This window comes from Prinia subflava, chromosome 1 (genome assembly GCF_021018805.1).
Source record: "Prinia subflava isolate CZ2003 ecotype Zambia chromosome 1, Cam_Psub_1.2, whole genome shotgun sequence".
NCBI classification, from domain to species: domain Eukaryota; kingdom Metazoa; phylum Chordata; class Aves; order Passeriformes; family Cisticolidae; genus Prinia; species Prinia subflava.
The window spans coordinates 46210178-46282266 of record NC_086247.1 but is presented as its reverse complement, the minus strand read 5'-3'; the positions used below and the strand labels follow the sequence as shown (position 1 = coordinate 46282266).

The window sequence follows — 72089 nt, the reverse complement described above, 5'->3', positions numbered from 1 at the left end:
ATCCTCAGCTTTGCCAGTGGTCAATTGCTTCTCCCGTCCCTTGCTGCCCACCTCTGCCTTGCTGTCAGTATTTCTGGCTGACTCTATTCACAGCCCTCCCTTGCTAAGCTCCATGTCTGCTCTGAGATTCCTCCCTACAGCCATGAAGCCAAAAGCCTTAATATAACCTGGAAACCAAGAAAAGTCAGTGGCAAGAGACTGAATAGGAGAGGGGAAAAAAACACTAACTGTGCACTGAGCACTCAATATGTATTTATTGTGGGAACTAGAAATAGAGTAGAAACAGATCTGAAGACATGAAACAAGTGTGAGGGGGGGTTAAATCCATATATTTATTTTTATGATGTGAAATCTATTACCGCTGTAAACCATTAGTAAGGTGGGTTAGGCTAAAGGTTCTTAAATTTTTGTTCTAAAGGGTAAACTGTGTCTGTCTTGATTTTTCAGTATTGTGTGCAGCTGACTGCAAAGCTGGTATGTCTGTCAGAAACTTGACAGAAACTAAACCTGAAAAAATGAGGGTAACATACTTCTACTTAGAGTACTCAGATGATTTAAAGCTATCACGTTTTTTTTTTCTTTTTTCTTTTTCTTAAGAATCTCTTTACCATATCCAAAATTGTCTAGGGGAAAAGATCTCAGTTTTTCAGCATCTAAATTAAACGATGATAAATCTGATTGTTCTGAAGTGTTCTCCTTTAGCTCACCAAGGTGATCTCCAGAAAAAATGAGTAAGACATTTGTTCTTATCCTTATGTATCAAGTGTAATGAAAGAAAAGTGTGAAAACCTAGAAATTTATTATGTTTATTATTTCATTATGCCTATGCTTTATACAGACCTTTTTCCCCTTATTCCAAGGCACATTCCAGGATGCCACTAGCATGACTTTTAAGAAAGACCATATAAAAATGTGACTACTTTTACAAAAAGCCTATAAGCAAGTAGAACACTCTTCCTCTCACTTTAATGGGAGTTCAAGTGACAATCATTATGATTATTATGAATTCATTATGATGATTTTGAATAATCTCCAGAAGAAGCACACACTCTAAGAAAGAGAGGGTGCCATGCTCACTTTCAAGATTCTTGAAAGTACTCTGCTGGAAGTTGGTAGACATTTGACTTACAGGTCTTAAAAATTTCAGACTTTTTTGGCTCAATTCATACATTCAATCTCAGCTTTGTTATGGAGTGGCTTTGGTCAAACAGAAATAACTTTATTTAGTGAATAAAGGAGATCCAGCCTAAGATCTTTCTTAGCTCCTCTGGTGGTTCTAAATATTCAACTGGAAGTCTATAAACCAAAGCTTTCCCGTTGTCTTTCAAAGCCACCAGGAAAAACAGCCAAGATGCCTGAAGGACACATGCAACAAGAAACTAGTAAAATTCTACTAAAGACTTCAGTAATGATATAAAAGAATATTTTCTTGTGAAGTCGGATTAAATTCCTTCCCAGAGGAGTTCTGAAGAATGCTGAGAATGTTTAGGTGTCTTCATTAAAAAATGCAAAGGGCTGCATGTAAGTTCCTCACCATAGTGAGTTTTCTTAAGGAGTGAAAGAGAATTGAAACTGTTTTTCAGAAGACAGTTATTCGATATGTCTTATGCTAACAGTTTGCTGTTCCAGAGAAAGTCTTTGGAGAAAAGAGTGGAGGCAAAAAGACCAACACAGAGGCACCAGCAGCAACAGGCTCCTTATGTCTAGCTGACAGTTTTGGCAAAGCAGAAGACCAACTGGGGTTAGATGTCATCAGCTATTTTAGGGGATTTGTGTGTTTATTTATGACATTTTTGCATTTTGAAAGGGGAGAATCGTGCTGCTGTTCTATTGACAGCAATGTGCACTTTTTAGAAAGTCTTGGCAAATTTTAATACCCACAACACAACCTAAAAATTAATAGGAGCTGCATGCATAAATTCTAGTTCCCCATTCAGATTCCTCTTCCCTCCCACAAGAAATGTGATTGCTGAGAGGTAGGTATTTTCTTTCCAGGGAACAGAAAAGAAATCGCCTGGCCTCCCGGCTGACTGGCACTGCCTGACCTCTCATTGACCTTGCTGCAATTGCATACCCACAGCTTAGACAAAAAAAGCCACCTTTCAAAACAGACCACTCAAACACTGTGCTTGGGGAAGATGATGGGAAAAGGAAGCACTACCTGTTCAGTTTTAACATTTTAATAATTTGACAAAACGCACAGTGAGGAGAGACAAAGTCCTGGAAATGCCTTGGGCTAATTTTTTTCTCTATTACCAACATCCTTTCTCTTGTTCTTCCATGAGTATGCCATCCAACTATTCCAAAAGTCAGAACAAACCCCAGAAAACTGAAGAGTTATTTAGCTGCTGTCTATTTGATCACTTTCAGAAAGTACAGACAAAACTCTTAAGATCAGTAATTAATATTTTTCATAGTGAAGTTTGAAAAAAACTGGTGCCTTTAGGAAACATCTGGACAGGTGAGTCACACAGACCAAGCTCTTCAGACAGCAAAACACAAATCAGTTTGGATCTCCTTTGTCTGCTTGAGCTCCATCAGGAATAATTTAGTTCTCTGGATCCTGATGTTTCTTTTCCTCTCTCCCGTTGGTAATTGACTGGCACTACCCAATTTTCTGTTTTTAAACACTTTTTCCAGAGAAGGCAATACAGAGCAATAGGGTCTCAGTGTGCCTCTGATGAGTTCCCCCACACTCCCTGTTCCCCACAGGCCCTCTTCCCCTGGGTGGCCAGGGACCAAGTGAGACAAATGCACAGGGTGTATGGGTGACCAGGAAATGGTTTCTATAGCAACCACATTATAGCATTTTGAAATTTCTTCCTACTCATCAGGCTTTAAGATTTCAAACACTGTGGAGACTCCAATCAGGCAAATGCTATTTCCTCATAGTGATCTCTGATTTGTTCTCATCAAAATCAGTTCTGTGTTGAGGGGAATTCTGCTTGGAACATTTAAAAGAAGATGTGGCAAAAGAGAAATAAATAAGCATCTGAGAACAATGCTTACTTTCCAGGGGAGGAGTGAGGTAGGATGATCTGTTAGATATAGGCCACCTTTCGGATCTCTGGTCCAGCTCTATTTCACTGTTTAAAACTTCATGTTATATACAAGTGCCCTCTTCTGTAGCCTGAGTCTTCAGAGAAGAGAGAGTTTGTGCAACTGAATATTCTATATTTCCTTACCATTAATTCTTATTTAAATGAATGTTCTGTCTGCTTTAGTAGCTATGCTGTGTGACGGACTAATAAACACAAAATAATACAAAAATGAGTATTTTATGTGGTATCTTCCTCCTTCAAAATCTTGCAGATGTTTGGGTCCCAGTGATACTTCTTAGAGGATGGAGTCTGCAACTGCTATAATTAAGCAATATAGTACCGTTAAGTCACTCGAGAGGAAATTAGGAACTAAACTGGTGCTGTGTGCCGGGGAAACCAAAATTGTGAGCTGAGATCTTAATTCAGAGCATGAAAGTCTGCCTTTTTTTCTAGTTTACTTTAAAAGAGGCATTATTCCTATTATACACCATCAGAAGATGTAAAAAGTGAGTTAAATCTGTATTCAATGTTTATTTTACATGTAAATTGGGATCTCAGAGTGTGGGAAAAATATGGTTTTTGTCACCAGTGCTTTCTGTTTCGCTAGTACTGTATTAGTTTTTAATGGGAAGGAGAAATGTGCTGATTTGGAGGCTTTCCAGGGGTTTGGCAGTATTCCACTGCATCAGCGCTGAGTAAAGAAGATGTTATTCTTTCTTGTTACAATAAGAACTGGGTAAAGGCAGTGTCACTTCTCTGAGCTCCACCTACAGAGAGGCAGCGAGACCAAAACAACCACAGTGTGAGCCAGAGAAATGCTTCGTGGTAGGAAATGAACTCCCAGTGACCTGTCTGGGACAGCGCTTGTACACATTGGCCTAGTGGGGTCAGGAGGGTTGCATCTCATGGAGGAAGCAACTGAAGACCCAGAGTGGGGATAATCCACTCACAAGAGCCTCACAGCAGAGGACCTGGTAGCTCATATGGAAGTTCACAAAGCAGAGGAGAGCTCTGCTCTCCTCAGAGATGGGGAATTCAGGACACGCAAGGTGACCTGTCTGAAGACAGCTCAGTTTGGGCACTCGCTTCTGCTTCTGACCAGCAGATCCACATCTCTGCCAGATTGCCATCTTCTTGGTGATCTGCTGTGTGCATCCCCACAAGGACTGTTGTTTTGTCCTTGACAGCCTACAGGCAACTTTCAACTGGATTCTTGACTTTGAAGCTCTGACGGTCCCCCAAAGTACCACAGCATTTGTCTGTCTTGAAGAAATCTTTGTAGACCCTGAACCTGTCAAAAGTATTATCCTTCCTCTCCCCTTTTCAGGTGATGTGCTTTTACTCAGCTGCATATAGAAGGATCAGCAAGATATTGATGTACATTTTCAATTTAGTTCTCAGACTGATCTTTCTGCCCCTAAATTGCCACTTCAACAAATTGCTCTTCTCACTGGTCCTGACATACGTCTCCCCTGATCTTGCACTAGGCTAGAGTTTGGCAGCTTTCATGGATGCCATTATTTATTCTTCCTCTGGTCTCCAGGCCCATAGACACTCTTCATTCCTCTCTACTTACCTACCTTGTCTGAACAAGAATGTAAGTAAAGGGAATCTCTCTCTTTGCATATAAGCAAATAAATAATTCTACCATAGTCTAAGTGATCCCAAAGCCTTGCTGCTCTCTCACAAGGCCACTCATGAACATGTCAAAAGATGCCATTGAGGTGCCACTTCCTTGTCACACCAAGGTAAAAATCTTCTGAGGTCAGATTTCAAGCTTGGTCTCTCTGGAGCAAGCTGTTAACTGCATTGCACCAGGAATGTCCAGCCACGACAAACATCACCCTATTGTGTACACCTTTGTGCAAAAATAGAAAAAATAAAATAAGAGGGAGTCCTCTTCTGCAGGGCCTGGCAAAAAAAAAAAAAAAAAAAAAAAAAAAAAAGTATTTTACAGTGGTTGAAGCCACAAAGAGAGTAACAAGGTAAAGTTTATTCTGCCCTGTTTTTCCTCAGTGATAGGCAGCACTCTCATTTTGATGTGCTACAGTGGCATAACACATCAGTGATAGTAATTGTGCCACTTTTGTAGTTAGAAAGGAGAGGCTTCAGAAGGGGAGGGGGAGGACCTGAACCTATCTGCAAAAGGTATTCCTGTGGGGTCCCTCTGCAGTCCTCCAGATGCCTTCATCTTATCCCAAAAGATGCTGCCCCTGCTCAGAAGTGCACAAGTCCTCTCTGTGATCTTCAGAGGTACCAGGAAATTAGCTCAGCTCAGACCCATGGCTTTTCACAAGTTTTACTGAAAGACAAATCTCACCATGTGTGACTTGAGAGCAAGTCTGGCAGTGCTGGGAAAGAGTCTTTTCCCAGCCCTTGCCTCCTGGAAGGACATGGTAATTTCTCCAGAAGGAAGTAAGTCTTTGAGGGTTATATCTGTGGTACGGCAAGATTAAAAAATCCCTTAATTTGGTAAAGTCAAATTTATCATGACAGTTATTAGAATGGCAGACACTGCTCAAAGAGTTTTGAAAGGCAAAAATCAGCTTTGTCTCATACCAAGTCTCTGCATAACAGGGAAAAAAAGCCTTGTTTGTCAGCTGCTTCCTTGATTATGTTCAATAAGGATACACAGGGTTGTTTTTATTTTCACTTGGCAATTTCTGTGTTGCTATGACTTCACTAATCTCCAGTCCATAAATCATTTGAGTAAACAACACACCAACAAGCTCAAATCCAGAGGAAATTTCTCCAAGGCAAGTCTTTATTCATCTTTCTATTTTAAAGGCAGAGCTCAAGAGATTCCGCCTACATGGGATGTCACCATGAGAAGAAGACTCCTGACATTCCTGAGGTTTAGCTTTAAAGCATATCATTAAGTGTAGGTATTAAAGTGAATAGAGAATACTACAGTATGGTCAGCTGAATGTTTTCCTCTCGCTGAGTTCTGCTCCCTCTTGACCCTCACATGAGGATCCTTCTGTTGACTAGAGGGTCTCTGCTTCTCCTCCCACTTCAAAACCCTTCCTCCTAGCAACAGAAAAACTATCGATGTGTGGAGGCTTTCAAGACAGCCCATAGCTGTGCTCCCTTGAATGTCAAAAGGGGTTGGTCTCACAGCTACAAATCAAACATCATTTTATTTAATAATATATTTCGTGGTGGTCTGTGTCTCATCTGAATTGTTTAGTTGCACTTTTACCTTTTGAGTTTTCTCTATAGCTGCAATCTGGTGCGAGTAACATGGGTAGTGGGGAAATGTACATTGGCTTTATAACACAACCTAAAATATAATCCCTCAGGGAAAAAACACTTTATAGGAATCAGAGGCAGAAAAAGCAGCATGTGGAGGTGCACTTACATGAACAGGTAGTCAGCCGGTCTGAGTCTCTGCTGCCTTGTGTCTTGCCATTAACATGGCGTAGAATGAGTTCAAAACACAAGGAAAACAGTGAAAGACCCAGAAAGAAATATTCCCACCATTGCCCATTTTGTGCAGATGTTAGTCCACACAGTGTGAAAAGCACAGACAGATGGTGTACCCACAGTTTCCTTCATGAGGGGGGATACAAAACAAGGTAACTCTGGGATACAACCAGAGTTTTTAGAATGTCTTTTGTAGGCTGTGAATAAAGAATTCACATGCCAGCCCCTGGGAACCCCTTGCCTGGACAGATTAATGTTGTCATGGACTGGCTAGAAAAGGATGCCATGAATGCCTTGCCATCATCTTCTGCTGAATTAATTCTACAGTCCTTCTTTGTAATCAAAGTATTTTCATATGAGCTGGCACACAAATTGACAGGTGAATGAGCTGATGTGATCCATGCCTAGGTATGAGTTAGATCTACTGTGTGATGACAGTAAAAACTTAATTCCGTGTGCAAATAGTTTACCTCTCTGTAAAATGGGGCTACTATTTTTCTCATAGTAATGAACAAGCTTAAGGATTTCTTGACACTGTATTTCCTTTCTACTCACAGAGATTAAGTAACTTATTTCTAGAGTAGATACTTTGGTCCTTTACTTTCACCCTCAGTCCTTTCAGTAGAAATATGACTGTGAACAGTCATGTCAGGATCTGTGGGTTTTTTTCTGATCACCAACTTGCTTAATCCTCTTCCTTAAAAGTATCTGTACTGAATTTTCCAGTATGTCCAGATTTTTTTCTAGCTGTTTTTTGCCTCTTTGCTGCCACAGGAGACAGATATTGAGACAGTATTTGAGAGGCTTTGTTTTCTCCTCATCTGCCTGTATGTGTGGCTCAATTTCCTTCATTCTCTGGCTCTTGGCTCTCTTCAGCATTGCTCCAAGTTCAGCACTCACAGGGGCCATAGAGGCTTTCTGGCCTGTCAGTTTTTGAGAGAGTTTGCTCTGGCATATCCTTGTGAGAGTCTTCAATAACAGTAAGAAATCCCCAGTACGGAGCAATTTAAAGGATGGTAAGAAGGGAGAGACCTGCATCACAGAAGTCCTGGTACAGAAAAGAAAGTCCCAAGACAAAAATCTCTTTTCTGTTCCTCTTAGGCGTATTTCCTCTTTGCTTCCACTTCCCTTCTTTCACATGAGATGATCTGCCAGAAAATATTTCTTCAACTATCTTCAAATGTTCATCTTCTTTTGTTCATCCCAAGGGCAAACTCAGTCCCTGTTTTATTACCACCTTTTTTTATTTTCTTTTTTTTTTTCTTTTTTTTTTTGCCACAGAGCCAGCATAGAGCAATCTCCCAATAAAAGCACTACTTTTACTTTTTCATCCAAAGTTGTCAAAGTGTTTTACAAAGGTGAGCAGGCAATGAGGGTCCCACCTGCCCAGCACACAACGGGATGCATCTGAGATCACACTCAACTTGCAATTCCTCATCCCTGTCCCATCAGGAAATGCTACTAAATCCAAATATTAAGCAAGCACAAACAGGAGATCTAGGTAGAAAGGTGGAACCTGCCTAGGCAGATTGCTGCAGGAAGTCCTCTAGGAAATAACGCCAATGGTTATTCAGGAAGAGAAGTTCTCTCTAACAAACGTGAAACTATCCAGAATTAGTTGTTCATGCTTACTTTTAGAAAGAAATTACATTGATTTTTTTTTCCCTTGTTCATGTCATTGTCTCATTTCTCTGAAGATTGTCAGTAGCATCACCTGTTTTCTCTATGGGGAATCTTTATTTGTGGATGCTTTATGCAGCTGTGCTGGGCTACGTGCACCACTAAAGCAGGAGAAATTAGGTTATCAATGAAAATCAGCTGAGTATTATAATTTCTTTCTGATGTTCTCTCCCCTTTTCTTTGAAAAGTTTTCCCTGCACCCTCCTAGTTCTCTTATTCTTCTGCCTCCCTCAACCCTCCAAAAATCCACAACAAAACCCAGGTTATTACCTATGGTCAGACATATAAAATCACTTTTTTTTTTTAATCTGAGATGCTCTTCTTCTTCCCAATAGCTTTCTACTGGGTGGAATTTTACTTCACTAAAAAATTTTGAGCATCACAAGAACTGTTAGTAATGCCTATATTGATCTGCTGAGGTTTTTAAGTTGAAATACATCTGAGCGGGTCAATCTTCAAAGAAAAATAACAAAACAAACATAAGCCAAACAAATCTATTCCTTTTTAATATTTACAAAAAACCCCAAAAACAATGGTAAATTAAAATTTATTTAAAGACAATTTTAGAACAGAAGTTTGCAAAAATTTGAAAGACATTTGTAGTGAAAATTTTCAAACAAAAACCCAACATTTTGGTCAATTAGTCAGTTAGAATGATGCGCCAGTGTGTACAAGTGAAGAAAGCTAATATAAGTGTATGTCTGAGTCTTAAACATTTTGTTGCTCATCATTTATATTTCCACTTGTTGATCCCAGGCAGCCAGAGCAAGGAGACAGTGGGCAAAGGAAAGCCTGGACCCCATCCCAGCCCCAGGGCTGTGAGAGGAGGAGCAATGGAGACTAAAAAAGAAAATGTTGCAAACTGGGCAATTAATTACCAGTTTTTAAAGTAAACCAAATGTCGTATAATCACCAGCTAATTTAGATATTTGTGCAGTTGATTGAAAATATGCAAAGAAAGCAGCATTATTGAAAATTATTTTAAAATGTTTGGAATTTATTAGAGTCGACTGTGCAAAAGAGATAATTAAGGATGCTAAATATAATTAATGTGTTGAGTTATAAAAAGCACTGCTTAGGTTAGGGGTTTTCCAGCAGTTAGAGAGATGGCTGACACTGTAATGACAACTTTACATTTAAATATGTTTGCAGTTCACATAAATATGTATTGAAAAATAATTTCTCAGTTGGTGTATAAAGAATATACCTCTATCTTCATATACAAGAACCTTTACACATGAGCAAGTACAGGGGAGAGACGAGGCTGTGGTAGAGAGGAAAGTCCAAACTGCTGCATGATATGGATTTCCCTTGTCTTCAGCACCTGCAGATTCCCCACTTGAGCAGGCAAGATGAAGTGTTGATTTCTGGAGGTGTTAAATGTTGGAGTTTAAATAAATTGATGCACAAACAATGCAAAACAGGGTGAGATCAGCTGAAGAAAACAAAGGCACATTTTGCTGGTTTGTTTTTTAATAATCTAAGACTGCAGCCTTTTCACATTGGTGTTCCTGGTGGAATCCAACTCATGATTTTTGATCCCTCAAGGTTTACAGCCCTAGGCGTAGGGAGGCATCCTCTAGCAAGAGGAGATCCAGTGTAAGGGCAACTTGAAGCAAAATGGCAAAAGCCTCCCTGCAAAGAGGTGAATTCTGTTTTCATGCCTGCCATTGTAAGGAATGTTTGGGTTTCATATCTTCTGTCAACTTTACCTATGCATTCAAACCCCAGTATAACCAAAGCAGAAAGCTGGAACACAGGGATACGGAGGAGGTGGGGTTCTGGGAAGGGTCAGCTCATGCTGCAGGGAGCTGACATCAGTCCTAAGGGATCCACAGCAGTTTAACTGCAAAATCCCATCGAGGAGCCAATAGCAGGATGTGCTGCAGGGAGCCATGAAGTGTGGCTGCCATGGGTCACTCATATCCAGGGCATCAGCCTGAGGAGTGGTCAGACACAGAGCAGGAAGACATCCAAACTGACTGACAGACTGTATCAAACCACCCTACGCCAGCACCAGACACTGTGGATCTTCTAGGAGGCTGTGAAGCTCAGCTGAGTGACTGCAAAGAGCTGCATCTTACACAGCCAGGTTTCCACATTGGCTGTTGGCATAGCAAACACTTTAAAAACAATTTTTAAAATGCGTAAAGAATTATAAGTTTGAGAACTGTATGGAAAGGCCAGGCTTCTTTGACTAGGAGCCTGAGATTTAGCATGAAGAAACTTTGGCACTCAGTGATTTCCAATAAGTTATAGATGCTTGAATCTCTGTGCCCCCTTTTAAACTGGCGCTTCACATCTCAGTCTATCAGAACATGGAGTTTGCCATCAGGTACAGTGAGATGTTGTACTTCACCCAGCAGGAGGATGAGGCTTGCCAGATTCTCCTGCACTGAGCTATTTGGTCTTTGTGCTCATGGATCCTCAGGAAAAGAAAATTCAGTCCGTGCAAGGAAAAGCAAAACACAGATGGTGAGTAGGAGTCTGTAGAAGGAAATTCATAGAATCATAGGATTCCTGAGTTGGAAGGACCTTAGAGTTCATTGTGTTTCAACCCCCCCTGCCATGGGGCAGCACACCTTCCACTAGGACCAGGTTGCTCCAAGCATTGTTGAACCTAGCCTTGAAAACTTCCTGGGATGGGGCATCCACAGCTTCTCTGGGCAACCTGTTTCTGTGCCTCACCACCATCACAGTAAAGAATGTCTTCTTAATATCCACTCCAAACCTACACTCTCCCAGTGTGAAACCATTCCCCCTTGTCCTGTGACTCCAGGCCCTTGTAAACAGTCTCTCTCCATCTTTCCTGTAGCCTCCCTTCAGGTACTCCATTCTTCTCAGAAGGAAAAATTGTAGTTTTGCAAATATTATTTCCACATATCAAGTCAGATAAAAGAAAAAGTCTAATTTCTAGGCAGACTAGGACTGCATTTCTTCTTTTTTTTTTTTTTTTCATGTTTTAAGATCCTTACTGTATCTTTGCTATTGCCTGAGTGGCTGCTGCACATGAAGAGCCTCCCTGATGTTCAAGATAAGCACTTAGCCTCCTGGAGAACAAAAGCAGTCAGGGGGACACTCGTGTAACCTTGACAAACTGAAACCAATCCTTCCTGTAATGACTTTCCCAACTTTTTGCTTTTGTTTTTCTCCAAGCCAAGGAATATGTCTGAAACCAGTAACACACTGTTCCCTTCCATGGGCATTTCATTACTACCTTTAAAACTAGAACTTACGATCACTATTTGAAAGTCATGTTTCCTCTTCCCTGGTGCTTTAAATGTGAATTTGAGGCCATAACTTAGCATGGGCTTTAAATGAACTTGAGAGTACTCGATGCTCTGTGTTCAGTTTCAATGAACACAATCTAAATTACTGAGGACAGAAAGTTCTTTGAGTTGATGTTTTCCACAGACATCTGAGGTTTAAATACTCCTAAAAGCCACTCATTGCATAAACCTTCATTGATTACAGCAGCATTCAGTGCCTGCTGTCTCCTCCCAAGTACTGCTGCTCATCTCCCTAATTTAGGATATTTTTACTTTGAATGGGCATAGTGGCAGAAATCCATCTGACACCCCACAATGAGTTGAATTTTGCTGCCATTTCTTACCAAAACATGAAACCGCTCCCTCCCTCTCCCTGCTGTCTAAGATCCTTGGAAAAAATTATTTGCTGAGGTGTGAGCAAATGTGGAGCTGAGACTAGAGAGCTCAGTGTCACCTGTCTTCTTTAGATGCCATTTCCCCTCATTGCAAATAGGGAGGCAGACAATGCTCACCTGTCTTCCTGTGTAGTAGGATAGTCATGAAAGGAAAACATATCCCTAAAAGATTATTATTACTAATGGAAGATAACAATATGGAAAGGAAGGAAGAAGATAAAACTCCCAGATACATGTTCCCTGGTTTTAGGGCTTTAATGGGAAAAGAGAGACCTCCTGAGTTCATTTTACTCAGATTATTCTCCAGTTGCAGTTGCATTCTTTAGGTTTCTGGTATTTGGCAGAGAATAATCCTTTTTGACAGTGTTGACAGTGTTTCCCCCACTAGAATCTAATGAGAGTCTTCTTTTGGGAATAACACACAGAGAACTGAGGGGTGGCCTCTCAGGAGGCCAGCTCTTGGGTTGCTCCTGAGATGCCCAGGGGAGCAGCAAGCAGTGCTGAAGCCCAGGGTGTGATGACAGCACAGCGAGCAGCTGCCAGCCCTGACCACGGCCTCCTTTCAGCTGCCAGCTCTCCAGGACCCAGGAGCACCTTGGGGCTCCACTTTCCCATGTGCCATTCCAAGCACAGCAAAGACCACTGCCCCACACTGCTCCTCTGCAGCGGGCTGTGTGGTGGGATTTCTCCAGGTGCAGAACCAAGCTGTGCTTGGGGGCTGTCATCCCCCTAAGAGCAATGCCAGCTGCCCTCCTTGGGGGAGGACGTGGGACCTGGAAGTGCCATCCTCAAACTTCCTGCTCTTCTTTTTCCCACAGGAGTGAGGAGGAGCATCTGCATCGAGGGGAGAGCAAATGGGCACTGGCAGGAGCCCACAAACCATCCACATGTACATACACACACGCACACACTTGACCGCCGTGATTTCTCAGGTCATAAACTTGTGTCTTTTGCAGGCAAGTGAGGGACTGAGCTCAGCTGTGCTTTCTGTACTCCCCTGGCTTTGCTTTTCATCCTGATCTCTGCTATGGTGTTACCTGTTTCCTCTCCCACATCTGATCAGACTAAAAATAAGCTGTAAAAAATCCCGATGACTCCAGTTGGGAACAAAGTAAGTTATTGTACCTTTCTGGAGCAGCTGTTCTGCTCTGCCTGCAAACCCCAGCTGGCAACTGAGTCCCACACACACAGCCCCTTGCTCACCTCTCCCTGTGGGATGGGGGAAGACATTTGGGAGAGTAAAAGTAAGAAAACTCATCAGTTGTGATAAAGGCAGTTTGATAGGTAAAGCAAAAGCCACACACAAGTAAAGCAAAACAAGAATTAGTTCACCACTTCCCAGGGGCAGGCAGGTGTTCAGCCATCCCCAAGATAGCTGGGATCTATCACACCTAACAGTAACTTGGGAAGACAAACTCCATCACTCTGGACATCCCCCCTTCCTGCTTCATCCCCCAGCTCCTACTGCTCAGAATGATCCCACATGGGCTGGGATACCCTTCTGGTCAGCTGGGGCCAGCTGTCCTGGCTGTGCCCCCTCCCAGCTCCTTCTGCACCCTCAGCCTCCTCACTGGAGGGGTGATGTGAGGAGCAGAGAAACCTTAATTTCATGTAAGCACAGCTCTGCAATGGCTAAAACACCCCTGAACTATCAACACTGTTTACAGCACAAGCCCAAGCCATAGCCCCTTACCAGCTAGTGTGAAGAGAGTTAACTCTACCCCATCCAAAACAATCACAAGAATCCATCAGACTGAAATGAAAACCTTGAAAGGTGGGGAGGGGAGCTGCTATGAAACTCAATACCAAAGGGATGTGACAGAAGGTCACACAGATGTGCCTGCACCCTGGCTAGGGCTGGGGGTAGCTGGGTCTTGAATTGATAGATGTCCTGGGGTTTTCAAACCTGCCCAGCTCCATCCTAGAAAGGTTTCTGATATACACCTCTGGCTTCCTAATTAAGGGAGCAGTCACAAGCAAGGCAGAGTCAATCTTTCAGTAGAAGTTTCCCTCTTCTGCGTATTGTTTCTGTCAAAGGGAATGATTAGGTTGACTATAAATGATATTAATGTTCTCCTTAAAAAGAGATAAGGAAATCTGCTGTAACTCAGCCTGCTGTTTCCCTGGAATACAGAAATGTGCCTGTTTGTTTCCCAAACAGTTGTTTGCTGCAGACAAACAGGGTAAGTGATTGAAAGAGTGGGACAGTTGGAAAGAACTACTGGTGCAGCATAGCCAGGGCTTTCCTGCAGCCCCATGTTCAATATCAGAGTACACCAGGTGGTTCTTGAATTTGTTGTTGTTATGGGGCTGGTGAGGTTTAGAAAAGTCACAACAAAATTTTCATTTCAGAAGTTATTTTGTTCCCATATTGTATTAGCTGTATTTCCCTTTTGTCATTGTCATTTACAAGAATATTGACATATAAACCAATGTTTGTTTTGTTAAGCTCATTTTCTCTTCCTCTACTTCCCCTCTGAAATCATAAGGTGAACTATTTGCAGAAACAATATATTTGATAAATAAACTCCTTTTCCTTTTCACAAATTATCTGGGAATAGACATTGATTTTTTTATTACTTTGTTCATTATCTAAAGCATTTGTCAAATTCTTTCCAATAAAATTCCAAACCATGCATTGCTGTCACAGCCATCATTAACAATTTGACTTAGTGATTTACTTTCTGGAGCCAGATCTTGAATAATTCTTCATGTCATTTCCAAATCCCAAAGACACTGTTAATTTGCTTTGCAGGAGCATCTTCTAGTTCCTGCCATGCATCAGGATGGCTCTGTGCTAGGTGCTGCATAAAAGATCAAAGAAATTCTTATTCCAGTACCCAGTCTAAGTCTAGAAACAGCTGGATATTACCAGGAAAGCCAGAGCACAGCAACAGGTACAGGTATGATGGACACTGGTGCAGCATGCAAGCAAATAATTGTCACATATTTTGTAGGCATTATAGCAAAGAAGAGTCTGTCTAAGAAGAGACTGAAAAAACAATGAGGCATTTTATATAAATACTGACATTATTTTGGTTTATTTATTGTTCAGATGGTTTTGGCCCCTATATTATTTAATGCTGCTTGAGTTCTTCCCAGACCTTGCAGGCTAGCTGCAGGGATAACTTCAGTATCAAAATGTCTAGAGAAACAGATTTGTAGAGATATTTGTAATTTCCATTAATATTTATTGCAATTACATTTTCAGAGAGTAAAAGAGATCACAAACAAAATCAGAGCAAATATAAGAAAATGTACTTTCTCAACCTTTAGTTTTAAAGTTGATTTCCTAAGTTCAATCAGGAAACATTCTCATTTTAATTGTAGTCTTCCTGCCTGAATAGGGAAGGGTTTGCAAAAAGAGATGGAGAAAAGACTCCACACACGAAGAATTTTCCCCATAATTTTTCAAGAGAAGCTCACAGCTCTTTAAAACTAATAATCATCATTTCAATATATAAAATCAAGTTTAAGCAGAATCAGGCAAGAGCATATCATATGTGACTGCTGGGATTATATAATGGGAAAGTTGTCATTGATTTTTATAAAGCGTTGGATCCCAGAGATTTTAAAATTAGGCACGAGGCTGACCCAGTTTGGGTGGAAAAAGCTCACAGAATCCCAGGGAAGAGCACAGCCCAGGGAGAAGTCTCAGGAGGTACAGTTATTTTTAACCTTTTGGACCTGCAAGACAAAGAATGAATCCTGAAAACTCTGTGTAGAAAAAAAGTATTCAGTTTAGAAATTTTAGAATCCTATACCCCCTCCCCCAGTTCCTGACCCTGGTAGAAAACTTGTACAGCAATTTTTTTTATTATTATTAAAAAAAAATTGATGTAGACTGGAGCTGGCATTTCACTCATCCCTCTACAAACATGGAAGACAAAAGTAAAACATTTTCTAGGATGTGAGTCAAGGAAAGAACAGAATACGCGAGGTTAGACCACCAAAAGAGAAAGTGGTCTTGTTTTGGCTGAAATCAAGAAAGCTGAATTTATAACCAAACATGGCAAAGATAACTATTGAATAAAAAGATGAACTTACTCTCAGAATTAACATTGAATGTTGATCTAAAAAATGCTGCAGTTTCCCAGCAATTAAGTGTGCCCCATTAGATGATTCAAACAAAACCTGACCTGGAAAAGTATTCTTTTGAAATTGTAATTGAATTTTCTTTCAACATATATAAGAAGGTTTCAGCCCTTCCTATAAATATGAAGGGATCATTATCTGAATAGACTCTATTATACATGCTGAACAGCATTTCAGATACAAATTTATTTGCAGTGGAGTGATGTTAAACAGGCGTTTGCGTTTCGAGTCAGGTGAGGATGAGATGCTTGTGTTGGTACCTGATCTTATCATCCCAATGCACATATTTTGAGTCACTCTGGAATGAGAAGAGGACCGAGTAGACATTTTTTTTACCAATGTAGTTATATAGTACTAGCTAAAGACTTCTGGATTGAAATCCCCACCACTGTTCAGCCTCATTTTACCACGTGAAAAGGTAGACTAGGGCTTCAGCACACTCCCCTTCTCTCATCCCTAAGAACAGGATCTACAAAGAGGAGCAGAGCAAGGATGGATACCTTGGTCTAATTTCCGAAGACCCTTCTAAAACCTGGGGCAGAAATTAGGATGGGGAGCCCCCAGTGAAACAGAGGTGCCCAGACCTGCTGGTGTATGACTTCTATAGCATCTCTCACAGTCATTTAAGGGATGCTTTTATTAGCCAGTGAGGAAATTTTACAGTTTGGGACTTTGGAGGAGCTTTGGCCACAGAGAGCCAGGAGAACCTCTCTGGACACAGAGCACAGCCCTCCCTGATCCTTTCCACTCCTGCCCAGGCTGGGATCTCCCCCAGTCAATCCCAGCATGCCAGGCCCTGTGCAGGGCAGGACAGGCAGCTCCAACCTGGCAAACCACAGGGCTCCAGCCCCAGCTGTTTGCTGCTGGCACTCAGGGAGCAGCAGCAGCTCATCAATGGGCAGCTTTGGGCAGTCCTGTCTGGGTTATCCCCTGCGTCTTCTGTCTCTTATTCGTGCTATTCTGTGCCTGTCAGGTGTCCCAGGACAGTACTGCTGGCAATAGCTTGAGGGATTTATCTTGTTGTTCTGGTTTGGGTTTTTTTAAGGTTTTATTTTTCTGCTCAAGACAGATGAAATTCCCGATCGTGTCCAAGTCCTGGCACACATGTGAAGGCAAGGCACTGCAGTACTGGCAGGAGGTGGCAGTGCCTTAAGCTGGGACTGCCAATGAGGACACGGGCAATTTCTCAGATGGAAATCACTGGCCTCACAGCCATATTTTGTTAACAGAGCTGAACATTTCTCATTCATTGCAAGCTGGCTTTGTTTGAGTCCTACTTCTGATTTTCAGAGGAAGAAAAACAATTCTAAGTCACTGCCTCAGAAATTAAGTTTTAGGGGTTTTTTTACGTAATAATCTTTCCTAGCTCTTGCACAATTTTCTCTTTTTTATCTACAAATGTTAGTGTTGTCACCTTAAACCCAAAAGTCAGCACTGCAGTCCTGCCCTGTTGATCCTCAGCCATCTGCTGAAAGACACAACACAAAGCACACAACTGCAGAGAGGAGCTTGGACAAACTTCATTCTAAGGCAAAGACTCAGATTTCATTGATCTACAACTTGACATTCAGTTCCTGCAACTGAACAGAAAAAAAGGCCTTTATAACCTATTAAAAACCCAAGGATGATTTTAGCCTTTTTTTTTTTTTTTTTCTTGTTGGAGAAATCAGTCTTTCAGAATAACCTGGGAGTTGCAAATAAAAGAGAACTTTGCTATGTTTATTTAGAGAACCTAGCCCCTTGGAGCCAGCATTTTCACTAATGCATTTTACATTAGCGGGCTGCATCAGGAAATCCTGACTTTTGGTGCCAGGGGGGTAATTAATATCAGATCATGTTTGCAAAATGATTGTGTTTATGTGGGAATGAGGACTGAACTCTAACTGGCAGGGTTTGAAGTACTCAACTTTTGCTATGAAGCTTCCATAACTTGCTAGGATGGGATGTTGAAATTAAAATTCTAGGTCTTGGTAACTTGGTAGATCTACGGCTGCTGAGGAGAGCTGCAGCCTTTAGGATTCTCTTCAGAAACCTTTGAGGGGAGTCTGAAGAGTCTTGAGAGTGTGAGGAGATTGGAGGTAACATACAAATAGTTGTATGGTCTCAGATGTCCCAGGAAGTGCCAAAATATGCATATTAGGATTGTCGTCTCCCATTATATCCCACCTCCCAAATCCAAATTGCTCTCAAATCCCTGTGCTTACTAGATAAGGAGTATCTATAGGTGGTACAAATGCATTTTATCAGCACACCTCAGAAGCAGTGCTTGCTTTTGTGCACACATCAGCCAGCGTGGTCCAAAACAGGTGTGGGTCAATTAAGTGACTATGAAGCCCAGTTTCTCCTGAGCTCTGTGTCTTGCAGGAGGTCTGTGGTGCCACTCCAATTCTGCCCACTCTAGGATGTGCAGTTTCCCCTGCACTTGGCACCCAGCTGCTCTGCACTCTTGCTTCGTCCTCCAGAGAAGGAAGCAGCATACAAGATCTTCTTCACCTCTTCTTCCTCCCAACTCAAAGCCAGGGTATCTAGGGGATAGGAATTCTACTGATGGTGGTGATTCAGCCTCCTTCCCTAGCAGAGGCACTGTCTGCAGCTCCAGCTGGGACATCTCCAGCTCAGCTGAAGAGGATGATGGAAGGATATCCTGAGCAGCATTACGTTCCTAGTATCAAAAAGAGAAAAAAACTACAGAAGATGGTTTGAGCAACCTGATCTGGTGGAAGGTGTGCCTGCCTGTGGCAGGGGGGTGGAACTATATGACCTTTAAGATTCCTTCTAACCCAAGCTATTCTTTAATTCTACAATAGTGCCTAAGAACAGCCTATTTAGTAAAGACCTTGGGTTCTCACCTTCCCAAAAATCACAGTTTCTTAGCACCAATTAGGAAACTTGGAATAAAGCTTAATAAGATTGAAAATCACTCAGGAGTACAGGACCCACTGAATCATAACATTACAAACTGGTGTAGGCAAAGTTTAAAATTAAAGGATTTTTCTGAAGTTGAAAAGAGGAAGAGTGCAACTGAATAACAGCAGGAACTGATGTTCAAAATGGGTTTTATCTGCTGGTTTCCCAGCATCTATTTCCATGGGATGTGGCAGCTGGCAGGTTCTCTGCAAGACCATTTATTTACTCTCTCCCCATCTCTCCTTTGCTGGAAGTTCATGACTCCCTCAGCGCTGGTGGGGATTAAAAGTAAAGGTGTAATCTATGTTAGAACTAATATATGTTTTGTACTCTAATGAGCCAATATACTATTATGGATCTTGTGGTCAGCTCACTGGGTTTGATAAATATGATCAATAGATGTTATTCCCCTCTGAGATGCCTCCACCATCATCTTTCCATACTCACCTCTTGCCAGTAGTCATCTGGGGATAATTATCCCCACCAAGATCCTACCTCTAATGTGCCCACTGTCTTTCCTTCTGTCATAAATTGGTCTGATAAGATAACAAATCTGAACTCTATTGCTATTATTGCCGTTATTTTACTAGTTCCTTGATCCTAGAATAGGGCTAGCAATCTTTGTGGCAACAATAGTAAAATTCTATGTATCTAATGAATTTCTCCTCATCTGGTATTTGTGTAACTGATAATTCCTACCTAAGACTAGGGACAATGTCCTGAGTTTGAATATTCTTCAGCAACACTGTCTACAGCTTTTGTTCTCTGAGAAGTAATGGACCACCTCTTTTTTTTTTTACCAGTATCTCTCAATAATTATAGTTAATTTTGTTGCTTGCCTTGATTTTATTTCAATCTGTTCTACTGTTATTTCAAGCCTATTCCTAACAATGAGAGCCTTCAATGCACTTTCTCCTTTGTTTGAAGGCACTCTTGAGCTCTTGATCCTCCACATTGGGACAGTTTGTACATAGTTTAATTTTCTTTAAGGATTAGCCAGCTCCTCTGAACTCCTTTTTTAGACCTTTTTTTCCTCATTAAAGTTTCCTATGGTAAAATCTCACCATGATGACTGCATTTGGTCTCTTCCAACTTGTTGCCATTCATTCTCAATTGGTCAGTCTTCCATGGCTCAGAGAACATGTACTGCCTTATTCCTAACAAAGTGCCTTATTCACTGACAAAGCATCTCCCCTCTCTTCGAGAAAAAGATGTGTATATGTTTATGTTCAAAACCAGTAAATAAATAAATAGAATTGTGTTTCTGTTATGCCTATGTAGCTATAGCTTCAATCATACACTTATGGATCCTCCTGTATATTCCTGCTCTTACTGCATTTATACACTAACACCTGGAGTTTTAAGCTCATCAATTCATTCTTGTTCATCCTCATTGTCGTTCATCCTCTGATCTTATAATATAAACCATCTCATTCTACAAAATCTTTGGTTCCTGACACTTTGCTTCTGCGCACTGACATCTTTCACTGTTGGGGACTGACTGTGCATGAGGACCTCAGTGCTGTGTCCAGGCTTGTCCCACCCTCAGCAAAGGAATTGAAGTGGAGCAAATTCAGGGGAGGGTCCCCAGGCTGGAGCACCTGCCATTTGAGAGGAGGTAGCAGGCTGGACCTGAACCAGGCTTTGTGCAGGAGGTTGGACTAGAGAGCTCTTCAGGTCCCTTCCAATGTGTATTAGTTCATTATCTGACTTGCTGTCTTCTGAAAATGTCATCAGTCATCAAGGTTGTTGTAAACCATCAAATTCTCCCTTTTTCCCATCTGTATTGGCACTGGTGCTACAGCCCCTCCCTTGTCCTTGCAAGTCTTCTGGGTTACAGTAAGGAAGCCTTTATGCCTATTGATGTTTCTAAGTTTCACCATCTATTCCTCCTCCTAAGCTTTCTATATCCTCCGCTTACTAAAACATTATTTTTTTGCTTTGAGAGGCTACACAGCTCTCAGATTCATCATTGTGCAGTATGGTGGATAAATGGAATATTTTCATGACTCTATGCCAGAACTGTGACACAACTTCCAAGAGCACACTTAGGGAGCCATTCTCCTTGGATATTTATCTATCTGGAGAAAACAGGGGCACTGGTCCCTCCCACTATCCAGATCTACTTGTGCAGAAGATGGTGGAAAGAAGGGTGTCCCAGTTTGGGCCAGTGAGGTCAGCCAGTGCATCTGTGAAAATCTAGGAATCCTCATATAAAAAGAAGTAGCAAACTCTTGTTGATGCAGTCAGAGGTGCTCATAGCACTTGAAATTGAGGACTCAGTGCTGGGATAGGTTGCACACAACCTTACAGATTTTGCCAGACAAAATTTGCCAAGGCAGATTTTGTTGTCCATCTTCCTTGCAGAGTCTTTCCCACTCCTAAGTCATCAGTCAGTGAGCAATAGAATCAAACCCTTTGGGCACCCTCTCCCTCACGTGCACTGGTGCCTGGAAGATGCTGTGGTCTTTCAGAAAGCCAGGGAGCAATTCACTATAGAGATCTTCACCCAAAGGCCCTGCTTCCAAATATAATGCAATATAATGTAATGTCCACTAATTCACAGCAATCTCTTGGGCTCAGAGCCTACTCACAACAATGGAGAAAGTGGAATCAAAACACACACCATGTCACAGATATCTCCCAGCATCTCCAGCAGCAATTCTGCCTTTGCATCTTTGTCGGGCATCCAGGAGAGTCTCACCCGTTACCCTTTAGAAGATGAGCATGGTCAAAAGGTAAGCTGTCCTGGCTTACAACAACAAACAGATGGCAAACATGGGCCCACTATGAGAAACAGCAGCAAAGGAAAGAGCTTCTTAATATTCATCTGTTTGCACAAACGGTCTGCACTACTGATGCCATAACATGGGGTAGCCTACAGGTTACCGCGTGATTGGGCCAGCCTGTTGCAAAGACTCAACCACACCCTCACCAGCACCACAGCACGCTGCAGCATCCTCCTGCAACGACTCTCAGTGAAAAGCAGGCAGCCCCAAAGGTGCTTTGACCCACGAGCTTGTCGTGGACCAGTGGTGAGGTGCCGCGACCTCCTCGCTAGAAGCGCCTGCTTCTAGCACCCTGCCTATGGTGATTTTTTATCCTCTTTTGTGAGCGCTGCTAAGCAGCACAGCCGCAACTGCTGCCGCTCCAGGTGACTCGGGAGAAATAAGAGATGGAGTCCTCCTGTCTTTCAGAAGCCTTCTTTATTCTCCAGGGTCCAGGGTCAGAAGAACCAGAGAGCTCAGGGGAGCAAGGATTATATAGGAAAGTCGGGCGTGGGATTTCAAAACCTGGCCAATGGGGTGAAGGATTGAGAAAGGGACCAATCGGGGAGAGGGCTGAAAAGGGAACAATCAACTGGGGTAAAAACCAGGAACTGGGGAAACAGCCAATAGGGGGTAATAAATTAACATAGAGCTGCAAAGCCCTATGGGTATGAACCACTTTGCTCACCCTAACCAGATCACCCTACTGGAGAGTCTTCTCCAGGAGAGCTATCCCAGCTTAAACAGCCTGAAGGCTGCAGACTCTCCAAGGAAGAGCAACACCATCAATAGATGGGTCAGGGGCCACCACACAAGCTCACTCTTTCCACCAGCTGGATGTGCAGCCAAGTGACCAGCTGCTTTCAGTGGTCACTTGAACAATGATAATGGGACATAGTATCAAGTAATCCTGGACAGCCAGTCACCTCTATCGTGGATGACGCGCCAAACTCAGGTCTGCCACATTTTAAACTCCAGATTTCTAAAGAGTCAAAAGAACCACTGAAGCAGTCAAATCAATTAGTCTCAAGTTCCTTGTCAGCAGAGTGAGTCTCATGTAAGACTCCAGCTTTTCTGCCTTCCTTTTATGCAGTCAGAGAGCCAGAAAACATGAAGCAATGTGAAACTGATGAGCAAATAGCACAGGCAACATAGAACTAAGTTTCTGAGGCAACAGAGTATCAGTGCTGTGTTTACAGCAAGACCACAGGAACAGCTGTAACAAACACCAATGAACAGGCTCCATTAGACATGTTAGCACACACACAAGGTGCTTGTAGCCGTGACAGATATCCTCGTACTCACCAGGCATCTATTTCCATCCTAAAATCAACCTCTTGCCATCAACCAAAAACTCTGGGGGATACAACAGAAACCTTCATGCTGCCTCAGGTTTGCCACATGCATACCCTTCCCGAGCCTGCGTGGACACTGAAGCAGGCAAAAAATCCTAAACCAGTGTCACTCTAGCAAATACTTGGTCATACTCAGATGGGCAGGATCTCTGTGCTTATGAAATCAGAAACTCTGGTGTTTATAGGCAGAACCCTTTTTATGCACCAGTAAGCTTCTACGGAAGGCATTCCATGTAGAAGGCAAACATTTTTGCCAAGCTGGAAACATTGTTGTATCTGAGCTGGCTGATACAGTTATCTAAGTGCTCAAATAAGAGCTGGCTCTTAAATAATCTGCATCCTTGCTGGGGTAAAAAAAAAAAAAAAAAAAAAAAAAAAAAAAAAAAAAAAAAAAAAAGAGAGAGAGAGATAGAGACAGAGACTGTGATCATTAACCTTTGAGACTAACACTGCATCAACTTGCCAAAAAACTACCTTAACAAGTAAGGCCATAATTAGCATTTAGAAAGAAACTCTTAAGAATTCTAGTGCTTGTTTACATTGTAGCCCTGTGGAAAGAAAGTCTAAAGGCTCTGTGCTGAGAAAAGCTACATGTGGAAAAATGTCAATGTGGCAACTTAATACCAGAGACAAGAAATCTCGACTAGAAATTTGCTAAAAGCGTACGGAAGTACAATTGATGGAACTTAACTTCATAAAAACAAAACGTGTGTATCTACCAAGCCTGCCCTCACAAATGGCATTTTTCTGTAAAAGTATCTGTAATAAACATGTGTCAAGATGCCAGTGCACTTTTGGCAACAACAACTGCAGTAGGTGATTAGAATTTATGCTGTGTAAAATTAACTTCGAGATTAAATGGAAATTATGAAGCAAAATGCAAAAGCAGTTATATGGCAATTCACCTACACCATTTGTTTAAAACATGCCAAGGCAAGTGAAAATAACACAGTGCCCTGAAGAGTTCACAGTCTGTTGGGTCTGGCTGTTCCAGCAGCTTCCTTTCTATACCCACAGCCCTTCCCACCAAAAATCCAAGATGTACTTATGCAAAGCCACTCACATGCTGAACTACCTTCATTTCCTAAGACCAACAGGTGAATAGTTAAGAGAAAATATTTAAAAAACTTTATCTGAAGAAACCAGAAAAATTTCTTGTAAAATCATCAGATCTCAAGCAGGGGAAAACAGACATTCCACTGGATTAATCAGAATTTGTCCTGAAAAATTGTCAAGCTTAAGAGAGTTGAGTGAAAGTACCTAGCCAGTATCTTGCAAGACTGAAACGTAAATATTTTGCTATTAACATTATTTTGGAGATATATTTCACCATAGCAAAAAATTAACTTTCTGAATAGAACATTGCTACCCCAGTTCAGCTCCAGTTTGCTTATGGAACACACACCAACAGTCTTCTGCTAGTGCTGCCTACTTCAGGTTTTGCAGAGTGACATTCTAAATGTGATAATTAAAAAAAATCAGAATATACTCCCAACATTTACTGTCAAGGCACCAACAGAAAAATATATTCTACACTCTAGAATGCTGTTTATTGCAAAGCTGTGAAACATGAGGTTGTAACATTCTTTCAAATTTAGCTTTTCCTGTGCCTTTATTTGATTTTTCACATGAAATGAGGTTGCAGCAAAGTGAGGGTCAGGCTTTTCTCACAAGTAACAGGTGATAGGACAGGAGTTTTATTCTCCCCTCACTAACTTAGCAAATTGCACATGGGGAGGTTTAGATCGGATATTTGGAAAAAGTTTCTCTTCCAAAAGGGTTATCAGGTGTTGGAACTGGCTGCCCAGTGAAGTGGTGGAGTTGGCATTCTCAGAGGTATTTAACAGACGTGGCACTTGGGGACATGGGCTACTGGTAGACTTGGCCGTGCTGGCCTAATGGTTGCACTCACTAGTCTTAAAGGTCTTTTCCAACCTAACCAATTTTACATTTTTGTACATCTACCCAATTCATTTTTTAAATGAATTTAAACCATGGGACCTACTAAACTTGGACCTACTAAACTTAAACGTACTAAACTTAAACCTACTAAAACCATGGGATTGAGTCTGCCGTTCTTCATGCCACAAGAAGCATTTTATCAATTTCAAAGGTGTTGCTTTTAATTTTGATCATGTTGTCTGTATCCTTACAAAAAATACACTGTTATTTACTGCTGGTTTACATATACTGACATTTGAAATCATCCCAAACATGCTGTATTTGTCCTTGGCCATTTGTTACCCACTTACCTTTTACCTGAGCTATCTGTTTAATGTAGGAAAGACAAGGTTGAACACACTGATACTGAACTGAAAAAAATTCTTATCAGTGTTATGGCATTTCATTAAGCATTCCAGATCAGAGTTTTTTGAGAATTTTGGTAGCACTGTGCCTCCTTACACCCACTAAAAAGAACTTTTACTGTGTTAGCTGCTGGACTACACCTGACAACTGCATAGCTGGGCATGAGTAAAAAGGAATTATCTCACTGATTACTCTATTTGTAAACATCCCTAATTTCTGAAGTTCTGCTATCTATGTTCCATTGCATTTCTAGTTTTAAATCCTGCATAATCTAAGTAGCACCACTTCCACCTCATGTTGCTATTGAAATACATATGCTTTTCTCCAGCTTATTTTTACCAGTTAATCAGTGATCCCTAGAGAGCTCCAGCATAACTTACTACCAATCTCCGTCACTTGTGATATTTAGCATTTATGCCTTTTCTCCCTTTGCCGTCTTATCCCATTCCTGGTGCTTCACAGTCAGCCTTACTCCATGCTTTTACTTTTATGATAGCAACTTCTCAGAGAGAGAACTTCAGGCTTTGTGAATATAAAGATCAATTCCATAGACTGTGCTATGAGTTGTTACTACAATTCTACCAGACTGAGGGTCAGTCTTCATTGCTTTTTTTAAAGGAACATATAATTTAGCTTTTTTTTTTTTTTTTTAACGTACTACTTTATCCAAGTATCTGTTCCTGTCAGGTTTGTCTTCATTTTACAGGATTTCACTCTTACACTTCTGTTTTATCATACAGCAATTGTTGTTCATGTAGGGAAAGCCTGCTACTTTCTTTTTGAACTTCAGCGCTTCTGGCAGAAATCCACCTAGACTTGCTGAAGTAACAGTTTCTCTTAATTTTGTAAATTTAGGCATTCTTTTTCTGAATCTAAAATCTGATTTATTTTTTATCACATTGTAGTCTTTCATTGTAGTCTTTCAGCATCCTCTGTGGTGAAAACTGTAGAAATACAACAATATTTTTGCACTGAAGTCCTTGCCCTTCTCTAATCAGGTGCATTTTCTCAAAAAAAAATCAATTATTTTACACATTTTAGAGTAATTCAGGTATGAAAATGTGTGTCTTTTGCAAAATTATACATTTACCCTGTCTATAAAGCAGCACATTTGCTTCCTTATGGCCAACATTGTGAAGTCAATTTCAACTGAAACAGGGAGCCAGCTTCTCCCTTCTGCGAGTCATTCACGGAGCAAAAAAAGAAATAAAACAGCCTGAATAGAGAAAAATACAACGGCAAAAATCATAACCCTATGATAACTAAAAGTCACTGAATTCATTAACCCCTCCTCTTTACTCCTAACATTTTTATCATTTCTGCTCATGTATTTGATTTGCTGTGTCAGTCCCTCTCTTATTTTCTATATTTCAATGAAAAATGCCAGTTGCAACAGCTTTTTTACTAGTTTCCCGGTAACTGGATTTTAATAAGGAAGACTTACTAAAATGAACCTCGTATCTTGCCATTTCCTCCTGGTCCTGTTGTGCACTCTTGCTGCTTCTTTTGTTTAGGAAACACATGTTCCTTTTAATATATAGTTTTAGTAGAAGTACTTCTGCATGGAGCTATCTCCTCTCAAGTTGTTCTTTTGGCATAGTATCAGAGGAATAAGGTAATTTTTGTCACCACCAATTAAAAAGTTTTACGAAACAGGACTGTTATAAAACAATTAAACCTTGCAAATGCAGTAGTCTCTAGGAGGGAAACCCTGGAGGAAATTCTGCTTATTAAAACTGCAATTTTAGTTTCCATTAAAAAGGAGAGTAAGACAACAGAAGATGGGTTGGCAAGACAAATTATTTCTTAATGTCAGTTGAGCCTATTTCAAATGAGATAACATATCTTCACCAGGTTGGGTTCAACACATTTTTGCCTCGTCAACTCATTTATCTAATTCAGTCATCTTGATTATAGCCTCATGGACCTTCATTTTCTGAGGAAGAATTTCTTAACAAACAACCTACACAACACGCTGATTACTGAACAGTTAATTCTAATTAACTTGGCTATGGCAAGAGAATTTTGATAAAGTCTTAGACTGCAAATAAGCTTTGGTTATTCTGGCCAAATGTCTTTAAAATCAAAACCCACAGCAGAGTCTCCAGATGAGACATCAGAGTGATAGGGATCTAATTTAAAGAAACAAATGAGAAAATTAAAATCACAAATAATTTATTCTTCCGTTAGAATTGATGGAGTACAGTTTTAAATAGCAATGAAGTACACAGTGGTGGAATATTGGCACAGAACCTACAAGCTTTTAATTCATAATAATGTTCCTCATGCCATATCTGTTCAAACCTTTATGTGTATTTTCTATTGACTTTAAGAAAACTGTTTTCCGTTTTAAAAGGATGCACAAATTGGAAATCTTGTCTTCCATATATAATGTCACATTATGAACATCAGGGGTTTTTTTCCCTCTGAACATTGATCGCGAACTGAAAACAACAAAATATTATTTTACTCCTGGGTTAATTTTATCATTTATAAAAGTTGCCAAGGAATCTTGAACGCATATATTTCTGCAGAACAGCATATCCATTTATTTATCTGATACACAGTTGTAGGGCAATTTCAAAACCAATTTTTTTGTTTACTATTATTATTGATCAAGGTGCTGCCTCTCTCTCATATGCAACCCCATATGCATGAATGCAGTTCAAAACAAAATTTGGCATTTGCCTCAACAACAGTTTTTATGCTTGATGTTAGAAAACATCCCCTTGGTCTCATGTTAACCAATAAGAAAAACGGGCACAAACAAAAATGCCCTTTTTCTAAAGTTATTAACTCCCAGTTAGGAAAGTGGTCCTGGTTCCGGCCAGGATGGGGTTAATTTTTGCAGCAGCCATGAGGGGACACCTCATTTCTGGGGACCCTTCCAGGCCGTGTGGCGTGGGGTAGAACCGGGCTCTGCATGGTGAGCAATCAACTGCGCGTGAAGCCTTCAGCTCTTTCTTGCACCCTCTGGCACTGGTATTGTTGCCGTTACTTTCATTTTCTTATTTCATTGCTGTTTCCAGTAAATTGTTCTCTCAAGCCGTCATCTTTACCTTTTGTGCCTCTGATTCTCCTCTCCCGCCGGCCACGAGGGAAGGGGAGGGAGAGCCGCGAGCAAGTGAGCGACGCATGGTTTGGAGTGTGTCAGTGGGAACACTAAAATTGGGGAATACCATTCCTAAAAGTTTAGATAGGTTTTACAAAGACCTCTAGGCTATTTTGATACATACAAATTACTCAACTAAAGGTTAAAATACACTTATACAATACAGTCCTGTTCTCCATATTCTTTTTCAAGTTCTTTGCATATTCAAGCCAAGTAAAAATAACACTTGTCATTTTCTTTGTTATTGCAATTATTAAGAAGGATTACAGCTTGCTTATGCAAAGCTCTGACAAAACCCTTGAGAAATAAAACCCAAACGTTTATCTTGTTACCCAAAAAATGTTGCAGAAAACTGTCAAACTATGTTAGAAACAATTTTTACAAAACCGCTTCACTCAGAAAAATCGGAAAGCTTAAAAAATTCATCTTTGCACAAGACTATATTACACTGCCCTTAACTATGTTCCCATTTAGATAACTGGGATTCTCAATCTTTATACATGAACCCATCAGTGACATAGAATGCTCTCCATCTTTTCACTATTATCTTTATTGTACACAATTTTGAGACTAATACAATCAAGCATTTACCATGCCCCTACCCATTTTTAACAGTAGATTTGTTATTCTGCCCAGCGAGTAGTGTACTGTCTTGCATATTCACCACATGAAAAACATAATATACAAAATATTGCTGCTGTAAAAAGTGTGCATTTCCCCTTTCCCCCTACAAAAAAAAATCTGTGGAAAAAATATTAAATTCCCATAACCTTCATAAACATACAAAGCTGTTCGCACCTCTCAGTCTGTAACAGTATATCTGACATACAGTTCTCAACTCACTGCAAATAGTTATATCACAGATTTTCTGTCCAATATTGCCATCTAGAGTAGAGATGTGAAACTAGTTTCTGAGACTCTACAGTCTTTAACAATTAACCCATAAAGACTGTATACCATAAAACAGCCACAAGATTTTTCCAAAATCTAGATGGAATGGGAGGTTCTCATCTCGGGAAGATGTCCACAGTGCTGAGGAGACAATATGGCTGCTAACAGAGTTTGCCTACTGGAATGTGAGTACTTTTTCACTGTTGATAATTTCCATATTGACCCTAAAAGAAATTCAAAATACATAATTAGACCACAAGGCGTATTTTCCTGCATTTAAAGCTGTAATTGGAAGACCATCCAAATCAACGGTGATATTAAAAGGTGAAACAAATAAAAGTAAATTATATACTGATATGAGTAACTAGTGTAGTTTCATCTCACTAAAAATACTTTGTGCTTTAATGTAGAAGTAAGACCGAAGACGTGAAGTTAAGGCCAGGAACCTAATTTGACCAAAAAGAGTATACTTTTACATTCAACAGGCTGTTGTGAAATTAGCAGAACATCATCAAAAATCAAAAGATGGGGATTACTTCCCACCTAAACTTCGAAAATTATTTCAGAAAGTCAAGGTCACCTAAATTCAAAGTAATTTAGGAAACTAACCATGACACAAAGGTACCTAAAATTATTAATCTATCACGCATTACAGAATAATGGTACATGTATTTCAAAACCAAGGCACATCCTGGTGAACATGAAGAACTAGTCCACATATCCTACGGGAGGCAATTATTCCATAGATCTGATACACAGAATTACCACCCTTATTGATATTCTCTATTTCTTTTGACATTATGTCATGTACTGCAGAAGTGGGCAGAGGTGAAAGCATCAATACTCTAAGCTTACCATGATCCTTCACCACAGGGTTCAAGGCTTGCAGAAAGAAGTACTGTGCTAAGAAGTGAACATGCTCCAAACTGATCCTGCCACCATTCCATGTAAAGTATTACCACAACAAGGCAGTATTTTACATCTTAGTTTCATGTTGCAATGTCAGTTATGTTCCATTATAATATAACAATCAGTCACGAAGAAGAGTTTCACAACAGCTGCCAGATGAGAATTTAAGCAGCACAAATCCTATGGGAATGGCCAATACGAAAGAGAGGTCTTCTGTAATTGAGTTTCCCAGTGGAACTTGAGACTGCACAAACTGGAGGGGCACAGCCTATCAATAGAAAGGGTTATCCACGTCTACTGCAAGGAAAGCTGGAAAAAACTCGGCAAATTGTGATTAAGTTTCCTTGACCCTGTACTGGCCACAGGCAAAGAATTCTCCTGTAGCTCATTGTTTTCAGAGGAAGCTACTGGTTCAGTGTATAAACATTTTATCTGTTAAATAATTAAAAGTAACTGCATCTCTAAACTACCACACTGAGAGTTTGTTCCTTCTTCCTTGTCTTTTCTAATTTCTGAATAAAGAAAGCCAAATGCTCTTTAAAACCGTGGGCAATTCTCACTTCCTCAGAGAAGTTTTTCTTGAAAAGTTCAACTGATCTTCCACTGGCATAGCAGGATTTTATTTAAACATTAGAACCTCAACTTTATCATTTAGTTAATCTTTTAAGTTATTTATACCAAGGAAAGTAATAGTGTACATTTTAATGATGCTTCTGAATGATTCATAGTGAAAAGTCTGGATTTTTACAAGTTAGTACCTTCTGCAGGAACAAAAGCCGTTTCAGCCTTTAATTCTAAGGCAATTCTAATTTTTCACATGAGCCCTTCACTGCAATTCCAGCCTAAAGTTTTGGTGGTAATTGTTTGTTTTAATCTTGTCTTAGCAGTGATAAGAATGAAGCAGTTGATTTTCAGGTCACTTCTTTCCCATGTTCAATGTCCCCTTACACTGCTCAGAGAAAATCTGTGCAAAACATGTTTCATGTCTCCCCATAAGCTCTGCAGCTGAAGGACCTCAGCTGCATGCCTGAGGTGATTTTGCAACTGAAGAGGAAGATTATGATTAGGATTTGTGTTTGTGGAAACTAAATTCAACCATTTCTATTGCAAAGAAGTAATGAAAAATGATCTACCATGAGATTTAGAAACCTCATATTTCAAATTAGTCATTCACCATAAGGCTATGAAACACATCACCTTAATTTTTAATGTCCAAAAATACTGCTGGGAAGGTCCCACTTTGCCAAATTGCATTAAAACTTAGCAAAATCAGGAGAGAATGACTAATCACAACTCCATACAAATGGTTCTTGGTAACTCGCCAAGAATTAAACTCCATGAGAGCTGTACGCACATACCTGGAAGACCATGTCCTAAAATTCATTAGTTTAAATGTCCAGAGTCTAATGTTGTCAAATGAATGTGTAAGAATCACAACTTTCTCATCAAATGAAAGAATACCTGGTCATATCCATAAGGCCTCTGCTGTGGTGGTTGTGGTGGCCCAGGCTGCGTAGGTCTGTATCCCCCATACTGCTGTCCTTGCCCTTGTGGATAATTGGGATATTGAGGCCCTGGACCACTCTGGGAAGGGCCTGGGGATCATTAAATGAAAAAAAAAAAAAAAAAAAAAGAGTGGTTAAGGTGTTCAAAAGAAGAGAACAGGAAAAACTCTGAATTTTACAACTAACCAGGACTAAGAAATACCACTACTCTGCAGTTAGGTCTTTTGAGTGACCCACCTCCCTCTCCCTGGAAAGCATCTTTGCTGCCAGGGCCTGTGCTCCAACCACAGAGGCATTTACTTTTATTTATATATTCATTACTTAATATCAATGCATGTAGTTCCATGGTACAAGGTCACAAAACAGAGAAGAACACGGCAAGAAATTATAAACATGAGCCCTTTCCAGGATTTAGGAAGGCAGTCTCCTGATGTACGCTGCTTCAGTTCCAGAATTTTCTAATGCCAAGAACAGTCAGATAATCACCAATGTTTAACATTTGGACTTTTTGAAGAGACCAGCAGTACTAAGCTGCCAGAAAGTGAAGTCTCACACCACGGCAGGCAATCATGGATGGGGTGTCAGGCAAGCAAGTTATATATGTATAAAATGTGAGATGTGACAAGCAGTAAAAGCTATTGTGAGATGGAAAAAAGCACTCTTTACTCCATACTCCTTTGGTAATGTTAACTTTCCAGAAAAAGGCTAGGAAAAAACCCAAAACTTGGATTCCAGTCTTTTTTGTCTGTAAAAGAGTTAGTTCTTTTCCAAGTATAACTTTCTGTTACTATTCACAGGGAGTTGGCCTGTTTACCACTGGAAGCTGCATGTTACCACCATCAGGCCATGTTCCAAACAGAATTATCCCCATCCCCTCCAAGCACTGGAAGAGATGGTGTATTCTGTATTTCAGTGGCACTCCCTATGAATCTTTTGCAATGGATCTGCTAGCTTTTTCAACACTACCCCTCAAAAAGTGGGTCTCTGTTTTTCAGAGCTGAAGATTTGCAGCTCTTCAGAAGCGCTTTCTTTTAAACAAACCAATACTTTTCCCCCTCCCTTCAGGAGAAACAGATGTGCTTTAGTAACTGTGATTCAGTGCTAGAGAAGGATAGTTTTAGCTACAGGCATTGGACATTAGGATGACCTCAGCTGGTAACTGCTTCAGTAATTCTGGATCTGTAAGACAATGAAAAGACCTGGAGAAGAAAAGCTCCATAAGCTATTACCATTCTCCTCAGGCCTCAAATCCCCTTGAACTATGCAGTTTCAGCTTTCCACTATGAAACAAAACCTTAAAGATTGATAATAATGACTGAGATATTGATTTATTTTTGAAAATTAGAAAGCAATTAAATATTAAATTGAGCAAGAATACGACATCCTAAAAGTGCTGTGTTCATCTGACAAATGAACATGGGTTTATTTATTCATGTAGTTCTTGATAGCTGAATTCTAAATATTCATTGACAGATTTCAAAGGAAAAAATGGAACTTCAGCAACAATTTCTGCTAAAAATGAGAAACTGAAAAATGTTATTCTGTTTTACGAATTATGTTGGGCTCCAAAAGATCTCCTAATCCCTTTTCTTCTAGTGTTTCTTAACCTAAACTTTCAGAATAGATCAGATTTTATTTTTTTACTTACAAAGTTCAGAGCAGTGATCTACACAGACCTCCACTCTGGTCTTAGGTCTGCTGTTCCTATATTATGTTCAGTAGAATGCAGGTACAAGTATTACTTTAGATCTATCAATTCATCCGCAGCCTCCAGAAGAGTACTTGCTAAATCTCAGTGGATGCTTGCTCTTAAAACTTAACTCTGTCTCAACATAACTGGATTTCATGTGAATCTGACATTTATCTACATGGCAAACAAATTATCTGCGTATTTCCTCACATATACACAATGCTGAGAGCTTTAGCATTCAAGCCTGCAAAAGAGCTGAAAGCTAAAATACATGGAATTTATGGAATTTCAGAGATTCCTTCTTCCGTCATAAATATATATGACTTTACAGTATGCAAGCAAGTAGAACTTGAAAGAGCAGTAGCTTCAGTATGCCCTTCTGACATGAAGATTTTTAGAATTAATGCACAAAAATTACATTCTGCTGCTTTAAGTGTCCTTTTTGGGAGGTTTTCCTTGAATCTAGAGACTTGTGGCAGAGGATTTCTCATTCCTGCCATGTATCAGAAGGTTTGGATTACTAGTGAGAATTTATAAGGCAGAGTTTCTTTAAAGCTGCACTGTCAGTGCTTACAGTCATTTCTCCACTGATCAGTACAAGAATTTGAAAAGAATGATTAATATATGTTGAATGAAGTGTTAAACCAGTTTTTAAAAGACTGTTTTAATTGGCAAATCCACAGATGAAAGAGGTTCTTTGTCATCTTTGTGAGTTTGTTCACCTACAGAAAACAGAAAAGAGCAGAATCTTTCTGGGTCCTTCTAAATCACAGATACCCATTACTCATTATGCTGTTTAGTCACCGTTGGTTTTCTGTGCTACCACTCTCTCCTACGCTGCCAACAGATCTAACTCCTAAAAGACGCTGCCTTCTACACTTTGTTGTCTCAGCCCAGTGAAATTGCAGGCACGGAGGTGTTCTGTGCAAGCCTGGCCTCTGGACACAGTCAAACAGGGACGGAGTAACACTCAAGGGTCTCCCTTAGTCCTTTCTGTGACAGCTGTCTGTGTCCTCAGGTTCTTACCATAACCCTGCTGTTGTCCTGGATAGCCTTGTTGGCCGGGATATTGCTGCTGTTGTGGTGGATAACCCTGCTGTTGGGGTGGTCCTTGATACGCATCTTGCTGCTGACCATATTGCGAGTTCCCTGTAAGATCATTGTAAGAAAGCAAAAACTCATAAAGATACCTCTTTTATTATTTTTATCCTTCTAAGATGCACAGCCAACAACACAAGAACAAAATGAAAATGCAATATTGATTTCAAAAACTGAACAAAACAAAGAAAACTCAAACCAAACAGAAGGAACTCGGCCAAACAAACTGCAGTTAAAGCCAATTTTGCAGAGTTGAACTGCAGCATTTTCAGCATCTCTGCCAAACGAGCATTACATTTACTGGAACACCACAGTCATAAGATCATGACTATGCTAAATAAAATTGAAAAAAAAAAAAAAGAAGACAAAATTAAGGACAGCTACAGGAGCACAGACTAGCTACACAAGATCAGCAAGCTGTTTCCTAACAGCACTATAATTATACAAAATATATACACACACAAAAAGATATACAACTGAACCAACAAATTTGTGTTAAAATAAAAATTTCCACTGAGGTAAAAAAAAAAAAAATTCTCTAGAGTGTTTTAGTCATTTTACTGTTGTTAGAATGGCAAATTGTGGTTATATATTTTAGGTGTTTGCAAGAAATTATTCTGAAGGCTTCAAGTTCCCTGCCATTTCCAAGACAGCCAGCAACTAGTAATCTACAAGAGCTTTGCATGGGTATAAGTTGTGTTGTGTGAGAATTTCTGTTCCCGTTGAGGGTGGGGGAGGAAAGGGAATGTCTGTGCGTATGTGTGTGAAGGTATATAGATACCTCCTTCGTAGTAATGTTGTGAGGAATCCTCATAAGGCCTATCGTAGCCTTGTTCAGGATACGACGGTTGCTGATAACCGTAATCATTATGACCTACATCAATTCGACAAGAGACAGGAAGAAACGTTAATGGCCTCTGAGTGAAAACCCTAAAAATATTTAATTTCTCAGAAAAATGAAAAAAAAATTTCAACTGGATATACATGAAAAAGAATTTTCAATTGTATTAGCCAAAGACTTATTAATATGATTTCCCTTCATACTGAATTAACATGTGACAGGGGAAAAAAAAGGCTTAATGCAGTAGTTCTAGAAACATCACAGCAAGGGATGGTCTTAACCTTCCGATAATCCTTGTTGGGGGAGTGGGGGGGGAAGTACTTCATCTTTCACTCAAAAAAAAAATGAAAGCATTTAGGCCTTTCACATGTAAATAACCTGAATTAAATTAGAATGAACAAAGAAAGCAATTATCATAATTTGTCTAACACCTGTTCTGCTGATCTCCAATTCAAAAGCATATGCTAAAAGCAGTGTGAAATATAACAAATAAAGCTCAATGAAGTTATGAACCATCATCTACATTAAATTCTGTTTATAAATGACAGAAATATAACACTCTCAAGGTTTTCCCTACAAACAGAATTCCTATTTAAGTTCTTAAGAAAACTTTTCCTCTTACATTCCAGTCTTGAGTAGATTCATTATAAACAAACCTTTCTATTCAGAGACTAGAGGCATCTCTGATTAAGGAACCAATATATGCAGTAAGCACCCCACCTGTTGTTGGTTTTAGCACACATATATTTTGTCTTGAAGATGATCAAAATATATCTTATTGCTAACCTGGTCAAGAATACATGCCAAAATTTTGTTTACGTTCAGAATTAAATAATATAAATTTGGAATATAATTTTTATATACAAGTAAGGAAAGGAAGAAACAGCTCTAAAATACAGTGGTTTTGTTACCAGGTCTGCGACTGTACAATACATCACTGACTGAATCTTACGTGCATACATAACCCTTAAAACAAGTCTTAAAATACGCTCGTGTTCTACGTAAGAGTAATAATGAGGTAATGATAAAGATCACTCTTTAGAAGGAATAGATCTTAGAAGTTATCTGTGCTGCCACAGAGCAGTTGATGGTAACATCAAACTGCTCTTACTAGAGGAAACTGCCTGTAACAATTTAGCGTTCATGTGTATACATAAAGGTTCCAAAACGAAAGCTGAATAATTACCAGTTAATGCAACTTGTAAAATAACTCTGCACATACATCTCCAGAAATTAACACAGGTAAGCTTATACAGATATGGCTTGATGTATCTTATAACCAATTTGATGGAAATTAAATTCAAACAACTGACTTGCATCCCTTCATTTACTATGAGCAGTTGCTTTGGCAATTACACAGCTTTGCTTTGTATACATTTTTTAAACATTAACATCTACCACATTTGTTGAACTTCATGAGATACTATTAAGTTGCACACATGGTTATCCCAGTAGTCAGGAGTCAGCATCTTTGTTCTCTCAGTCTCTGCTCAGCCTGAAAACAAGTTAATTTCAACTCTTCTAACTTATAACACAATCCAATAGTCTTCAGCACTCCATATTCTGAGAGGTAGGAGGACAGATTTATGAAATTCGAAGTTTCAGTCTTGTCTTGAAAGCACTGAGGGGACATCTAAAGAGGATTCACATTTCCAATATCCTCAGGGCAGGGACCACTTTACTCCTATATAAATGTTAAAGTGAAGGCCCATACCATGTCAACAATAACACATTTGTGCGACTTATACGAAAACTAAGCACTAAGTTTAAAAAGTAGGGTATTTACAGAAAAAAACCACATCTTTTTAGTAAATTTTTTCAGTTCAGTCAAAATTTTAATAAAAGGATATCGCCCCCTCTCTTATTGATAATAAAGATATGACTGCTTAAATTAATCTCAATTATATTAGATAAGCTAAGGAACTCTCCATTCTTTGAGAGAAACCAATTATTTCCATTCCTTTGAAATACTAAAACTGTCGTTAAGAATTTCAAATGGGAGTAATACAAATTATATGCTTTAAGTTGTAAATTTAACTAGTCATAGTAACTTAAACTGTAGTAATAATTCTGAATTTGGAAGGTTTTGTAAATGTGAGGTATGATATCCAATTACTATTTTTGCCTCTTCCCCTAATTTTGGGCATATGACTACATTAGTATTGGGCAGGTATAGAAAATGGGAAAATTAACATTTATGAGAGATTACCATCAGGGTAATATTGCTGGTTCATGCCTTCTGGAGGACCTTGTCCACCATGACTGTATTGGTCCCCATAATAGTCTTCCTGGCCTGAGTACTGCTGTGGTGGGCCTGAAAAACCACAACCAGTCAATACGTAAATAACTTGTTTTCTCTGTTATAAAGCCTGCTAATTTCTGATCTTAGTATGAGAAATATTTCTCAAATGTATTCCCCACCCATTTGTTGCATTACAGACAACATATGTAATCTGGTTTAGTTAAAAAAATAAGTAAATGTATCTATCTACGTACACAAACACACAGTTGTTTGGCTGCACTAGACTGAGACTATATAATCAAACTTCAGTTTTGAGCTCATTTTAGGAATATGTGTATAGCAAACTAGGGTGTTAAAAATAAAATTATTCCTTATTGAAAAGGACTAAAAAGAAAAAAGTGAACCAATATTGTGGAACATTGTTCCTTCTTTTGTAATTGAATGAATTCAGAACCAAGTAGGTATTCTGTTCCTTTTCTGTTCCTATCATTTAAATTTCAAAACAGAATTCTGCATCAACGTATCTTAAGATGCATAATTTCAGAATGCATTATCTCAGAAAGAACCAAAAGAAAAAGAAAACAAACTTGTCTTCACATTTCATGGTGATAGCAGTAATCTCTTGTTGCAAGAACCACCCTTAAAAAGGGTAACAAAAAGAGTGTGCGAAGTCTGTCACACCAAATGACTTGACAGAAATTTGGTGTAAGCAAGAAAGTGATGTAAAATGGTTTTAAACATGGTTATTCAAAATCAGTGTAAAAATACTGAGCTGAATTCCTACCTTGCTGTGGTGGCCTGTATGGAGGAATCTGTCTCTGCCCCATCATGTGATTTCCTTGGTTAACTTGGCCCATCATTCCCATCGGTGGCTGCTGCCCCTGGTAATGCTGGCCACCTGCCTGTGGCATGTTGTATTGCTGCGAGGGAGGCTGCTGGTGCATCATTGGACCTGCAAAAGAAGAAGCAGCAAAAATGTTAAATACACAAAAAAATCTGTGATTAAACCTTTCCAAAAGAACATGGAAAATTCAAACCTTAAAAATGGACCAAAAAAGGCTCTGTATATCCAGTACTCTGATAAGAGTTTGTTGTTTCTGAACTTATGTAAATGTAGGTGAACAATTCAGTAACCAAACTACAGAACAGAAGTCAGACTAAATAAGGTTGCTTTTTAGATGATTTTTCTTCAAAAACACAGATACTAGTTTACACATACACAAAAATAATTGAAACGCTTCTGTGACTTTTGTTTTAAAAAATACCTTCAAAAAAAAGTGTAGGTGAAAACCTGATGGTGAAACCTTGCGAAGTCACTGAAAAATTATTTAACATTTGTGATCTCCTCAGAGCATAGTTTCAATACACACATAGTTGTGGTTATATACCATCAACAAACCACTAAGCTGTTATCACAAAATCAACAATTATATTTAGCCTGTAAAGACAAATCAGGTGAACCAGACAGGCAATTACACAATGGGTATATGCAGAAGGCCCACAGAACACAGGCTCTGCCTGACACTGAACAGTCCCAAACAAGTCTGTAACAAAAAAATTCTTCTTTGATACCAACTTGCACCAAGTTTCTATGAACCACAGGAAGAGACCAGGAGAGATCAAGTACTGTCCATGTTTTATCAACTGACAAAATCTGATTAAGGCTGTACTTGGAGAAATGCAAATTTCAGTAATGAAAACAGACAGTTAAAGAGCACCCTACTGACACCACACAGGAATGAAAACGATGATTACACCATTTCATTATATGAGATTGCAGATTAGACTGATATAACATTTAACAAAGAACAGCCTCTGTGCCTCCTCTGTAGTACCACTTCAGGAGAGAGTTATTCCAGTATCAAAAATATGAGGAGGAAAATCTGCTGTGACAAAGACCTAAACATTTTTAAACAACAGATTTTTGTAATATATTAATTCAAACCACTTCACACATACTTGCCCAGTCTATAATGGTGTATCTCTAAGCTTTTTTTGCCTTTTTTTAAAAAAAATATTTTATAAACTAAAGACAATAAGAAACTAGAAGTTTTTTCACTAAAAACTAAGGCCATGACATCAAACATCAAACTGGCAGAGCCACTCCTAAGTGCCATCCAAGAAGAAAAAGAAAGGTATTACCTACTTTCTGTATGCTTAGATTTTTCCATTCTATTTAGTATTTTTAAATAACTAGGTGCTGAAGCACAAGCAGAAAGTCCTGTGTGAAATTACAGTACTGGAAAAATACCTAGATACAGTCAAGTGACAATGGATTTATAAAGGCAAAGGAATATGTAGTCACTTAGATCCTGTCTATGCAGAGTTGTGAGGGAAAGTTAAGACAAATAAATGGTATGAATTCAAAGTGCATTAGTTAAATTCCATAAAACCCCTGTGTGGGATCACTCACTGAGAAGTGGCCTAAGCTTCATTTTCCTCTAAAGATAAATATTGGCCACACTTAAGAAGATCAATTTATGGTTCTATCCCTCAGTATGGCAAGTTTCTGTGTCTCGACTTTAAAGCTAAAAAAAATGGTTAAATTTAGATGTACTTAGTTATTGGCAAAATACGTTTCCTTTTTTCATCTTCTAAATGAATAGGTAATTTGGATTATTCCATTTCACTGCTCCTCTGTTTGGGGGTACTGAGAAACAGTAGGCAGTCTTGAGAAAAAATAGAAACTTGTTGCTATAATATTCCTAGATCTCAAGAAGGCTTGTTAATTAACAATATTAATATTAGTCACAATACAATGTGATAAAATGTGTTGGGTCCCCATGGTGCAATGTAGAGATTTTGTGTTTGCTTTTTAAATTAGAACTTCATTAACGCTTTGTAGAGCCACAATGAGAATTCACTACCCTGATTCAGGCTGTGTGTTGTGTTCATAACAGGCGGCCTGGCTTCCTTCCAGTTTGGTTCTTCTTATTAAGATGATACCTAAAAGAACCACCACGGTCTCTACTGCCTCATGGAAGGAACATAAGCATTTTATGCAGCAGTTTTGAGGGATGAGGGAACTTTGAATTTATTCCTCCATTTGAAAAATTTAGCTTTAGGAGAAAGCTATGTTTTTTCATCGTGTAATACTTCATAAGACATCAAATCTCAAAACTTAATAAAAACCTTAAGACTATTAATGCATTATCTACTTGTATATGGACACACTTGAGAAGTGGACCCAAGAGAACCTCATGAAGTTCACCAAGTCCAAATGCAAGGTGTAGCACCTGGGTCGGGGCAAACCCAGACAGGAGTACAGAGTGGGAAACTCACTGAGAGCAGCCCTGAGAAGAACTTAAAGGTTTACACTGGTGAAAAGCTGGGTCTAATCTGGCAATGTTGGCCTGCACCCCAAAAAACCAACTGTATCCTGGGCAGCATGAAAAAAAACATGGCCAGAAGGTCAGGCAAGGAGATTCTGCCCCTCTACTCTGCTCTGGTAAGACCTCACCCAAAGTGCTGTATCCAGCTCTAGGGTGTCCAGCACAGGAAAGACATAGATCTATTGGAGCAAGTCTACAGGAAGGCCACAAGGATTATTAGAGGGATAGAGCACCTCTCCTATAAGATGAAATGCTGAGAGAGCATGGAGAAGAGAAAGCTCCAGGGAGACCTCACTGTGGCCTTCCAGTGTTTTAAGGGGACTTTACAAAAGGGAGAGAGATAGACTTTTTACACAGGCAGATTGTGACAGGACAAGGGGCAATGGTTTAAAATTGGAAGAGGGTAGGTACAGATTGGATATCAGGAGGAAATTCTTCACTGTGAGGTTGTGAGGCACTGGAGGAGGGTGGTGAGGCACTGGTGGTTGCCTAAAGAAGATGTGAATGTCCCATCCCTGGATGTGTTCAAGACCAGGATGGATGCGGCTCTGAGAAACCTCGGCTAGTTGTAGCACAGGCAGGGAAGGCTGGGACTGTATGATCTCTGAAGTCCTTTCCAACCCAAACAATTCAATGATTCTATTATGTCTTCTAATATTTGAGGCGTGTATTTTTACAAGCACCCTAAACCACAGCTCTTTAATCTCCAATCAGGTCACAAAAAAAACTACATTTGGTGGAAGTCATGATCTCTTCCAGACCTGGAGATCAGACTTTTATATACAAAGCTCATGTAACTGTGAGCTGCAAGAGAATGCTCACTGCTTTCAAAAACTCTCTACAGAAATCCTTTATTTGCTGAATTTCTACAACTATTGAATCTAGAGAGGACAGAGTATCTTACTTGTACACAGTACAAAATGTACCCAAAGATATATTAACATTATCTCTGTAAAATACGCAAGTACCAAATTTAACTGGTCTATATTATCAATACACATTTTTGTTTAGTAGGTGTAGGCAACTATCAGTAGTTGAGGAAAAAAAAAAAATTCTGCTCCAGCCATGTATCTCATGTACAGGGAAGAAAAGGTATGTGGATTAAAGAAAAAATGGACTACTACCTGATCTTCTTGTAACTACAGCGACACAGCAGCAGTCTTGTGACAAGAAAGGACTTTTGGAAACTGACAACCTAGTCTTCACATAGGTAAGATAAGGAAATACAAACTAAAAGCAGGTCCCAGATATAGCTAACGAATCTGAGACCAGAAGTGCAGAGGATGAAAGAGCTGCAGTAAAGTTTAGTGGTTTAAACATTGTCTCCTTAACGTTGTCCCTTACATTGAAACCCAGGTACTGGTGGTAAATGCTATGAGGGGACAAGAATAACCACTGACATGGTTGAACCTTTTGAAGAAGCAGAGAAGTGAGGAACCACGCTCGTGAATGAACTGGTGACTGCTGTTCTAAAGAGCTATGGGAACACGTGGGTATGACCAAAAAGCAGCAGGACAAGCTATTGTTTCTTCAGCCTTCCAAATTACACTGGTTGTGCTGCTCAGGGGTCTACTCTTTAGGCATTTCACAGTGTGCACTTGTATGGAGGAAGCAACTGGATATCCATACTTAGAGTATCAGCAAAGAACACCAAGCCAGACTTACCATGGTTAATCTCATCACAGGATCTACTGTTACAAAAATAACAAAATATAAATCACTGCAGCAGCCCTCAGCAAAACTTTTTTGCCATTTTTCCACATCTTTAAAAAAATGCTTGTTTTTTAAATGATGGTTTTAAGCCTTGAGAGAGTTATCTTAGAAACTATAATGTAGGGTCAATTTAACTTGACAAACACTGCAATTTAGATGTGCTTAGTCAAATGAACCACCATCCTAAAGGTGTTTTAACGCCATGAGCAATTTAAACATTATCTTAAAAGACTTTGAGGATACAAAACTTTTTGCTACTCCTAATGTAAGATTCAGGCTGCAAATTTAGAACAGTTCTCCACACTATACTAGTCCACAAACTTCTCATCTCAAACTGAACCATAATTTCATTTAGGTATCACTTAAAAAAATAGAACATAAAATGTCATAGAATTCCTTGGTTACCAACGTTGCCTTTCATGCTTCACTCTAGGGAAGAATATAAAAGCACAAGCTTTGTGGCAGCTGTTTATATCTTTTGGTTTTTCATGACAAAACTACATTGTCTTCTACAGCCAGACATCCTACACAATGCAGCTACAGCATGATGGTGTTTCAGAATGTGGAGGCGATTTTATTTCCCTTTAATAGGCTAGATTTCAAAAAAACATTGAGACTGCCCTTTTTCCATAACATCTTGACTACTGTAAGCAGTTGAGGTATTGAAACCTAAGTCTCAGTTTACATGAGAGTGAACAGATGGCAAGACATTCACAAAGACAGTCAAACTCAGAAATTATTTTATCCTGGTTGGACATACACTGAATATGTTTATATTTTAACTAACATTGGATGTTCCTGTCTTAATGTTCCTTTCTTTTTGTGCACAACAAAAGAACTGGAATCTGCATCTGCCTCATCTCTATTCTTTCTGTATCTTCAGATTTGCTTCTAAGTGGAAGAGCTCTGAAATTTTAATGGAATTTTTCCAAGGTTATATAAATGAAACTATCATTAAAAAATTTCAACACCAGATTTGACAACTGGTCTGCAAATGACTGAGTCAACATGATATTGTCTTGTAGAAGTCACCTGGTAAACTAGTTCCCCTCCCTTATCACAGGCAACATATACTGCTCATTCAATAGAGACTGGGGAGCTCAGCAACTTTGTGCCAAGCTCTTCTTGCAAGGGAATGGAATCCCAGCAAAACAATCTGAGAAAGGAGAAACACAGTCTCTGGGATGGCCACACCTAGCAGAGTTTCTGCGATGGCCAAGCTACAACTTCCTGGTTCTTACTCTACTACTAAATATTATTCCCCAAGTGTGAAAGGTATGTTCAACATATAAAAAGAGGAATTTCCATGCAAGTTTTAGGTTTCAAAAAAATCATGCCTACATTGCGCCTCTGAAAAGTCAAAAACTGTCAACACTCGAAATTTCTGTTCAAACTAAGAAGTTTACCATATACAAGAAATGCACCCATAAGAACACAATTTCTTCCATATTCATTCAGTTCCTTCTGCTTCCTATCTTTTCCAAAAAGGTAGCCAATACTCCTTGCAGATGTCCTGGGCTGGTATATTAATTTTTCAATGAAGAGTCATCTACAGAATCTTCCACTTAAAACATTCTGCTTTAACTCCAAAATTACTGGAATTCCTCTTTTAAACGCAATATAAAATCAATACCATGAAAACTTTGCTTCTCATTATTCCTCTGGATAGCATTTTATAACTAGTACAAATCAATAATGAATACAGAGTGGATACAGGAAGTAAATCCAGCAAACAGTTCTGTTACGATGCATTTTATTTCTTAATTAGCACTTCTAAATTTTTTTCTTGCTAACACCATCTGCCTCACAAGGTGTATATACAGCAAGATGTTTTGGTAGCAAGTGCACATAAAGAGGTTATGCTCAAGCATAACCCAAGTGTTAGAGCAAGCCTTTCTGCGTGTTATGGTGATTTTATCTGTTACATAATAGTATGCATTTTTCCCCTTAGAAAGTACTTAGAAGTACTGACTTCATTCAATACACAGGTATTACTCACTGAAAAACTATTTCAGTATTTTGTTTCTTCCTAATAGTTCATATGCAATGTGATGCCTAGTCAAACACTAAAGACAGAATTATTAATTTATTCATGGGTTTTCTTATGGCACCCATAAGTAATTTGTCCAAATCTTCCTAATGAATACACTTTGACAACTCTCCTGTGAAATCAGATGGTATTGTAATCTTACCAGCAGATTCATTCCTCTACAGGTGAGAAACCCACATAGGGAAAGATTAAGGTCAAAAACATCTACTAATTTTTAACAGCCAACTTGAGATGCTAAGATCTCATCTTGTGGAATATCTGGCATTATATTTAGCTAGTGCTGTTACTAAATGATAGATGTAGTAGGATCTTTCATTTTCAGTATGGATCACTCCTGTAAGACAAAGAAACAAAGCATACTTAGGTGTTCATAAATGTCTCCTGACAACAACACTGAGGTTCAGAAATTTTGGTTCACTTGTGTTTCTCGTTGCACATTCAACCGGTTAAGAAATCTTTGAGTCACCATCTGTTTCTTCCCCTTCTGTTAAACTGCACTGAGTGCACTTTCTAGCAGCTCATTCTTGTTTCTTCACTTAGGTGAGAAGCCTGAAGTGGCCATGCTTCGCTGAGACCTCTGTCCAGCCAGACTGGGACTTGGCTACCTACCTCTAAGTTTCTCATGGTCTCACATTACTCTGTTGTTCTCTGCCCAACTGCCTTGGGACTCACAAGAAAATGAAGATATAAAAATACTTCATGTAATTTGTCATCAAACTTCAATATAAAAGTAACAACTAAGAGTAGAAAACAGAGGAAATGTACTAAGCAGACCTGACTGGGAATCATCTTAGATCAAAATAACAAACATGCCCATCTTCAGATTTAAGACTTCCTCTCTCACAGATATTTGGAACAATATTTTAATTCAACAGCAAAAAGCACTTTGCTTGTGTAACAGACAAGTTTCAAAGTCTTGCTCTAAAGAAACTGCATTCCTGCATTTATATATGAAGTGCTCTGTTTAGTGAGACCTTGAAACATTTTAAAGAATATAATTTCTCATCCCACTGTCCTCTACTTCTGTGAAACCTCCGCAAAAAAACAGAATCAGCCTTGAAGCAGACACTTGGAATGGAAAAAGTCTCAGCCTAAAGGGTCAAAACTTGGCAGAATTAGAGTTACACAATGCAAAAGCTTGCTGTGGCCCTAATGGCAATAGTACCATTGTTCTAACTACAGATTTTGCTCTTGTTCTTGAGCCTATAATTTGGTTAATACTGTTTTATTCTTTATTCCCCAAAGTCACTTCAGTACCATTATTTGTTCAGAACAGAAACCTTTTAAGTTTATTTCTGCTTAGTTTCTAATGACCAATTTTCAAGTTTGACAGAGTACTGAAAAAACAACAGGGGAATATTATGAGGAAGAGTAAAGAATGCTACTTTGAGATGAAATCATCTCCTCAATTTTAGGCCAGTCACACAAAATTGTTTTCTGTAGAGTGTAGGGAGACACTAGACGTCTCCCTCACACATACTGCTACATAATTATTGCTAACTCTGCAAATAAAATCTGAACTGAAATGGCAAAGAGCTTTTTCAAAGCATCTTAAAACGTTCATAAAATTACTACACTACATATTGCCCAGAATACAGAGAAAACTTGCCAGTTCAGAGAGGCAGTGAATAATATTCTCACTTATGATTTCCTCTGCTATGTGCCTATCCTTTGTTTCTTCTACTGTTATAAGAAAAATGCTACTAGCAATGTGCATGTTGAAGGCCTCAGACCTCCCACTTTCTCTACTAGTAAGAAAAGTGCAGAAACAGCTTCTCTCATCATGACTTATTTTTAGCCTCTCATTAAGTTAGTCTTTTGTCTGTTTTGCACTCTTCTGTAATCAAACCTAACAGTATGACCTGGTCTGTCTGTACACATCTGGAACAGATGGTATTTACATATAAAAAAGTGGAGCTTTGATTTGTCATATGTCTTCTAGCAGGTGCTATGTACAGATCCAGTGCAGTAACAATCTTAACATGAAAGCTGAAAATACTGATTGCTGACTTGTAAAGCACCTCTGTAAGAATATGCAGTACATATAAAACTGAGTAGTTTGCTGTGCTGTGACTCTAATGCAGTATTTTAATTCCACAATGTCCTTGCACTTCAACAAAGACATCAAAACATCATTGGTTTATGCAACGGAAATATCTTAGATACAAAATTAGTTTTGATTTTTACTATATACACAAGGACATGTCATGAAAGCTGTAGGGAGTACCAGATTTGCTCCTGGAACTGCATTTTGCTTCTCTAAGACTAAGAGACATTCCATGCTAGAACAGCATGCAGCAGAAAACAAACACTAACTAGGTGTAACTAACTGAGGGCTATCTGACTTTAATTATTAAATTTAACCAAGAGATTTAAAAGCAGAGACTTCTTTTATCAACCTGAATGACAATAACACTTAGCTAGAAGTGTAAAATCTGAAAAAGACAAACAATAGTTCCAGCTTACAGCTGATGAAAATAGATCCATTCCCACAAAATACCTGAAAATAGTTCTATGTCTGCAAATAAACAGAAAGTCCCAGATACATGGGAGAAAAGAGATGTAGAATATTTCAAACATAGGTACAGAATATTCACAGAGTATTCTGAGATGAACCTCCCGTAAGGATCACTGAGTCCATGTCTCAGGTAAATGGCCCATAGGGTGACTGAAGTCACAGCCTTTGTGTCTATAGAACCATGCCCTAATCAACTGAGCCAATCCCAGAGTACGGACACATTTAAAGAAGGAATCTACAAATAAGACCTTTAAAAGAATTTGCACCCACGATGTTTTCCTTTTACAGAAGGTAACAAACACTTCACTTACCTTGGTTTGGTTGCATATTCATGTTTGGTCTGGGCCCATAGTTGCCCATCGGCTGTCCCTGGCTCATTGTCATCTGATTCTGCACTGGCATGCTCTGTGACGATGGCACTGAGTGATTATAGCCACCCATGGACCCATGGCTACTTGAAGGCATATTCATGGAACTGTTTGTCATATTGAGTTGGTTAGGTCCAGGTCCTTGCATAGGCATATGGTTGGGTCCTTCAGAAAGAAAAACAGCGAGAGAAGTTGTACATTAAGCATCATAAAAGCAGGTGAAAACAATCATACTGAATCACAAAACTAAAGAGAAGTTATTAAATACAATTACATGAAAATAATGTAAAGTTTGTATGTGATTTCCTCACTTGAAAAATAAGAAAGTGAACAAGTTCATCTCTATTACGAAATACATTTTCTTTTTCTACAAAATACATTTTTACATTTTTCAGTAGCTAAAGCTACTGAAACAAAGGTGAATTATTATATAGCTCATCTTCTATTCGTATCATACACAAAACTAGTGTTTTTAGTACTTGCATAACACAGCCCAGATTTTGTTCTGAATGCCATAAGACCAGTGGAACAGACAGCTTGATAACTCCATCAGAGCTGTAATTGTTAAAATGGCTGTAACATTTCTGTGTATTCAAACAACCCATGCTAGACAATTTTTTGAAACCAACAATTATTATTACTTTTAAACACAGGCGTATTAACATTGACATGGTAAAATTACATAGAAGCATAGAAACATTTTCATTGGAAAAGATCACTAAGATTGTCATGTCCAACAACAAATTTAACACTGCCAAGTCCACCACTAAATGCTAACTTAGGCTAACTTTCATTCAAAAGATTATACAGTTAACCACAGAAGAAAGAGAAGGTCATAAGCATTCCACAGATCACTGCTGCAACAGCAAAGGCTTTCATGGAAAACCTGTGAACCAAATTCATTCTTCTACACAGCTGTTCTAATGCCCCTGTAGATAAAAATCTAACCAAAAATTGTTCATGACAAGAAAATAACCCCTGAGTTTATCTCCTGAGATGGGAATGAGAACAAATCTTCGTGGTAAGACATCAAGATTTTTTTTTTTTTTTAATATTTCAATCATGACTTTTTTATAAGCATGATATGTAAGTGGAAAGCATTTAGTGTCCTATGCTGGTAAACACATCACCTTTGCTGCTTTGCATACATGAAAGAAAAACCTTGGAAATCAAAGAAAAGTGTGAAAAAAGGAACAAAGAAAAAATGTTACAGACAATGTGCTGCATCTTTTCTACTTGTAAATAAGGTGGAAAATTTCAACACAACAGAAAATCAATGCTTTTGATTTCTAATGGACCTAGCATTGCAGTGATTCAGATAGCATGAAACAATGTAGAATAAAAATGGCTGAAGAACTATTTAGCATTTCTTGATCGTATACTAACTTTATAGCCAATATCCTGCAACTGTATTTGCAGATTACTGGTGTGGGGGATGATGACTGGAAGGACAGTCCCCAAATTATCAGTTGTGAAGATGCAAAGGCAAAGCAACTTGTTCATACACCCATGAGCCAACAACATCTTTTCACCTTCTATTTCCCTTCTATCTGAAAACAAAGGCTGAATTTGTATTATTCTCTAAATTCAATCTACTCTCAATGGGTATTTTAACAAATACAACATTACAATACTATCTGGTAGGTCTACTCATTACTTTAGGTGGAACAGGTGAACAGCTACTAGAACTAAAATGAATAAAAAGTGGGACTGAATATAACTATGACAAGTAAAAAAAGTAGATGAAATGCATGGATTATGCCCATGACAAGTACCACATGAAGGCCTCATGAAAATATGTACAACCAGAAGACATGACAGACCAGGTCACCTGTAAACAAGGCAAATGCTGATATGTACAGATTTCACCAAGAAGATGCTGCTGTTGCTAAACGTGCCACAGGTTTTTTGTTAAGCTAGAAAAGTCTAAGAAGAGACATCTAAAAGAAACTGCACTAGTAGATCTGTAGGAAGGTACTGATTTTACATATTTCTCAGTGAAAATAAAAATGAACCCCTCTGCTTCAGATGTAAACAGCTCCTAAGTCCTTGGCTAATGAGAAAACTGCACTAGTCTAGGTGCATGAAGGCAGAAATAAGGATATATAGAGCTGCACACAAGGTCACAGAGACAATACTAACTGCCTGAAACAAAAAGATGCAGAAGAAAAAGACAACAGCTACTAAAGCCAAAGTAGAAGAAACGGAGCGTAAGTTTAAAAATATGTTTATCTTCTTGCCCTTTTTAAGACATGTTACTGAAATAAACACAAACCCATTTTGTCAAGGAAAGTGTAAAAGCTGAAAAAGGTATCATACATACAGTTCACTGTTCCTACAATGCAAGGTGAGCAGAGATTGCCGAAATGTACAAAGGCAGGTCCGCCACAAATACAGAGAAAGTAATTCAGTGAATAGGATTATGCCCACAAGAGTACTATAGATGCCTACACTGACCCTCTTCAATTCAACACAGCCTAATTCTGTAATAATGAGAATATGAAGACAGTTTAATTATGAAAAAGTGAGCCTGTCTCTAACCACGAGCTCAATCATGAATGTGCTCTTAGGCAAAGCTACAGGGGAGAAAAGCTTCATACTGTAGTACCAAGCAACTATTGCAGAGCTGCTAGAAGACTATTTTCCTAATTAAGGGAAGGAATACAGAGAGTTAGTGTCAGAAAGTTAAGGCCTGGGAGTAGTTTTGTCTCTTTCTGATTAAAAGAAGAGATTGTCAATGATAGATTTAAGGAAGTTAGGCGAGAACACGGGAGCAAATTTTTAAAAACTGTAATGTAAGAAGCCAAATGAGGAAGGCAAAAATCATTGGAAGAGATAATTGGAAAAAATAAAACACCTTCTCTAAAAGGTAGTTTGCTAGCCTTTACTTCATGTCTCCGGCAGCACTAAAAGAGGAGAAAGCACTCATAAGCAAAAACTGTCATGAAATGCAAGGTATGTGTATTTTCTGAGGTCAGAATCTGGGGGTTTGTTAGGGAGAAGCTAGAAAACAAAGACACAGAAAAAGCTAAGACCATAGGATCAAAAACCTTGCAAATGAAAAATAAAAAACCCACTCTTTACATATAACTTTTATTATAGTTTGTCAAAACACTTCATGGAGTTCTAGTGCATATAAGGACAAAACAATTGATTTTCATTTTTATATGGATAAATGAAATACGAAGAGGATAATATGAATGAACTGTGAGTGAATTAATGAGGCATGAAGTATGTATCTCAACTTTAAAGTAACTGCTTTAAATGCTGTACTTATATACACACTTATAATTAGATCTGTGTTATAATGAAATTAGCAGAATAACTGTCTATCCTGAGTATAAACAGAAGTCCTTTTTCCTCTTAACCATCTGCACACAGCACCTTACCTCCAAGAAGCTGTAATCCAAACTACATACATTTGAGACTACATTTGCAGGAAGGAAAGAATATTTTGAGAGAACTTGGTGGGAATGCACAGACAACTGTGTTGTGGTTCAGAAATGCTATTCCCCAATTTACCATTTCCACTAAAACACTCCAAACCACACACCACTTTGCTTGCTCCCCTGTATCCCCTTTCCTGTGCTGGGCTGGAGAGGAGAACTGGAGGCACAAAAAGTAAAGATTACAAGTTGAGATAAGAACAATTTACTGGAAACAGCAATGAAATAAGAAAAAGAACAGTAACAGCGACTGCATTCATAACAGTGTACACACAAGATGCAAAGGATTCACAAACAATTGCTCACCATGAAGAACCCCAACAATATCCTGCAGGTCAGAATAACCTCCAGGCCCTGGCCATGCCTCCTCCTGGCTACTGCAACAATTAACCCTGTTCTGGCTGGAACCAGGACAATGTGTTACTCAGGAAGGTCACCTACCAGTGCCACAACAAACGTCAGCTAATATTACCTTTCAACTTTTTATATGTGCGAAGACAACCTCAAGGAATCAGGAAGACAACTTGCCCCCAGCACATCTTAGTTCACCATCTCCTTCCAAATCCATATTACCCTTACTTTACATCACATAAACTCATTCAAAGTAACTCTTCAGACAGCAATTTTTTCAGCTAAAAACCAAAATCTGTCACAGGTACAGATAACACTTGAGTGTATCACCAGCTGAAAAAGGTTTATCATGACTCTCTTCCCTGGCAAGAGGATATAGACACACATTTGTCTCAGGATGCAATTAAGGGCCCCAGCAGTACTTCAAGTTCTGTATTAACCAGGACACAAGTATAAGAAAAATAATCCTTTGCCCTTCAGGCAATGGGACAGGTCTATAGCAGAACTTTAAAATTACTCATATCCTGATGATCACCAAGCAGCTCTTCTAATCCTCTAGTCAACCCTTCTGCCCATACTCAGGTCTGTGGAAGGCCCTGTTCAGGTAACACCTGAAATCCTTAGCTGGCATTTTTAAGAGCCTGCATTTTATTCCTTCCAGCTGGTCAACTGATGTCAGTCCCGGATTCTCCTGGTTTAAGATTAGTGACTTTACTCGTTTTATACAGATCATCTCCACAGACATTTAAGATTTAGTATCTGGTTTTTAGTACAAATGTAAGCTAAGAGTAAGTGCCCTAAAACCAGAAAGCAAATGCATACACTGCAGAAATTATTAGAAATACATCTCTGTGAAATACAGAAAGGCTCACAAGCAGGTAAACCAACATACACTTGAAAAGATGTGTGTAATTCAGCTATACACATAACAAGATGCTTCTGTTTCACTTCTTCCAACTCCTACCTATGAAATGATTCTAGCATGCCTTTCCGATATTAGAGGTACCCTGATCCTAAGCTGTTTATCTTCACATCCTCAGAGAAAACTTCAAACTGAGAAGGAAAGAACAGACACTCAAGAAAGGGAATATGTTGGAGGAAAGGCTAAATTAAAGCTTAGTTGGAAACTGTATTTAAGTATCTGTCTAGGTGAATACCAAAACAAAGCTATTTACCTTTCACATATTTTCCTAAGAGCTCTTTCCTTATTCTATCTAATTACAAAATATGTATGTTTAAGGAGTGACTTCTCTCCCCCGTGGCTCTGCAGTGAAGTCATTATGCTCACATTGTGACTTAGTAATCCTTCTCCTTGGAAAGGATCACTATAATAACAATAATATGATTACACTTGAGGGTCAAAGAGACTGATTTTTGAGAGGCAATGCTACTCTCCATGGGAACTGATGGATCTTAGATGGATAAAGGACACCAGAACATAATCAGAATAACTCTGCCCTACTTAGGGAGCAGCATATATTGCGCTTTACATTTCCAAATGCAGACCATGACCAACATGTACGATGAAACTAACTTCTCTAGATCTTTTATTACACTCCTTACACATGGCCTCTGGAGGCTATTCAAGATACTCTTTCAGAAAAGCCACCATTATCAAGTCCACTTAGTCAAGATTTGCACTTAATCAAGAAATTAGAGACTACAGCAATTGTAATATATATGTTTTTATTATTATTTTCGTAGTAAATTTTGCATAGTTATTACTGTGTTTGCTGTCAGGAAGGTTATCCTTGACACCACAGATGAATTTTCAAAGATCCTTTGACAGTAGTTTCCTTTCTTGGAAGTGTCAATACCTTGAGGTGCTTTTGTAACGAAAGTTTCTCCATAAGAAAAAAAAAAAAAAAAAAAAAAAAAGGAAGGGATCCTGAACAAAAGCAATCCTGGGAATGCAATTTTAAGCTGAAAGCCATTTCACATGAAATAGGTAGTATGATTTTACAAGTGGAAATTCAGGAAAATAGCCTCTATATAAAGAAGCATACTCTTCCATTGCCTACTCCACTCTGATCTGACTGCTAAAGGGAATAGTTATCCCAAAGTCAGTATTGGCAGGTACAATGTGGAGTTTTATCATCCTCTTTCTCTGCTTTGTTTCTGCCTTCCCAAGTACTTTTCTTTTTATTACAAAACAGGATGGCATAAAAACTGACTTAAAATTTACACCTAGAACAATAATCTGGAGGCCATTTCTTTACAAACCTCTTACGATTCAACATGTCCTCAATAATAAAGGAGACAGGAGATTAGTGGAAGCTGTATAAAAGCAATCTTTTTTTTTTTTTTAACATTTACTCAAATGAGAAACGGCCTCTTTCAGATGTATCTATTTTATTATTATCTAATTATTTAGCTACAATGATTTCACATTATCTTTTTACGGAAGGATTTGTGTTCGCTCAGCCACAGGCCAATACCTTTCCCCAGTAAGCCCTCTAAAGCCAGCTGTACTGCATGGTTTCAAACAGACTAAATTTAGCCAGTTCTGTTCATCAGAGGAATGCTGTGTGTCAGCTACATCAAAGCCCAAGGGCAGCCTGATAAACACTGAATACAGGTCACGTAGCTCTGTAGCTAACAAACTCTAAGAGAGCTTGTACTCGGGGGCATTCAAAGCAGTTTTGTCATCAACAATCTAGTATCCCTTGAGCCCCCATGTCGTTTCAGTTGCCAGGCAACGCTGGTGTTAATGTCTTAGAGGAGAAAAACTTACCAGGCATCTGGCCGTTCATCTGGTTCTGCATGTGTGGTGCAGGAGGGCCCCCACCTACCATACCATCTGAAGACATGTTGTGCGAGCGCGGCGGTGGGGGAGGGCCGCTCTGACTCATCCCGCCCGGACCCATAGGCATATTCTGTGTGGGTGGCTGAAAGGAGACAGTTTAGTCAAACACCAGAAGCAGTTAGTCTGACAAATATATTGTATGTACATATGGTACAGCACTTGCCTATAATGTTCAACGGCGTATGAAAGAGAGCGCTGAAACACAATTCTTTCTCTATCTGATTTATTTAACTCCTCCCAACATTAATTCTAGCAAAATGTTTAACATTTTAATCAATTTGACATGAAGTATTACATGCAGACAACATCACAGCACCTTTGAGCACCACTTTAAAATAAAAACACAAATCAATGCCTCATTAAAAATTACATCTGAACAGTTCAAGATTGCTGGAGTTACTCCCTCACACGCACACACACAAAAGCTTTCATTCAATAGAGAAGTAAGTCTTCACTGTAATTCTCTCACATCAACTATTTGTTGCTGTTAACAGACCTTGCATTGGGACAAAACAGGTACAACATGAGATGAAAGCCTCTGAATGCTCATAGACCAGCAAAAAATTTGCACCTGGGTGTGGTAAAATGCTAGCAATCTCTTCCCCGCTCTCCCCCAAAGCGATGAAGGCCTAGTTCATAATTCTGTGCCAAACACCCCCTACAGACTGGAAGCACATTAGTGCTGGCCTCCAAAGGTCCAGAGACAGCTGCCTAGAAAGGATGTTTTTGGCAAATTTCCTAATGAAATTGTGAGGAAAATAACTGAATAACCTTGAGAGTTCAAAGAGGGAGAGCAAGAAAAACAATAAATACAAGGGGGATTTACTGGTAGGTTCTACTCATGGCAATGTAAGGAGAGACAGAAACTGTTCGTAGCCAGCTTTGTTTTCCTACGAAAAACACCTGTGAGACTCTACGATCCTCCTCACATACCTTAGCCAAGCACTTTCAGGGGAGTAAAAATCATCTCAGTGAGAGCAGATTCCTGGCTCTCTGGCTTTTGAGGACACAGGTTATAACTATTCATGAAACACCCTCCCCATGAGACAACCACGTGTGCATTTTTCAACATTTCTCCTCACAGACAGAACCAAGGGCGTGAACCCTAAGTTCCTGCCTAGCCCAGTCCCTGCTTATACCTACACTATTCATCAGGTCCATAAAGACAAAACACAATACAGTAGTAAAGAGTAAGGCTTTCCCAGTGAGTGTATGTTGGAGATGGTAACAGCAGGGTAACATAGAAACACACACACACACATTCACCTGCTAGGGGAGGGGAGTGAACGGCAGTAATTTATTGTCTCAACATTTCTTCAAATACCTCAAGCAGGTATTCTTTTCCCTGTCCCTGCAGTACTTTAAAAAATTCCCCAGAAAATTAGTGAAGGCTTTTTTTTTTTTTTTAAGCAGGAAAAAGGAAAGAGATGAAGAAAAATATAAGCAAGCTGGAAACTTCTCTTACTAAATTCCTTTCATTCCTCCATGATGAAGATGATGACATTTTACAAGCAAAGTTTGTTCCTCAGCCTGTGGCAGAAGTGGTAGGAGGTGAAGAAGGTAAGAGTGAAAGGCAGCTCTACCCTCTGAAGCTTGTGACTGAAATGCTGCTCCATTTCCCTTCTTCTTCCTCCACTAGTGAGCAACCAAGGCAAGGCTGCTTCACCTCAGTTAAGTGTTTCATCCCTTCACCTTCAAAACTCCCTATCATCCTAATTCTGCATCTAACAGAATCCCACAGAAATTATCTAAAACTGATATACAAAGAAAACAAACAGACTGTTTTCATTTTTATTTGGAAAGCATGTTCAGGAATACTAGCAAAACCAACACACTTGCTAACCTCCACATGAACAGAGCTCAGAGCCCTGTCCCACGTCAGCCGCAGAGCAGTCCCATGCCAGCAAACTGAGAGCAAAGTCAAAAATGATCCAAGATGAAATGTTTTAGAATTAAAATTAACTTCTTCAATTCCAAGTATAAAACATTAGAAAGTCCAATGAAGTACTAAAGAAGATTAGCTTATGCCTAGGTTTTAGCTATCCTGCATATGGTATTGTAAAAATAACATGTAAAAAAATCATATGGGCATGCCCCTATCTGTGGAAAGATGGACAAAAAAGCTCCAAGAATTATTTGGACAAAACTATGTATGTTCCAACTCTGTTTAATCTGAAGTTTTCAAAACAACTATCCTTCAAGAAAAACACTGCAGTTATCAAAAAAGACAGCACGAGAGAGTGTAGACATGGAAGGACAGGGAAGAAAAAAGTGTTAAGGACTTCAGATATACAGACCTGCAAGAGACTTCACAAACCACAGGGAATTAAGAAAATTGAGGGAGAAACTAAAAACACTCAGAAAGGTACTACTAGAAAATAATTCATCAAGAGGAACTTCTGGATATGGAAACAGCTCAAAGATCTGTGTGAATCCAGATCAGATTCTTGAAAATAATGCAAGAAAAAGGTCCAAGCTCCTAAAAAAAGTCAATTTTCCATTAAAGGAAACTACCCTATCAGATGACTAGAAGGCAGACAAACACTGTACCTCTATTTATAAAAATAGTAGGACCAATTCTAGGAATTACGGACCTGTGAGCCTTGTTCTCTGACCTACAGGTAAAATGATGAAAATAATTAAATATCATAAATATTAAGGATGATAAAGCTGAGTTTGTAAAGAGTCAATATAGTCAAGTCAAACCTTTCTAAATTACTAGAAATTTTTAAAAATATAAATAAAACCACCTAGCTGCATATTTAACAAAAACTTCTTAACACAAGTTTTTTGACAAAGGCTTTTGGAGCAATACATTGTCCAGTGGCACTGATCAGAAACTGCCCAAAGGGAAGTTAATGAAGTTCAAAGAATAAAGGAACATACAGAGATCTCTCAAAAATATTTTCGTAAATGTCAACATGTGACGCTACTGCAACATTACTGAAAACGTGGAAAAAAGAGTAAGCAGACAGTGCCAAGTGATGTGGATAAATATATGGCAATTACACTGAACTGCAAACCACTTTCTTCAGAAAGAGGAAGTTCCTACTGACATTAATCCAGAAAAAAACCTATCAAACAAAAAAGGATTGACCACAATCCAGACAGTTTGGTGGGGAAAAAAACCCAAACCAAAACAAAAAACCCAACGAAACCAACAGAAAACTCGAAACCACATAAAATCTATTCATAATACCTGTGGTCACTTTCTGATTACCTTCAGTAATAATATGCAAAGTGAGGTAGAATTTAAAGAAAAAAAAAATGCCCATGTATTTGATACCATAACAACATTGAATTTGGGCAAAGTAATCTCAAAAGGATACTGTAAAAATAGAAGGATTCTAAAGAGAGGCAATCAGTGATTAAAAACTTTGAATGTTTACACCTGAAATAGCAAAAAGGACAGGTTTGGGGGGTTTTTTGGCATATAAAGGAATATAATGTAAGAAGATACGACAGAAATACAATTTAATGTATGATACATACAAAAAGTAGATCATCCAATTTATGGTTTAACAAGAAAGAAAACCTCAAGAGAATAGTCAGTAAATTGAGGAATAACACTGAACGTACAAGACAGCCCATAAATCACATAAACCTGAGGCATTCATCAACACAGTATGCTAGAACTAAGTTTAAATAAGATTAAGAGATAATTACACAAGTATATATGCAATAGAAACAGTTATATAGGATATTATATAGGAAATTTTAAAAGAGCATTACAAGCCTTTTTTGTCAGATCTTAAACCAATCACTACCTGATAGTAATTAAAATGAAATGTCTCCTGCAGACTTAATTATTCCCCAGTGGAATTCCTCCAGAGTATTTTTCTAGTGGATGCAGACAGAAGAAAACAAGAAAAAATTGTCTTTAAATGGCAACTTCCCGATTTCTATTGGACTTGATCCAGATAATAAACTTCTTTAAATTAACTGTAATTTAAAAAGCCCACAACAACAAAAAACCCCTCCCAGCTACATAAACTAGATTATTTAACCTTTTTTGTTCTTTACGGAGGTTAAGAAAATTTACTATCCCCAGGAACATGCGCTACATATAGCAAAGACTTTTTAAAATGCAAACTGACCACACAATATTCAAAAGAAACAACCCACCCTTTGTGAAAGAAAAGCTACCCAAAATGAACCCTAGCCATTAAGCCTAGACATGAAGGGTGAATGACAAGCATAGTTAGGTTAGCAGAACCAAAGGAGAGGCTACTTTCCTTCTTTTGCTGGATGTATGATAAAAAGGAATGAAAATTAAATCACTGCTGATTTTATTCCAATTACGTAGTAGAAAATGTTAAATACTCTACTATTGGTTAAAAGTAAATTAAAGACTTGGAAAATGTTAGATATAGCCTTCCTTGCAAAACACTAACTTTTGGCTCATCTCCCCAAGCACACAGATTACATTCATAGCCGCTATGAGCATTTAAAATTTATTAGACCATGAAACAAAATAATTATGAGCTATTTAGTGAAACTCTGGAAATCTGAACTGGAAAAAGACTGAAACTGACCCATTACATTTAACAAAAAGAAAAAAAAAAGAGAGACAAGAAAAAAAATTAGATTTTAACTGACAACTTCTAGCAAAATCTACTAAATTCAGAAGTCATTTGAAAGCATGCATTGAAGACAGCTACAGTGCATTTTTTAAGAGGATTTTCTTTTAAATAAAAAAATACATCAAATGCAAGATGCAACAATAAAATCTCCTAGGGTGGAAATGTGCACCTGTAGATGGTAAGATTTTTCTTACCACCAACAGCAGGTTCAAAGATTTGTTTATGGAACATCTACTGTTATAAAAGCTGAGGTGGAGTATCAACTCAGTCAAACAACAAAAAAAAGCAAAACCCAGGAAATACTGTTAAGCATATTAAAATGCTAATCAATACAACTAATGATAGACATTTAAACTACACTATCAAAAATACAATTTTCTAGAAATTCTCTCAGAATAACAATTAAAAGCTACAGGAAATGCAAACATAAATAGCTTTCTTTTCAGTTCAAGAGAAGCCCGAACTCAGGATTGAATGCATCATCTTTGTTTTCAATTCTCAAATACCATTTTCTGCAAAGCAAAACACCCTTCCCAGGGGGTACTCTGCCCTGCTCATATCACATTGCTAATATCACAGGACCTGTGCCAGTCTCAGAGAGCAGTACTCTGTTGATAGGTGGTGATGGCACCTGTGGAGTACTTACTGAGGTGTCAGACTGGGAAATAAGATCATAAAGGAATATGGGTTTAAGATTTGAAAGAGCAGATATTTAATTGGGTTACAACTCTTCTACAAGGTACAGGGTATTCTAGGACTGAGTGTCTTAAATGAAAAAATAAAGACCCCGTATTAATTCTTAGCTACTGTAGTATTTGGGGGTAGGGAGGATTTCTACAGAAAAAATATTTACAATCATGTCTAAATAATGAAGTTAATTATAAATGTAATTTATGTCCTCACGATTGGATTACCAGTTGTGACGCTCAGAGAAAGGAATTCTAAGTTTAGAATGACAACCAGTTTATATGTCTTGATTTACATAAGTATCTTCAAAAATCAGAGAAATTCTGATCTAATATTTGAACAAATGTTAAAATAATGCAAAATGTAATACTTAAACATTCTGTTTAAAGAGAAAATTGGAATCTTTAATTGTTTCAAACTGCATATGTCACTGCATAAAAATATTTCACTGTCCCTATATTCTTTAACAACATTTTAACAAACAAAATTTAACCCTAAAATATCTGACGTCCTCTTAGCAATGGCTATTCTGATACTTAAAAAAACAATCCCCCAAAATTTTAGGGGAGCTTTAGCAGCTTATTTAAATCATAAATTTTAAGAACTGTATGAATTCATATTTGTTTATTGTAAGTGACCATGAATAAATTAACTGTGGTTGTTAACTCAGGGATCACTGAATTATAGAAACTAGACAACTTTTGAGGTGCTCTGTAACTCCTCCAAAAAATGCAGTTCCTATCTGTCCTCAGAAGCTTTTTGTTCCACAGCCCTTGCCTCTTTTGCTTTTAAGATGGCTTAATGTTTGATATTTACAGGTTTTGCTTGCATTTAGTAGCCTAAGAGAAAAAAAATCCACCTCTGTTCTAGCTGAAAGGCTTTACGTAAACTCAACTAAAGCAGGAAGAATCCTGCAGAACCCTCACAGCAAGGCATTTGGGACAGAGCAAAATCATACAGACTCTGCACCTACGTTAGCAGACTGCCTGGTACAGCTCTCAGGAAACTGCCTACAGTTGAAGAGGTATTTATTGTGCAGATACTGCACTACAGAGAGGCAAATCACATCTTCGAGTATGAAAGAATTACACTGTAGAGCATGCTCCTCATTCAAACTGCCAGCGATTTTTACTGATTTCTAAATCAGCCACAGAAGTTCACAGGCAACAGAAGTAGTTTTTCGTGTACAGTGCACTAGCTCCCCGTGTGGACACACCTGATTAACAATACATGCAAAATAGCTTGCAGAACTCAGAGCCATTCTCTGGTTTAAAGTGGCAGATAGTGGGCTCTGAATTCACTCCTAACATCCTAACCACTTGAATTCCCCTATTTATTTTTTTCTTAGTGTAGTTGCTGGGTTGAGAAATTCCCTCCAGTGACTCTTCATTTCCTACAGCACCCTTTCAATTGTGCAAAAACAACTGCCTTTCTCTCTTTTATAACATTTTAAAAATTATGTTTTTTTCAAAACTATTTAACATTTAATCAGAGCAATTATTGTTCAAAATCCAAGCTCTGGTAATGACTAATACCTCCCTTGTCTCTTGACAGGAAACACTCAACCTTCCTTTTGCTCTGTTCTTTATTAATTCAGTTTACAAATAGCTGAACTTGAACTGGGCACAGACTTGTGCTCTGAAAGGCTAATGCAGAATTATGCACCATACTGCACATACCAGAAACAGATTTTCTGCTGTGCTACCTGTCCTGATTTCTGCTGGGATACAGCTGATTTTCTTCCCAGTAACTGGTGCAGTGCTGGGTTTTGGATTCAGTAGAATAACACTGATAACATACTGATGTTTTAGTTGCTGCTAAGCAGTGCATACTCTTAAGTCAAAGATTTTTTGGTTTCCCAGGCTCTGCCAGCAAGGTGTGAAAGTCAGGAGGGAACATGGCCAGGACAGCAGACCCAAACTTGCCAAAGGGCAAGAGATCAGAGCATCAGACTCAGGCTGGGCACTGCTCTGTGGCTTTACTGTCTCATTTTTAATAACAATTATAATCTTACTGTAGTATTTTATTTCCATTATTAAACTGTCCTTATTTCAATCCACAGGTTTCACCATTTTTTCTGACTCTCCTGCCCAGCCCACTGCAAGGGGAGGGAAGGTGTGTGGGTGACCAAGCAGCTGCACGGCCCTAAGTTGCCAGCTGGGGCTAAACCACACCCCCACCATAGCTATCAAACTTTACTAAGCATTTGGTACACAACTGGATAATAATCTCATTAATTTAGGATTCCTCTCATCATCAGTAACAAAAGTTTTATTCCAAAATTTTATTCTAAAGTGTGAAAACTAAGCCACATTTTTCTTCTCGGGATACCATCTTGATTTTCAAGAAAAGCTAAGTCAAAGTAATTCAATTAACGCATATTCCAGATAACATTTGTGTTCAAAATAAAGGCTACTAAAAAACCAAAGTGCACAGCTGAGTGCTTAAGACTCCAGTTTTTTTCTACAACCACATCACAAGTACATTAAAACCATAGATTGAACATCACCCTTTTGAAAAATGAAGTCATTAAAATTACATGAGAGTTCTCATTGCCTTGAGTGAAACCATGCTTATACTGAAGATTCCCATTCAGCCTGCAGAGCTCCACAACTTAGAACAATTAAACATCATTACTAACACTTCATTAAAGCTTGTCCTCAACTTAATTTTTGGAAGTATTTTATTATTTTGTGTATGGGTGGTGGTTGTCTTTGGTTCGGGAGGTTTTTTTGTATTAGTTTGGTTTGTTGTGGTTTGGGTTTTTTCCTATCTCTTTAGGCAGTTGCTTTGGAAATAACCAGCATTTCAGTGCTTGTTGATAGCACGTGTTTATAAAAAGCAATCATTATCTTATAAAGAAATATTTTATAACTGAAGTGGCATGGACTCCTCCCTAATCTCTGTGACAAGTTTGGGAATAGCACAAAATAAAGGATTTCACAAATCCTACAAAAAAGCTTTATTTTTGAAAGAAATAGCTCAAAAAAAAAAGATTTTTTTTTTCTAATTAGAAAGTTTATTAATAACCTTTCCAATATTATGAAATTTAGAAAAAATTTTAGAAAAATGCAATATCCAGGTTCTTCTACAACTTGGACAAAGTAAGTTTTCTTGGAAGTCATTACACATACAGACTGTAACTTAGTACTGGAAGAAACTGGCACTTTCAACACAAAAGAAAGCTCTGTGTTACACAAGTGAGTAATACTCAGAAGCACTTATTTTCAACACCTTCTTGGAATACAGACCAAAATCTCATGCTCTACATGCTGACAGAATGTAAATAAAAACAAAAAAAATCACTTTCTATTTAAAAAGAAACAAACAAACAAAACCACCCTAAAAATCAAACCATATGAACAAGAAAAAACAGACCAACAAAAAACCCCACACAAATGTTCCCAAGTAATTCCTGCAGACCTCAATATCTGCCCATTATAAAATGGAAAGTTTCCCACTACATACTACATAAAGTGATGGTCATGGGTTGTTTCCTTAGAAGTATTTGACCAAATGAAGACATTTAAGAGAGGGAAGATGTCCAAGTTGAAAAGCTGGAGGTTTTTTATTCAGTAGTCTTCAATGACTTTTTAAGGGCACTAAAACACTTCAGAAAGCAACAAAAAAATACAAGTCAAGAACTGCTTGTTCTGCAGTTTGAAATTTCATGTGTTTAGAAACACACACACACAATACCTCAGCACCACTTTAATTGCATCTTTGCTCTCTATGGTTCAAGGACATCAGTAATTTGCTGTAGCCTCCCTCAAAAGCAGCACCAATGAAAAATCACGTGAAAGCATGTGTTCCTCATGGTGCAAAAGCCCTTTCTGGGAAGCTAGCTTATCTCATAAAGTGATGGTAAAGAGACTCTTGACTGTGATCCAAGAAAGAGAATACCTGCCACAACTCAAAAAGAGACAGCAAAAAGTTGCATCAACTTCACCTTAGTGAACTTAGTCACTGCTCTCATCCAGCTGGGAAGACACCACACAACAGCCCTGCCCTTAATAACACTGCTGTTCACACCACTGAGAAAAGACTGGTTGACTCAAGAACCTCACACTTTGCCTTTAGTGTGAAAGATGGTGTCTTACCCCAAAAGTAATAACTTCATATTCTAGCAGGCATACAAGAGCACAGGAGCTTTGTTATGACACTGGATTTTCAAGTTTTCCTAGCTCCCTTCACCCAGACCCTGCTTCAGCTCTTTCACCTTTCCACACTTCCAGGTCCCTGTTATATAAACATTTCTCTGCACAGCACCATTGGGTCACTACACATTTTGTTCTCTAAGGCAACAGCAGAGTTTCAGAAATGACATTAGTCATTTCATAAGAACAGTGAATTCTGAAAGACAAGGGAAAAGGCACAACAGCAGACTACAAGCATTTTTCCTCATTAAGTGTAAGGAATACTGATTGATGACACAATGAAGTTCTCATAAGGTTAGAGTAATTTTTGCTTGTATTAAAAATTTCAATGAACCTGGTAATTTATGTCTTTTGTTCAGTGTGAATGGTATCTGAACAGAAGTATTCTCTTTCCAACCTCACCTTTACATGTAACTATTACTTTTTATGAAATGCTTTAAAAGTTGTGAAGTTTCTTGAGAACTTATTTACCTGATTAAAACAATAACAGGATAACATGTGAACAAGAAAGAAAATACGGTTTACCGGGGGGGAACAATCTTCCAGAAATGAATAGATGAGACACAACCCAACTTCAGAAGCTTTCCAAACTCAAGGTCCCCTAACTTCTGTGGAAAGAAACTGCAATAATAGTATCATAAAATTGATGCACTTTAGTATTAAAAATAGTAGATATCTACACACACGTTATCTCGCTCTGTATTTAACTGTAACCATCCACACTTTGAATTCATTAAGACTCATCAACTGCTGATACACAAGCATGGTGAAGAAAATCACAGTACTTCCAAGTCAGCATGAGCCTCATCAGCTCCTACATGGAAAGCCAGTGGAGGAAAAGACTCTGAAGTAGTTCATGATGCATTGAAAAAAAAGATTAACATGATAGTTCACATGTTCCCAAATTCTGTTAGCTAAAATTTACTAGGAAGATAGAAAGCATTCAAAGAATATTTTCCTACAAACCCCAACAAAAATCATCTTGTCTGACTATGCTACAGATTAAGACTGAAGATCTAAATTTCATTTAGTATTTTTCAAAGAAAACCCAAGAAGCTACCTTTACTGCCTTCCTCACCTGTCCAAATGAGACTTTCTCTACCCACTCAAACACACACTATGCTATTTTTCTCAGTACCATGAAATATTCCTCACACTTCTGTGCAGATCTGCAAAAGCCCTTCCCTGCCCCATCTTCATTTTAAGAAGAGAATGTCATCACATTCAACTTTAACAACGGGGCTGTCCACCAGGGACTAGGATATGGTCAAATTCATTTCCAGTTGTCATCAGAACCAGGATATGAATTAAGCCTCCAAAAATGTATTAGTTGAGGAACACACACAGCCCTCTTAAAGGTTTCTCTCCCTCCCCCTCAGCTACAAGCATGGATTTATAAAAAGAGAAACCTCTACAGGCACAACAGGTTGGACATAATGAAGCACTGTTTCTATAGTCCTCTAGGTACCAACTGGAAAGGATGCTTCGCCAGTAGCAATGATTGGAGAACACTTCTCCAGAGAGCCAAGAAAAAGTAATTCAATTTCAGCTGGTGAAAACTAGTATCTAGGAATGGCTGTTTTATAGACATTCTTTTTAGCTTCATATTACAGAAATGAATCAAGACTATATTAATTCAAGAAAAGTCCTATTACCAAAAAACAAAGAACTTCCTTGTGTTACTCACAATGAACTCCCCAAGCTTTCTGATTAGCACAAAAAGCAAAGAGATAGCAACCTATTTTAACACTGCTGTTTCTTTTCTTACTGCTGCATAAACAATGGAAAAGGGAAAAATTTTGAGGCATCTTATAAAATACAGCGTTCAGGAATACAGACTCAGAAAAAATTCAGACTAAAAAAAGATAACAAGTAATATCCATGTTAAGTGATGCACTGTTTCAAGGGCCTGTGGGCCCTTATTTCTTTCTTATTATTATAAACTACCTTAAAAAAGGTTGTTTTCCAATACAGGAGAAAGGCAAAGAATTTGAGATTCCCCTAGAAAGTGGAAAAGCATCAAAAAAATTACCCAGCCTCATTCCACTGGAGCAAGAGAATGGATGATATTCTAGTGAAAAATAAAAAGAAAAAAATCCAATTCCCTCATCTTTCCCTAATCCAAGAGGAAAAAGGGTACTGCTGTAGGAATTGACTAAGTACTATACCACTACAGTTCTCAGCGGAGGGGGGGAAAAAAATTCTTTGAGGCAGACCAGACAGTTGAGCATTGCATATCTCATTCACAGTAAGAGTCTAGAATTAAACAAGTCAGATTTTAAGCAAGACCTAAATAGTGAGATTACTCCAAATATAGCATGAAGAGACAACATCATGTATTTACTGTACATGTATATACAGTAAATCAGAGGTCAAGTGTTTGGTCATTAGCTCAAACATTTGGTCAGTTGCTTATTGGTTTGGTTTTTTCCTTTTTTTTTCCCCTTCAGGAATCCAAATGAAATATATTCCCTACTTTTGCACTATTTTGTACTTACTGCTGGTAGTAGAGACTGCATGTTCTGGTTGGAGTCAGCTATAGTGGCTAGGTAAACCAAGTTTGTATGCAGCATCTGCTGGTATCTATCAAAATAAACAAAGCAAAACAAATCTTAATTCATAAATATAGTAACGTCAGAACATACTCTAATTCCACAAATGTAAAGAAAGTTATTTATATAAAACAAGACTCAAGAGACTTACAAGTCTCTTGACTTTGTACCTTTGTACCCTTTGTACCATTACTACAAATCTTATGCCTTTTCCCTCACACTTATCTATTACCCAATCTTTCCCAATGTCTCCATCATATCTGTGCCTATCTGTACTACTGTCTTGCTATGAAAATAATCTAAAGCTGAGTGACACTGTTCACATCTATTTCACTTCCTGCCTTAAACTAAATCACCAGAAGATATACAGGGAGTATGTTTGTGTCTGGTGTAATTTCCATTACAAACACTAGAGAAGGAGAGCCGTTTATTACATCCCCATATTCAAGGTATCATAGATTTATGTGAATTGTGACCATATTTCATCAGGACTCCGAGCTTTGGAAGTTTGCTATGGAGTATTTTTTTCTGCTAGAGAACCACAGTCCTGACTCTCAGTATCTAGCCCACAGTCACAAAAATAACCTTGAAAGCTGGAGCACATTACAAGTACTTAACTACAGGCTTGCAAACAAAGTAGTCCCTTAAAACAAAAGCACCTATTATTTATGATCCCCTCCTATTCCTAGACTACCAGTTCTCTTGGCAAGGGACTAAGATGTCCTATCTGTCCATATCTGTCTGATTACATAGGTGCCATCATCACCTCATGCCACAAAAGAGTAATGGGAAAATACCACTCCTTAACAATTCACTTGTTCTGTAGTTCTCTCAGATCACTCTCCAAAGGCCCCTCTAGACAGAAGTCCATGATGGATATTTTGGCAAGCCAAACTTCTAAGACAAGCCTGCTTGTTCTTGGCCAAGTGAAACGCAGGTAGTTTTCAAACATGCCACCAGGAAGCAGAAAGGTCCATTTTCCTACATGATTCTGCAAACTTCTCAAACAAAACTACCTCTTTCCAGCAATGTAATTACGATACAGAGGAAAAAGATCTTTGTTATACAGTCCTTATTTTTATGAGCATCATTATCATGACATCAACTTGCAGTAGGCAAGTTGCAACATTTCAGTGACAGAAGTCATACTCATAGAGCAAATAAAACCCACCCACCACACAAAAAAATTTCAGTGTAGCATCTGTAGCAATACGTTTCTCCACAGCACAGTTCTGTTGTAAGGTAAACTAAACAAATCAAGAATGGTGATCTAGATGGAAATTCACCCAGTCCACAGTAGATATGGATTAAGGTCTTACTGAGAGCATTCAGAAGTCTTTCCCTTGTTCTGATAGTCCATTATACACTGGATAAGATGGTTGTTTTCATCCAACATCTGAAACAATAAAGAAGAAGTCTGGAGTAAATTTCATTTTCTTTGTGGAAAGAAACTGAAGGTAAGTTTCAGTCTGGAATAATGCTCCTCTCCTTAGTTTTAAAAAACAACAAAAAAAAGTTGTTATCCAGAAAGTTCCACTTCACCAATTATTTACAGAACACTGTTTTGCTCCCATTTACCCTCCACTGATTAGTTTCACAGGTTTTGGCTTAAGGGTTTCATAGCACTAACATCAGCAGCTACATTTGCGAAGCATCCTGTTCAAGCACCTATGCTGATTCTGCACCAAATTCTTGGAAAGTTTTGAAAGTTTTAAGTATTCCTCCTTTGATTGCTAACAAGAAATTCACTTAAAAGTCTATGCCCCAAGTGTCCCTTCTCCTAAAGCCCACAACTGCTTATAAATTTAATTTTAAAAGGTGCTGAAATTGTTATTGATGAACACTGAGTTGGCCAGATTTGTTCAAAGTGAATGCACTGGAAAGTCAGGCGATATTTACATGAAGAATCTCTAACTAAGCTGCATCTTATAAATATTTGGTATAATGGCACATTATGGTTTAGGAATGGTATTGCCCATTTTAGGTTGCCCACTGAAACACTCTAAACCATGCATCCCTCTCCCCTCCTCTGGCGGGATGAAGGGGAGAACTGGAGGTACAAAAGGTTAAGATCATCAGTTGAGATAGCAAAAATTTACTGGAAACAGCACTGACATAAGAGGCAAACAATAACAGCAACAATACTAATAATGGATGGTGCAAGAGGGCAAGTGATTCACATACAAGTGTTCACCACACAGAGCCCCTGACAATACCTGACCACACCACACTAGTGACCCCTTCCCCCATGCACAGAAAATGAAGTGAGGTGCAACAAAAAAACCCTCCAGGTCCATGCCATGAGCCCTTCTGGCTACTGCACGAATTAATCCTGTGGTGGCCAGAACCAGGACAAATGGACACAATAAATCTATTATACTTCAGAAGTGTCCATGAAAATGAACACCTATTAATTAATTTTGTGACCGAAAAAGAGTAGTTCTAAAAATCATAGGAAATGGCCAATTTCACAACTTTCCACAAAAAGTTTGTGAAGTCTGAGTGTTCCAAGCTCTGTAAACAGGAAAAAAACCCAACAACCTGGTCTCCTAGAGTGCATGTGCCCACACTCATCTTTCTAGCTCATGCCCTGCACTCCAAATGAGCAAGACTGAGCAGAACCATGGCTAATCTGAGCCACCAGCCAAGTTATCCAAGTCAGTTTATGGAAATGGAAAATTCACTGCCAAATGCAAAATTTTGCATCAATTTACTCCTTTACTTTCTCTCACTGGGAAGCTAGTTTAAATCACTTTACTCACCTGCTGAATTTCACAAAACTAGCAGCATCTTAAAACATCCCACAGATTCTCTCCTTCCAAACATGGTTGAAATTAGCTGTGACTCATCCTTCCACAAGGAAAGCACAACATCCATTTCACTTTCCACAACCTTTATTTCCCTAACAAATTCTATAGGGAGGAGGGGCAAAAAGGAAGTAGTGACACTTCTTTTCCCACCTAATCCACCTCTGCTATGAAAAGAGTATGGAGTCAGAAACCTTACTCAGTTCACTCAGGACTTCTATCCACGTAAGAACGAGCCAGCCAGACAAGTTTTCTTAAATTCTAAACTGGAATTCACCAGAATGGACTAGAATGATTCCAGTGCAAGTATTCTGCCTGAAACTGCTAGACCTGGAAACACTTTCATTAAGCACTAAACATGGACGTAACTGCAGTATTTTGAGGTACTGTGTGAGCCTCAGAAAATAGGCAAAGCTACAACTGCATTCTCTGAAGAGTTTCACAAACCCACTGCCACACTGGCACACAACACACATACTAACTTTGAGTTTTATAAGAAACACATTGACCATTTCCATCAGAAAAAAGAAGGAAAAAAAGAGATAATACCTTTGATACCAAAGTCTAATAGAGCACTTGCAAAGGAAGCTGTGAATCAAGGCTCTCCTCAGAGTATCTCCCACAGTCCTGAGGGAAGCAGCAGATTCTTAAGGCTTAGCAGACAAGTAGAGCTTGAGACTGCCCATTAGGTGGTTGCATTCTTCACTACAGCCATGTAAGCCAGACCTCTTGGGGAGGAAAGGACCGGAGGGGGGCAGGAATGCTAAGGCTAAGAGGAAAGGGAACAAGAAGGAATATAACTGTATCCTAGGCGGGGCTGCAGACAACTGTTTGAGTGTTTGCTGATGGAAAATTGAAATAAACATCTACCATCAAAAGAGAATTTAGTTTCCAGCTGGATGAAGAGACCTTCAGGGCTTCTGACAACTTATGTACATTACAAAAATTCTTCAACTTTAACACTAGGATTTTGCCAGCACATCATCAAACTAATGGTACAAGAAAACAGCACAAGAAAAACTTTATCGTGTGTATTCTTCATGTGCACCTCAGCATTCTGAAGTCTCTACTGACTACCTTTGTGCAGCTTTCCACCCAGTGGCTATGTATTTTTCATCTACAATTCCCAAGCACTGACTTCTCCTACAATACCCTGGAGGTTCCCATTACAACTCTAGCTTCTCTTTTGAGGTCCGTATTCCTGCAACACCTACTTTGTAGAGCTTCTAATGATTTACTAAATCAGAGGCTACCTCTATCTACCCAAAGGACTCCTCTACATAAGGAGCTGATAGCAATCTGAAATCTGTTTGATCCACGGCCATCCACAGTGAAGATCGTACAAGTCTTCAGTAAAGTTTCCAAATATCACAGTTACCAGTGAACTTGAACATGCTCCCTTGTTGCTGCTGATACAAAACACTATGAATTATTCTAAATTCTGCATGTGCTTTTCTTCGATCACTTTAGCGAGTTAACTTGCTCCCTCCCACAAAAGGTCAGGTGGAGTCGTCGGGAGCCGCTGTCATTGGCTCCGACCGCAATATTCTTATTCAATCACACCTAAGGTTTAGTCGGAGGCAGCCTTAACTATCAGGTCGACCAAGTTTGGGAACTGGAGCCGCCTCCTACGAGTCAGGCACAGAGTCGGGAACAACCCGGCTGCGGTCCTACTGTCCGGGCCCCCCCGCAGAAAGGACTTACTCGACTCCTCCACTTTCAGGCCGAGTCCTGTCAGGTTAATTCACGCCCGCGGGGGCGATTGGGACAGCCCAAGTGGAGCAAGAGAAATGAGGGCAGGAGAGGCCCAGGGACATCGCCCGTCTCCACCCAGCGCCTCCCGCCGGCCCCGGGACCCTCCAACAAGTGTCCAAGCGCACAGACAGGGGCAGAGTGCCGCCGGGGCCGAGCCCGGGCAAGCGAGTGCGGCCTGGCCGCCTGCCTTCCCCGCCGGGGCCCCGGCGCTCCAGGCCCGAGCCGCCGCCGCCCCCGTTCCCCGCGCGGCAGGAAGCGGCAGCTGCAGACCCCGGGGCCGCCCGGGCCGGGCCGGGCCCTCCTCCTCGCACCCTCCTCACCTTCTGGATGGCGGCGGGCGTGATCTCGCCCTTGCCCCGCTGCCTCGCGGCCGCGAACGCCACCGACATGTCTGGCGGGTGCCCGCAGGCTCCGCGTCCGCTCCCGCCCGTTCGCGCGCGCGCCCCGCGGACCCAGCAGTGGTGGTGCGCGGGGAGGCGGGGGCGCGCGCCCGGTGGGACGGCCCATCCCGCCAGGGGACGGGGTTAAGGAGAACCGGCGGCTCCTCCCTGCTTTTCCCCCTAGCGAGGGGGCACCTCGATGAGACCGCGGCCGCCCCGCACGGTCTGGCCAGAACAACTGGACCGAGACCCGACACTCAGCGGTTTCGAAAGTGATCCCCACACAAAGCCTTGTCACGCGCCTTTCTTGGCTACCCCCTTTCTCTCCGCCGCGTTGGTACGTTCCTACCCGACGGGCCTCAGAGCAGGGAAGTGGTACGGCCGTTTAGAGGGGGGAAGACAGGGCTGTGGAGCGCACGTTGCAGGGAACTCGCTCGGGCTGTTGCGGGCGGCAGTCTCCATTCCCCCCTCTGCCCAGAGCCGCTGTTGGTTGCACCCCGGCAGCCCGCTCTGGCGGCAGCGGGGGGAGGAGCGGAACGGGAGATGCTGGAGGGAGGCGCTAGAGGGAGGCGCTGGGAGCTCGGGCAGTCTGGTTTGGGGTTTGGAGCATCTTTCGTGAGGAGAGACTGTGGGAGCTGACCTGGTTAGTCTAGAGAAGAAACGATTCATTAATGCATGTAAACATCTCAAAGGCGGGTGCCAAGAGAGTGGTGCCCAGCGACAGGACAAGGAGCAATGGCCATAAACAAAAACACAAGAAGTTTCCACTTCAACATGAGGAAGTACTTTTTTACATGGAGAGCACTGGAGCAGGCTGCCCAGGGGCTTGGGACGGCTTTCCCCGATGAGCGGCTGCTGGTTCCCTGCCGTGACAGTGAAACAGAGCAAGAAGCTCGGCTGCAACATTGAACATAAATTACAGACGCTGGAAGGGCTGAAACCAGCCTTGATTTGTTTCAGTGCAGCCACTGGAGGGAATCTCGGTGTCGCCGAAGAGCCTCATGAACAAGTTTGCAAAGTCTAAGACAGTTTTTTGGAAGAATGAAGAGTTGC

At 39.3% G+C, this 72089-nt stretch overlaps 1 protein-coding gene across 3 annotated transcripts; it reads right to left on the bottom strand.

Moving 5' to 3' along the window:
* Positions 1–27401: 27401 nt before the first annotated feature.
* SS18 (SS18 subunit of BAF chromatin remodeling complex) lies at positions 27402–71166 on the bottom strand. 3 transcript variants are annotated; one of them, XM_063395165.1, is made up of 11 exons: positions 70977–71166; positions 67414–67490; positions 66041–66125; positions 54044–54197; positions 47456–47677; positions 38316–38483; positions 37499–37603; positions 35230–35322; positions 34377–34499; positions 31617–31750; positions 27402–29470 (listed from the first exon to the last, which is right to left on the bottom strand). In XM_063395165.1, the coding sequence occupies exons 1-11, from the start codon at positions 71043–71045 to the stop codon at positions 29444–29446; spliced, it is 1257 nt and encodes a 418-aa protein (XP_063251235.1). In that variant the 5' UTR covers positions 71046–71166; the 3' UTR covers positions 27402–29443. The 3 variants fall into 3 exon arrangements, with proteins under 3 accessions (XP_063251235.1, XP_063251245.1, XP_063251251.1); XM_063395175.1 differs by lacking the exon at positions 35230–35322 and having other exon boundaries at positions 70977–71159; XM_063395181.1 differs by lacking the exons at positions 35230–35322; positions 37499–37603 and having other exon boundaries at positions 70977–71160.
* Positions 71167–72089: the final 923 nt, after the last annotated feature.

Coding starts and splice junctions, on each gene's coding strand:
- SS18 (XM_063395165.1), bottom strand. CDS start 71,045: ATGTCGGTGGCGTTCGCGGCCGCGAGGCAGCGGGGCAAGGGCGAGATC. Junction 38,484..47,455: donor GAATATGCAACCAAACCAAG/GTAAGTGAAGTG, acceptor CTTCTTTTGCAG/GTCCAATGATGCACCAGCAG. Junction 31,751..34,376: donor AGGACAACAGCAGGGTTATG/GTAAGAACCTGA, acceptor AATGATCCCCAG/GCCCTTCCCAGAGTGGTCCA.